This window comes from Haliotis asinina, chromosome 15, assembly GCF_037392515.1.
Source record: "Haliotis asinina isolate JCU_RB_2024 chromosome 15, JCU_Hal_asi_v2, whole genome shotgun sequence".
Lineage (NCBI taxonomy): Eukaryota > Metazoa > Mollusca > Gastropoda > Lepetellida > Haliotidae > Haliotis > Haliotis asinina.
Window position 1 is genome coordinate 7786056 of NC_090294.1, and position 72089 is coordinate 7858144.

Sequence of the window (72089 nt, forward strand, 5' to 3'; positions counted from 1 at the left end):
TACGTGACAAATGACAAGTGTTCCAAGGTCATGGTCGCGGAACAGTCAGTATCTTGTGTGGTCACCATTGGCATCAATGGTTGCTTGGCATCGGCGTCCCATAGACTGGACCAGATTCCGGATGAAGTGCCTGGGAATGAGTTGGTACTCTTCCCTAAACGCCACAAACAGAGCAGGTAACGTTCCGTGGCTGAGGGTCATGCTGTCGCACACGACGAACCAACTAATGTACAATAGGGTTAAGATCCGGTGATCGTGAGGTTCAATCAAGAACCTGAACGTTGTTCTGGGCAAGGAAATCCCTGGCTATTCTTGCTGTATGCGGCAGAGCGTTATCATGCTGAAAAATGACGTTCTGGTGGTTCATGAAAGGAAAGACATGAGGCCTGATGATTTCGTCACGGTAACGCCGAGCTGTCACATTGCCCTGGACCTGAATGAGATCTGTCCTGCCACTGTATGAGATGCCTGCCCAAACCCTGACACCTCACCGCCAAATCTGTCCACTTCCTGTACACAGTTTGCAGTGTAGCGTTCGTTACGACGTCGATATACACGTGCTCTTCCCTGTCGCAGCATGTAACGTGACTCATCACTGATGATAACAGTTCTCCACCTTTGCAATAGCCATGGGAGATGTTGGGAACACCACTGTCTGCGTTGTTGCCGATGTTGACGTGTAAGGACATGTCCTCTCAAAGGTCTACTGGAACAAATACCAGCCTGACGTAAGCGGTTCCTCACAGTCTGAGCAGAAATTGTTCTCAGTCTTAGCACTACCGATGTTGTGGAGGATGATGTGGTGAACCTGTTCCGCAAATGTCGGAGCCGAATAAACCTGTCCTGAGCGGGCGTGGTCACACGGGGTCGACCTGACCTAGGGCGATCACGTGTTGACCCTTCCTGTTGGTATCGATGCCAGAGTCCTGTTATGGTACTCTGTGACCCATCCAGTTGCCTTGCAATCGCAGACTGAGGCTCCCAGCCTCCAAATGACCAATCGCGTTGTTCCGCTGAGCCTCAGTAAGTCTAGGCATGACTTTAACTCCAAATTTAAGATTGTCAACTCTCGCAAGAGCATTGACACCCCCCCCCCCCCCCCCCCCCCCCCCGACTTTTATTGGAAATGATGCATAGAACGTGCGTGCAAACAGAAACAAATGCACGTTCCATGCATCATTTCCAATATTGAGGAATGCAGATTTTGGTGCGTTTTGGGCGAGTTGTCCTCAATGACAATGGATTCAAACTCGCAAATATTTGCAGACAGCGTTCACCATATATACTGATTACATAGACACCAGTGATTCAAATTCGAAAAGTTACATGGGAAAATACTACCTATGCGTTTCTTTTTATTGTGTACTTTATGGAGCATCGTCACCGCCCAGACGCTAAGCAAACTGAAAAGTCAGTAACCAAAAAGTCCTGAATCTATTACGAAAATGTCAATATTAAAGTCAAATTGATTACTTTATGCTCTGTTGTACTTTCTTACCTTCACTATCACAAACTTTCTTCTTCATGAACAACGGCGATCTCTTTCGTACGTGTGCAGTGGAAACATACATTCAGGGTACCTAGCCACAGCAGCATGTATACCACTGTACCCAACTGCATTCTGCATGTATACCAGGACCCTGAACTGCATGCAGCATGTGTACAACGTCACATGACTGCACGCAGCATTTATACATCATATGACTGTATGCAGCATTTATACAGCGTCACATGACAGCATTCAGCATTTATACATCATATGACTGTATGCAGCATTTATACAGCGTCAGAGGACAGCATGCAGCATTTATACATCATATGACTGAATGCAGCAATCATACAGCGTCAGAGGACAGCATGCAGCATGTATACACTGCCTGAGCTAGATGCAGCGGTGATGGATGTATGAAAGCAAAGAAATGTTGAAACATACCTATCGAGTTGAATATCTTCCTGATAGATGTCGTGGACAGGTTGTCGGTGGAGCGGATATGGTCAGCAATGTGCCCGGTCAACAAAATGACCACAATTAGTCCCAAATATGGAGTGACTTGCAGGATATTCTGGAAAAAAAAAACTATAATCAATCAATAACGAGCCCGGAATCGAACATTGACAGGCAAATCACAGAACGAGATAGAAGATCTATGTAGACATATGCGACACATTAGACCTTTTTACTTCCGAGGTGACAACCGTAGCACCACGCCTCCAACACCTGGTACATTTCACCCCAATCTCACCAACAATTAACCCCTAGCACCCGAACCTTACCTCCATCCTACACCCAACAGCACCCGCCCAATCCTACCTTGACCCCTCCAGCACCTGACAACCTATCTCAGTTTGCCCAAACTCTGCTCCAAATTGTCAATACTCTATCCTAACCTAGATTAACATGTCAATATTGACTATTGTGTTGATGTAAATGTGCACGTACCTTATTTGTCTCGTCAGTGATGACACGTTGTATGTAGGAGGATGTACACGACAGATACACGTAGCTCCCAAAAGCGCCACAAGTGTGGCTCGCTAGAATGGCCCACAACGGAAATGACGTCAGCATGCCACGCCAAGGGACCGTATCGCCATTCTAAAAACAGACCACAAGGTACACGTTTTTGAAGATCCTTGTTGCCATAAATGAACACAACTGTTCTGTATTCCAAACAAGAAGTCACGAGTTCATCTACCATGAATTTCGAAAAAGATCCAATTGTAACGGAGAGCTTTACAGCATGTAGATAATATAGAAATGCACTTCTTGAATTAAATTCCTGTTTATGACAATTATTTAATCAGATAGACAACCCTGTTTTGAATAACACCAAACATTTTATTACGTTAGAATCCTAGTATTATACTTCCTAAATGAAAGGCAGATCCGTTTATGTGTGACTAATTAAGTTATTGATCTGTTTCACTATAATTGAATGACATTGCACGGTTTCACAAGCTGTCAAAGACTGACGCTGGAATACCTGTACTAGACACAATCCCCGATTCCTCTGACTCCCGGTAATGAAATCCTTCTCTTCAACGGATATCCGGGTGTTAACGGCTGGAGTATCAGTGATCAACACTATGCAGATGATTACCATCAGCAAGCTTAAATTTCCTGGAATATTTAAACGAGGTTGTAACGTTGCCGACCCACCACTCACAAACCGGATTCAATCCTTCACATAAGTAGATCGTATCTTGGCAGCATTATTAGAAGCTAAATACGTGAATGAGTCGGTTAGTATTTCCCGTCTTCAAACATTATGTCAATAGGTTGAGGTATATGTTCAGTGCCCGCGCGCCCACGCGCGTGCGTGCGTGTGTGTGTTTTAGGCACGGTATTTTTGCCACCTTGCTGATCACGTTCAGCGAAAACTGGTCGACTCTGCAGTGTAAATTCAAGTGAACCATGTTTGATGTACTGTACAAGATCATTTCACTTTTATATAAACTGTAAAAGTTCTTCACACATTATATCACGTTGCGTGGATGTGTTACACGATAAGTGTGTATGCTATTTATATTCTATGACATGGTTGATATATTGTTTACCTTGAATATAGAATAAACCTGGCCAAGAACCTTCACACCAGTGCTTGCAGAAAAGAGTGATGAACATTGACCCAATGACGCCAATTTGCGAACCTAGAATGTAGATTTATTGCATCAATATGCACGATAATGTTGAACTTAGAGCTTCTGAAGAATGTGCAGCATCAACAAACTTTGATTACTGTGATAATTCAGTTATCTTTTACAAACGTCCAGCGAAATAAAGTATTTTAAACAAATTATTACACAAAATTAAAACAACTGTTGCTTTTCGACATTCTTGTGAGTTCACTGGTGCTTAGGCCAGCAGTATCTGTCACATACCCCAAGTCACCAAGTCTACTAGTCTACCCATAGTAAACAAGTCCTGAAAGTCGACCGGCTTCTTGATAAGGCGACCATCTAGCTATCAGAACCTGCATACATGTCCTTACTCACCACTGTAAGCAAGTCCTGCAAGTCGACCGGCTTCTTGAGAAGGCGACCATCTAGCTATCAGAACCTGCATACATGTCCTTACTCACCACTGTAAGCAAGTCCTGCAAGTCGACCGGCTTCTTGAGAAGGCGACCATCTAGCTTTCAGAACCTGTATACATGTCCTTACTCACCACTGTAAGCAAGTCCTGCAAGTCGACCGGTTTCTTGAGGAGGCGACCATCGAGCCAGGATTGTCTGTACAGCCGGCCACGTGGCGCCCTGTTGTTGTAATAAAGCAAGTCCTTATTATTCACGCCTACTCAAGGCTCATAACACACAATACAATGAGAAAATCGTTTTGCCTACAACAAAATCAAATTAACAGCGTTTTAAGTGCAAGCTATGTTTCGCTTAATTCTTTACAATGGTTGTATTGGCCCTGTGCCAGGGTGTTCTTAACCAAAGGCGTTGAGAAGGACCCGACTCCAAAGTGCCATTGACGAATGTTGAAGGAGGATAAGATATGTGAAATGAGATCAAGGGATCCAATTATCCGAACGATACTTTTAAAAAGGAAAAAGATGTTTGTGAAATAACAAGGTACTGTTTGCAGGAACTCATCACAAATACAGTAGACGTATTTGAGCATACACACTACAATACAATAAAACATAGGTTTGGGCTTTTATAGCGAAGACACATTTAACTTTCCGTATGGGCGCACACGCACTCATAAACGCACACACGCACACACGCACACACGCACACACGCACACACGCACACACACACGCCACACCTCACCTGGCTCAGTCCGAGTATGAACCGAGATGTTATGGCCAGGTCTGTGTTTGTTTCAAATGATAAAGGTGTCAGCAGGGTCACAAGCGCTGAAATAAACATGCACGTGCACAGAACGATCTTTCCACCATACTTCCAAGCCAACACGCCACTGGGCAGCTGAGTGATGACGTCACCCCACAGGAGAGAGTTGCCCAGCAACCGTTGTGTTCTTCCTCCATACTGTAAACAGATAAGAGTAACAAAGTAGCTGTTAGAATGCGAGAGGTATTTACATGTCTCATTTAGATAATTTAGATTCGAGCCATCGTAACGCAAGTGAGGCAATAAAATGATTTTATATGCCTGTCTAACTGGATATCCATCAGACAATCACTGGAGTTGGCCATTTTATGATCAATCCAGACGATATGTCTAAGCATTGTTATAGAAGTCTTTACCTGGTTCATACTTGAACAAGACAAACATGTTTAGCGCGTTTACGTTTCCTATCAGTTGCAGTTACTTAATTTGTATTAAGACTGAAACACCGTGACCTGGGTCAAACTTTCAGCCCTCATATTGACAAACATGAACTGTCATCATTTCTACTGGTCCCCACCACAGAAGCCTCCGAGTGGCAGACTTGCGAGAATGTAGAAGGCAGTCATCATCAAAATATCATTCTGTTCACAGAACACGCTGTTCGCCCTGTTACCTAACAAAAATGATGTTTTGCAAGAAGTACCACCTTAGTGATGCCTTCTGGACTAATGCTCCATTATGATGCCCCTTTTATTGTGTTTTCGCATACATTACAGGGGTTACAAACGTATCCACAACACACACGCACACGCACACGCACACGCACACGCACACGCACATGCCAACATACGGACATATTTCGTCATATACCTTGCATATGTGGGATCCGAGGCATCCGACAACTTCATTCGCTGCAGATGATATGTTATTCGAGTCTGTGGCATTTCTGACATCGCAGCTGTATGGTTCAATGGCGAATCTTAAAGTGTACATGTGGACAAATCCCAGGAAACAAATTAAAGATATCCCAAACCGACTGGAAGCACAATATGGGGCAGGAGCTGTAAGATACAAAATCATCATTCAACAATATTGTAGCCACCAATGTCGAGGTATGTATGCACCTTGATGATAAGGTACTGCGATCCACGTTTATAACGAACGTTATTCAACCACCAACCAGGGGATATTACCAACTGAATTTGTCGCCTCGGCCAATGCAATACGTTTGAGTCGAAATGCATATACTGAACTACTGTTACAACGAAGTGTTTAATCCTTTTCAGTTCATTATAACGGGAGTTTTTTTGGGTTTTTTGTAAGCATTGATATATAACATGTATATATTCAACTAATACATTAGCCAAGATTACTGAACGCTAAGCTCATGGATGTACAATAATTCAATCCTTTAAAGAGGCAAGTGTAGATAGCGAAACATCGGCACCAGGTATTCATATATTTTTTTAGAAATTATCAGAAATATTTTAGAAATAATAAAACTACTCACTGTTGGTCGGAGACTCGTGTCAGTCTAATAACACATCTAGTGAGTGAGTGAGTTTAGTTTTACGCCCCACTCAGCAATATTCCAGCTATATGGCGGCGGTCTGTAAACATTCGAGTATGGACCAGACAATCCAATGATCAACAACATGAGCATCGATCTGCGCGATTGGGAACCGATGACATGTGTCAACCAAGTCAGCAAGCCTGACCACCCGATCCCGTTAGTCGCCTCTTGCGACAAGCATAGTCGCCTTTTATGGCAAGCATGGGTTGCCGAAGGCCTATTCTACCCTTGGGCCTTCACGGGGAAATACAATGTCTAAATTACAATATATGTTCACTGAAAGTTGCAATGGGCTAATGTGTAATAGGATTGTCTCGTGGACTGGAAATGTTTACACGCCCTCCTTGTATCCAAGGGACTGAAGATGGCTTCAACTGTACCTACGGTTTACCTAATACCGTAAGCAGTGTAGACTTCTATCTCCGAAGTGTTAATGGCTACCCAGAAGCTTATAAAAGTGTTTGTACATCGTGAATCAAAACAATGTTTGTGATTACTTTCCAAACAGTTTGATCACCTAAGTAGTATACACATTCTTTAGGTATTTACAGAATATGACTGAAATGAATAGCGGTGTTAGCACCATGGTGTTGAACTCCTGACCGCAAGTCAATCAGACCAGCAATGTCAGATATTCCTCTCGACAGGAGATTGAAGGCATGGCTGGCGTGGACTTTGACGAACGGTGGTTGTGACTGGTGTTAACTTGATCTGCAGGGTTGTTCTGTCTTTAAAAACACGATTAAGTCTTTGTTCTGAAGTGATCAAAAGGAATTAACTTTCCACGTTCTAACCCAGAAGAGCATGTCGTTATTTATGGACGTATCACGCAGCTCATTTAATCCCAAAAGTACTGCTGTCCTTTCCAGGACTCATGCATTATATTTTATCATCATCCCAACCCACGTATGGAGGATGATTAAATGTCGCTAAGCATCATTTCTGTAGTCCTTTTCAGGGCATCTTCTAATTCCTCATATGGTATTCCTCAATGCCACGGCGTGTATCTCAGTATTGTATTACAGAATCGTGGACGATCAGCTCAAGGCTCAACACCAAGGCGAATTTGCTATTCCATTCATTACCGTAGATACATAAACACACCTGATGTCATTAGCTAATGTCATATCACATTATTCGTGTAATTGGTTTCCGGTAGCGTTCATGGTGTAAAATACACAGACATCTGTTAATTACATTTGTATTGATCAGGAATGTCTTGTCTTAAGGTTCACCGAATTATATCCCGTAAGTAAAAGCAAGATAAGATACAATGTGGCATAATCGTCAATATCGCTTTACTTTAGATAATATGTCCTACAGAAAAATAACTTCAATACATTGAACACTTTTGATGTATCATAGTACTGTCAACATCCGGTACGGCATAAGAGTGGACTATTGACTTGTTGGTTCTTCTGGCAAATAGGCTGGAACGTATTCAACCCCCTAAAACTAACAATATAGTAATGCTCATAATTATCATAACAACACTCACCTTGAGTTCCTCGCTGCTGTTCTCTAAAACGCCTAGCCATGTTTGTTTCTGTTGAGCCAGAGACAGACCGGCATTCAGACCAGCCAGGAATGGTTTCATGTGGGAGGTAATTAGGTTCCTGACATTGTACCTGTCATGTTCCTCCGAATGGCTCTCTCGGTGGAAAGATATGGGGTTTACATATTATTGTGTATGGCATTCTGCTCGCGTAAAAGAAATACATTAGTGGGGATTATTGCGATACATGATGCGTTAGCAGGCAGTCACCGACTAATCAATAACTCTCAAATGAAGTGACACCAAACCATAGGCCAAAAATAACTTTCCTTTTGTCGTTTTTTTTTTAAACCATTACAAGAGTATTAGATAAATGGTAAACAAATACACCAACACTGACATTAGATACATGTAATGAACATCAGTTGTGGGGGGAGATAGTGAAAGGTCATCCAAGTCTGGGTGTTCATCTCTATACGCCTAACAGATGGATCCCTGTATTGATCGACATCGCCATTGTGCTCCTGTCGGTAGTTTAGGTTACCTCATACTGTTTTTCGCTGTATGTAAACATAGATTAATTTTCTTGACGATTAAAAGTAGTTCAGTGACTTGTGGAACGACAGAAATCAACACGGAAATAAATTAAGAACTCATAGAAAATTTTAAAAGGACAGAGTACAGGAAAACTACGTATTCTCCCCCATGTCAGGTGACCAGCGAAAACTGATAGCTAAACTAAACATTCCCACTGTGTATAGAGGCTGGCAGATAATTCGACTACCGACACCTCTTGAATCCCGGTACTGTCCATTCTGTACAGATGTCATCGAAGACGAAGAACATTTGTTGATGGACTGTCCGATGTACACAGATATCAGATATGAACTTTTAACAGTGATCACCTAACTGGCAATTCCATAAAGTTTAACGCTAACGAAAAACTAATAAATATAAGGCACTGCCCTGAATAAAACATCTAGTCAACTGTCAACTAGATAATTATGTTCCAGAGAAGAAAAAGACTGTTAAAGATATGAACAATTAATATTGTTATATTTAGTGTAGAGTGTATTATGTATCTGTATGTGCGCGGGTGTGTGCACGTGTGAGTTCACGGGTGAGTGTGTGCAAGTGGCTGTAGGTATGTGTGTTTTGGTTTTGAAGGTGTGTATTTGTATGAGCAGATATGATTTCGGATATTGGTGTGTGTGTGCGTGCGCGCGCTTGTATGCACTGGTATGAGAGTGGCCGAAAGTATGTATCTGTAAATGTGGGTTTGGCTGTGTCGTAGGTGTATGTATATTTGGTCATGGTGATTCAACATGTGGATTCAACCGTGGATGTGGACGTGTGTTTTTTTTTGTGTGTTGGTTTGACTGTGGTAGTGGGTGTATATATTTGTACATGTGAGTACAACTGTGGTTGTATGTATTGTATGTGTAAGTGGAGAATGTGAATGCAAAGAATACCTACGCACGTTTTCTCTGTGTAGCACTGACACTATGTGTGTGTGCGCGCGTGTGTGTGTGTGTGCGTGTGTGTGTGCTCGTGTGTGTGTGCAAGTGTGCATTGTTTCGTGTCAAGTGCATAAATTTATGTAATTGTTTCAATCATTCTATCCATTGCACGTGTTTTAATGGTCATTAATTCTCTTATAACCTTTTGACAGCTTGTGCATGCACAGTTTCATACATTTATGTATACATTACTTCTATGTGCATGCAAATTTACATCTCTCTCCCCCTCTCTCCCTCTCTCTCTCTTTCTCTCTCTCCCTCTCTCTCCCTCTCTCTCCCTCTCCCTCTCTCTCCTATCCCTCTCTCCCTCTCTCTCTTTCTCTCTCTCCCTCTCTTTCTCTCTCTCCCTCTCTCTCTCTCATACTAAAGCGGTAAAAGTGAGTGCTGAATTACCTCAGACTGTCTCTCGCGTGATAATGACAGATATTGTCACAACCGAATTAGTGTTCCGAACGCTTCAGTACAAACTTACACGTTTATGTGTATACTGTCACTTTAACTGTGTCTTGAAAAGTGTATCGACATAATTATTTCAAGTATTTTTTTTGCTTTATTTTGCTTTTATGAAGTTAACTCTAAAATCACATTTCAAAGCATAAAGGTTATTCAAATTGTTTTTTCTTCCATCTCCTGTGTGTTCACAATGTAACTTGGCGATGTTTAAATGTTTACTGGCTGGAAAACAATCACGTTCATCAAGTTTAGAAGGGCAGCTGAAACGTTCCGTGTCTGGAGGTGGCAAATGGAAAGAACATGATGTCATCAACGTGGACTAACATTAGAGCATGGGACATTTGAGGCAATATATGTACTTACGTGGACTAACATTAGATCATGGGACATTTGAGGCAATATATGTACTCACATCAACAAAGAATCAGCGTTACTGAGATGCCTGTAGAGGAATGACGTGTTGGTGTTTCTTTCAAACATGGTCTGTAAGCATGGGAAAGATTGCAAAATCAAAACCTGGAAGTCATCCCTTGTCATACAGATCGCGTCATTATCGTGTTTCGGAGCGTGTAAGAATTGCCGTTCAGAATCCAGCTTCTGTTGATCATTACACTTCAAGTCCTGTCCCTCAATTCCTACCAACGATGAATATATTGTGAGTGTTACAGCTCCCTGTTGCCGAAGACAAAATGTTCCTGTCATTTTGTCCCAAGACTTGTTCTCTTAGGTAAAGTCGCCATCCAACAAAGAATATGGTTTACGTTATTTATGTTTATTAACCAAGTAAACGAAATAATGAGATATTTCACAGTTTTGTTTCATTCATGACTGTGTGTGAATGAGCATGTTTTTGCGAGGTTAGTGAGAGTGGGTGATTGAGTTTCACTCACACTAAGTAGAAAATGGTTCTTTCACAAAAATCAGCTCACAGCTGGAAATATAAAGGGCAAGTTATTGATTTCGTTCCTGTTGTACAACTGGACAGCCCTACGCACGTCTCAGTGTTTGCTCAAGTGCTGTAAGCCGGCGTATCTATTACTACACTGTACATGCAGTGTGTTTTATAATAATGTAAGAGGGAGGATTATTCAATATATCTATACTGAGTCACAAAAGGAACTTCACATTCTTTCTTCAGGGCACTATAAAAGAACAAGAGACGGTAAGATGGTTAAATTGTTATTATTTCATTGCTGAGATGTACTCGATACACTGACAGTGCCACAATCAGTTCCATTAGGCTACACCGCCGTTCCAAATCATGGGTAATTATATTTCCTACGTTTGAAGGATGAATTAGTAGGAACTTGTTTTCTCCTAGCGGTGTGTAACGAGAGTTAGCTGCCCATGGGGTGGCGCTGTTAAGGGTATATAAGGGTTACTCAGTTTGAATTGGCCATTGTCGCTGAAGTATATCACGGCCACTTTACTATGGACGCCAACGCCAAGCTTGACACCATCTTAAAACATCAAGAAGAGCTTCAATCCTCTATCGACAGTAAGATTGGCGCATTAAGGGATGAATTCGTCCACACTACCCTTGATTTAAAGAAGTTGAAAGCTGAATAAGACTACGTCTGGTCTCATGAGGGTAATAAAATCCAATACAATTCCAACGAAGAATCTGTCACAACACTTAATAGGGTTAAAGAACAGTAGGTCTTTAAGGAGATCATATACGTTCCTCCGGTACGTGCAGCCTGCTCCTAGTTCTAGTCCTGCTTCTTCTGTGTACCCTGCTCAGTCCACCTCCGCGCATCTTTTTCGTGGCGGAAGCCAGAGAAGCGAAGCATGTTTTGCGTGTGTAGTATTTACACATTTCAGAAGGGACTGTCCATACACCGCCAGCGGAGCTGGCACCATGTCAGCAAGTGGAGCTGGGAGTTCAACCACAAACCAGTAAAGCAGTTGACAAGGAGGCGCCAGTTAAGTATTCATGACATTCTGATGATTCTAACTTAACTGGCGATTATATGAATATGATATATGGTATTACAAATTCTTAGTCTTCCCTTTTGGTCTGACATCAGCTGCGTACGTATTCACGAAAGTTACACGTCAGTTATTTAAGAAATGGCGTTCTGATAGACACAGTATTGTTATGTTTTTGGACGATGGAATTATGTCCGGTGCTTCAGAAGATTTAGCTTTATCACAAGGTGCAGCCATTAAAACTGATCTTGTGTCTTCAGGGTTTGAGAACTTTGGCATCCTTCGCAATCTATTGAATGGTTAGGGTTTGGATTCGATACAACGTGTCTAACCATGTGTTTTCCTCAGAGGAAGATAGATAAGTTAAAAAGTACTATCTTGCATATTCTAAGGTTGCATTCTAGACGCGTTGCCGTTAGATCTGTTGCTAGTGTGGTGGGCCAGGTAATATCTATGAAACCAGTTGTCGGACCAGTTGCACAGCTGATGACTAGAGCTTTGAGTATCGATGTAGTCAACACGTAGTCTTGGGAGAATAAGATCCTGTTATCTCCTGAAAGTGTTGGGCAACTGGAATTTTGGCAGAACAATATAGATAAATATGTGTCTAGATCTCTTATTGAAACTAGCTTGGTTAAGAGGATTGTTTACTCAGACGCCAGTGACAGTGGTTTTGTTGGATTCAGTGTTGACGTTGATTGTACAATTTCCCATGGACAGTGGAGCCAGGAAGAAGTGGGACACAGTTCTACTTGGAGAGAACTGAAGGCTGTATATTTGGTGCTTGTCAGTTTGGTTTCTTCTCTAGATCGCCGTAAGGGTAAGTGGTTCACAGACAATCAAAATGATGTCAGCATTGTTGACAGAGGCAGCATGAAATCACACTTGCAGTCAATAGCTATGGACATCTTCCAAGTGTGTCTTAAGCATAACATAAATCTGAGCATTCGGTGGCTTCCCCGTAATGATAATTTACAAGCAGTCGACTTGTGGATTATGATGACTGGGGTATTGCAAACGTTCTGTTCCAGAGTATTGACAAGTTATGGGGTCCACATCAGGTGGATAGGTTTGCATCTTACTATGACGCTAAGCTGGAACAGTTTAACTCCCGCTACAGTAACCCAGGATGTGCCCCTGTGGATGCATTCACAGACAAATGGACGGAGACCATGAGTTCATAGTACCCCCGTTTTGTATTATACCTCGAGTTTTGAAGCACAAGGCGGAATGTAGTGCAGTGGGAACTTTAGTTGTCCCAGAGTGGAAATCAGCTTGCTTTTGGCTTTTGCTCTGTAAAACTGCAGTCTCCATACCTGAGGTTTAGTCCCATGTGTATCGACCTACGTTGAAGGAATCATACGTACCCAGCAGGATTAAAGGAGGATTATTTGGTGAACAGGATTCGCAGTTTAACATGATTGCTTTGTCAACTGATTTTCGTTGATTCTGTACAATTGTGTTTGCAGATGCATTTCATGATGCTTACCAGGGTGACCTGTCGTCTTTGCCTGAGGAGGTGTCTGAACTTGCTGCTGGGTTACCGGACCTGATGTGTCAGTCTAGACCTCAGTCTACTGTGAGCAAGTACCGTTATGGTTATGCTGCATGGAAAAGGTGGGCGAAAAGTAGTAATATGCCAGATGTATTGCCTATTGCACCGTTGCCATATACTTGTTGTCGGTTGTGCAGAGAAGTGAATCCTTTTCACCAGTGGTAATTGCTTTCTATAGCTTAAGGCATGCTCGCACGATTATTGGGCTGGTGAGTCCGACAGATAGTGTGCTTGTAAGAGATGTTTTGGAGGCAGCCAAGAGGAAGTTGGCTAGGTCTGTTGTGAAAAAAGAGCCTGTAACTGTTGAAATATTAAACAAATTATTCGATTCGAAAATTGTAGATCCATCCTTGTACAATTTACGGACAATATCAATGTGTTTACTAGCTTATGCAGGTTTCTTGAGATCCGAGGAACTATTACATATAACACGTTCTGACATTGTGTTTTACAATTCTCATATGTTATTGTTTAGTGAAAAGTCAAAAACTGATGTTTACCGAGATGGTGCTTGCCTTGTGATTGGGAGAACAGGCACGAAGCTTTGTCCAGTTGAATGCTTGGAGAGGTATGTACAGATTGCATCCATTAATCCTGAGTCAGATGTGTACATTTATAGAAATGTTATTAAGTTGAAGGACCTTATGAGTTGAGGAGAAGCAACAAACCTATGTCTTATAATAGGTTGCGAGATATATTTTTGGAGACTTTGACACCGTTTGCTTGTGATATTAAAGGGTATGGTTTCCATAGTCTTCGTAGTGGAGGCGCACTTGCCGCAGCTGATAACGGTATACCCGACCGTATGTTCAAACGCCATGGTCGATAGCGCAGTGAAAAAGCTAAGGATGGCTATGTTAAAGATAAGTTGGAAAACAGGATTAAAGTGTCTCTGTCTCTTGGTCTCTGACTTTCTTTGTTGTGTCGCCGTGCATACTAAGCAGCGTGTTCCAATGTTGATCACGGATGTGTTTTGTTGATATTGAGCGTTATATTGCCTACGTTTGAAGGATGAATTAGTAGGAAATTGTTTTCTCCTAGCGATCTGTAACGAGAGTTAGCTGCCCATGGGGTGGCGCTGTAAAGGGTATGTAAGGGTTACTCAATTTGTATTGGGCATTCTCGCTGAAGTATATCACGGCCACTTTACAACATGAATTTTTATTTTATTTTCCTCAATATGTTTGCATTTCATAATGAAACTATGTTCATATGTTGCAGGTTTGGGGTACTCTGATGATACATGTAAGATGCGCTTGTGTTATGGCTGCATCCCGGCTGGAGAGCCATGATAATACTTACAAGTTTGTATATTGAAATGAAGCGAATTTGCACATGGCATACCATTGTTGAGCTGAAGAGCCGTGATAATACTTTCACTTATGTATTGAAATGAATTAAGCACAATATATATGTATATGTGGTAGGCTGAAGAACCATTATAATGCTTCTAACCATGTTTGGAATTAAATTAATTACAATACATTTGTATATATGTTTGGCTGAAGAGCCGTCATAATACTGCTAATCATGTTTGGAAATGAATGACTAACAATATATTTGTATATATGTTGGGCTAAGAGGCGTCATGCTAATCATGCATTAACATGTATGATGTTCTAAATATGTTGCTGGCTGAAGAACCATTATAATACTTGAAATGAGATATATTCATTGAGTAATACATCACTAATTGCATATGCCTTGAAGGCTGAAGAGCCATTATAATACAATTACTTTGAAACATGTTTTGTGGCTGTTGAAAAGCTATTATAATGCCATATAAGAGAGGAATATATATCACACACACTTTGTTTACTCATTACTATTGTTGATGATAGCATGTTGCCCTGTTTGAACGACATTATCAGAATAAATCGTGAAGTAAGGCGTTTACACATGTGAAGTACCATATATCCAAGGTGCATACTAAGCAATGTTGATCGTGGATGTGTTTTGTTGTTATTGAGTGTAACGGTGTTATGTAGGAGAATACAGCATGTTAAGTCACAAAAATAAAAATTCGAAATTTCTCAGTTCAATATTGTGTATGGTCGCCCCGCGCATTCACCGCTGTCACCGTCACTGTCTCCTCATCGACTGCCTGACGCTTGTGAACACGTGGTTTGGGATTCTGTGCCATTGCTCTTGGAAGGCAGCGCCTAGTTCCTGCAAATTCTAAGGTTGTTTCCTAAGACCACGATTCTTTCTCCCAAGTGCATCCCACACTTACTCTATTGGATTAAGGTCAGGGGACCTCGATGACCAATCCACGACGTTGATCCCTGCGCTTTGAAGGAAATTTCGTATCAACATCGCGGTATGCGGCTGAGCATTATCATGCTGGAACTGTAGACCTGGGCCACGAGTCGCCATGAAAGTAACGAGCTGAGGGGTGAGCACCTGGTAGCGGTTAGCAGCAGCTGTGAGGTTTCCACGGATGGCCAGAACGTCGGGAACGGTTGTTCCCACAGAAAGCACCCGCACCATGCACCTTCCGCCCCCGAATCTGTCGACTTTCTGTACACAACAATGGGCATACCGTTCACGACGTTGTCTCCAGACTCTTTGCCTACCGTCCACGAATCTTGTAATCCTGGCTTCATCGGCAAAGACGACTCGATTCCAGTCTCTCTGGGTCCTTCGTAGGTGACGATGGGCCCACAGCAGATGTTGACGTTCATGAAACAGCGTCAATATTGGCCCAAGATATGGACGTCGAGAATGGAGATTGGCAGCCCGCAACCAATTTCGAATGGTCGGTAAGGACAGTCGACCTCTAGCGTACGTAGATGACGTAGGACGATTTGACGGGCTTCTGCTCGTGACGTCACACACGGAGAACCCGACCTTGGGCGATCAAGTGTATTAGTATCTGATTTAAGTAGACCTTGCTTTTACCAGCTACATACTGACATGTACTGTCATTGAACAATGTATTGATTTGTTAATTGAGCTCATAAACAATACTTAATGCATAGCATATATCTTCCACTTGCTGGATTCACTGGGAATCCCTTAGCATGCAAATATCAGCTGTGATCAACATGGGTTCGAGTAGGTTTTGTGGTTGAACTAGTGATGAAATGTTTGACTGAGATGATAGTGGCTCTCCATGCCATGTTTTCAAAATGTCTTCAGATGCTTTCGTCCAATCATTCTTCGGTTCCTTGTTATGTGTATTTGGTGTCCGCCGACATCGAAATAACCGTTGAGCCAGTGCCACCCGTAGACCTCATGACACATTTGATGGTGAATCGGGTAATGGTGTACTGGCATCACAGGGCTTAGCAAACCCAACTCTATATTATGCGAGGCAGGCTCATTTGACAGGGCTATTTGGGCGACATATTGACACCCTATGTTTTCACGTGTGGGACAATGTTTGGAGAGCGAATCATGAAGTGTAAATACCTGTAACACAATATCTATAGAATGACCTACATTGACTCACAATGAACCCAGACCTTCTATGCATTAAACGCGCCCGTTGCATGATCGCTAGTGAATGAGTTTATATTCAAAGTAACATCGGCGATGTTTCAGCCATATCGTGATGAGAATAATGTTGACGTTTCTAATGAATTATATAACATAAACTATTAAATCCGTGGTAAAAGGACAGTAAGACAACTAGACTAACACAGTTCGAATTAAGACTAGTAGCACTCTCTGGACAGTACATAATCAAAAACAGGTTATAGATCGCAAACTGTTGAAGGTAGATCACCATACTAGGGACCATGGGGACTTACAGAGTCAGTGCTACCTGCATGGACCGTAGCTGGATTTACATCATCCCTTCAGCTGCTGGTGACTGTAGGCAAATTTAGTCACAAACCAATGATGCTGGGTACCGTGGTTTGTGGGCATACCGTATGCGACGGGATGTGACAGTAGGAGCGGGTATTCATGTTACGCAGTTACCTCCCTTTACATTGCTTCCTCTCATACTTAATATTTTTGGCAACACAAACATTTATCCTGGGGGCGAACCTGGACAAGAGTTACCCCTCCTTTTCAAATTCAATTTGGGTATCCTGTTTTAATTGAAGATAATGTTGATATCCTCACGTAACTTTTTTTTATTTTTGAATATTAATCTAGTGCGAAGTTATCATATGAAAATTCATTTTATACAAAAATCTTATTAAAATCTGTTTTTTTCATTAATGATAATGTGTTCCTCCCTCGTCACTCTTTTACTACCAAATTCTATCGAACGTCCTACCGCCCTCGTCACTCTTTTACTACCAAATTCTATCGAACGTCCTACCGCCCTCGTCACTTTTGGATAAAATGTGCCCGAGAAGCATGTAATTTTTGTATGCAGCCTTAGTGCTATGGTCGTTGCCCCGAATCGAAGTCTCCGAGGGTGAGGACACTGTCAAGCGGTTTTGGTGCTTCACTCACCATATATGTACCAAGCGTTGCACTTAGCTACGAAAGCGTACTTACAATGGAGTGCACATCATGTAGGCCTTACACAAACACAAACGTATGTGTGTTCATATACAGTTGATAAATATCACTGTTCATTAACACGAAAATGCTCACAGAAAGTAAATCGTATTGCATTTACGATCATTAAATATAGATAATTAAAGAATAGAAAATTAGCCTCAAAGATATAACCAAAGCTATATCCTGTACAAAGCCGAAGTAGCTTCGGCTATTCGTTGTCACTTTTCCCGACCTTGAGTATGAATGTGTTGGCTATACGTTGGTACCACACGGATACGGGAGTACCCATCCTGGGCATACGATGAACATGGAAGCTACAAAGCCCTTTCCACATCCATGAATCTGTTCCGAAGGCCGAGTCGATTGTGCAAGTATGAATATTGTTTCGGCAGTATTACAGCTGTACGACGTTGTTTTCAAGAAAGTTGCGTCGCGGACCTTTCACGTTCTGTCATCGGGAACCATTTCTGTAAGAAAGGACAATCAGGAGAATATTTTTCTGAGAACCTCAAGAGGCATTTCCTTACTTGTCCAGTTGTACATCATCATTCCACAGGTGGTACACACAAGGAGACGTAGCTCCTGTCCAATAACGAAATGTCGCAAGTCGTGACTGAACGCTCTCTTTCACCGTTGTAGCCTCGCCAGGAGCCTCCGTGTCCATGATTCCATCGAAGTTGACACCACCTTGAAGCGCTTGGTTTTCAGTGCAACCAGGGGAAATGACCACAGCATTACTGACGTCCATAGTAGGTCCAGGTACAAGCGATTTATCGTTGTACGGGCCTCTGTTGCTGAATATGTAATTTTATCAGTGACGTATGTAAGATTTCCAGGTGATGTAATGCTATAAATAGATTCATAATGAAGGCTATGTGCTATATGCACTTGCATGATGTCAAATGCCAGCTGTCAAATGGGTACCCCGTTAGGATGAGAGAGCCACAATAAACTCGGTGCGCCTAGTGGCAGCAAGAGTTGTATACCCCCCAGGGAGTTGAGATTGAAATACGATGTGCTGTTGAGATTGACATCCGGTGATCGAGGGAAAATACCTAGCGCCTAGAGAAATTGCCTTGCAGTTTGATTTGTGCGCTATACAAGAACACTTATAATAATAATAATAATATTGTTCACTGACATTTGTTTAGTGTGATATGCACATTGTGTATTTAGTATGCTATTTATAGGCGATTTGTCTTCAGTGGCTTGAACACACTCAGTCTACCTCACCGTTGTGTACACGGAGCTAACCTGTTCGGAATACACCTGTGTAAATGAGGACATCACTGTTATCAGTACTGGGACAACCCCACGATGTCTTTGAGAACTTTTTATGGCCGTTGATAAGTAGTTTTTCCCGCACCTCAGATAAGTAGTTGAATGACAACGTCATTTGTCGGTCATGTTATGAGATGTGAAACCGTGTAACAAGCTCATATAATGTTTGAAAGGAAAATATAGTTAAAGGGAGGTAACTACTGTCGGACACAGGTATCAGTGACACTTCAGTCATTTTTTGTATCCCGCACTAAATGACGGTGTCATCATTTCATACCCTAACCAAAGGTTAGATATATGTTATCCGTAGTTCTTAATGTGTTTCTCATCCCCATCCTAAAGCAGAGCGGGCGGGTGTGCTTTTTTGCTAACTGTCTGATCTGATCTTATCAAATAGTAAGTTCTAAACCGCTTGGAGCTGACCTCTAACTAAATAATTGTGTACAGATTTGGTTGTCCAGTTGTCTGTTGGTGTTTATCGCGACACAGTGTTTTCTTATGAAGCAGTCTTGACATAGATGTACAGGGATTGTTGACCAATCCGGTTAATGGATTACTTCATGTAATATATTTAAATCAAAATTTAGGGCATGCGGAAGATGAGAAACGCACCAAACGTATGGAAAGCCAGGTATAATATGTTTCGAAATAGCCTGTGAACAGTTAACACATATTTACCTTCAGGTACATGCGTACCTTTGACATATCTTGGAGACGAACCACTTCAAAAGTTTACCCAAAATGAATCCACACGAAGTCATAGTTGCCACTGTAAAGTGATTTTATCAGTGCTTCCTTAATAGAGAGAAGCGTTCGTTATATATTTCAGCTCCGTGTGTTGACTGCAGCCTCAGCAGTGGTCCAGCTTTTGAGTGTCTAAATAACCAGACTTGACCAAGACTATCCAATGATTGTCTGAGTAGGCAATGATTTATGTGAAAGCAAAATGTATGTATCCACCAAGCATGACTACTCGATCCCGTCTTTTGCGAATAGCATGGCAGTTAATAACTCCGGGTTCTATCATTGGAACTTAAACATGTTGAGAGAAATTTTATAATGATTAATAAAAGAACTGCGCAATGAAAATGCTAATAGCTAGAAATGCCGTGGAACCCGATCCACAAAACGCTCGTAACGCCACGACACGTAAGTCTGATATACTACAGTGTTACGACTGATCGTAGCGTTATTACACTCGTAAGCCTGTGATATACTACAGTGTTACGACTGATCGTAACGTTACTACACTCGTAAGCCTGTGATATACTACAGTGTTACGACTTGTCGTAATGTTACTACACTCGTAAGCCTGTGATATACTACAGTGTTACGACTGATCGTAACGTTACGAACGCTTTGTGGATCGGGACCCTGAGTAATACTACATAACAGCTACTCGACACAAGCACCAAAATATAATTTCAATAATAATAAATAGTCCTAATGAAGTATAACACACATGGACATATGGTTTTGCCCACTATCCAACAGACTGTGACGTTACGAGTGAAGGGTGGATGCATCTTGTATACACCTAGCGAATGAGGGCCACTCAAGAATGAATGCCACTTGTTTAATCTTGACAGAAAGCAATGGTCGTGGGTTCGACTCACCATACCCTTGCTCGTGGGTTTCCCGTGGGTTTCGCGTGGGTTATGAAAAGCAGTGTTTTTTATCATTATGATATAGCCTGTTGAGAAACGAGATCAATCGGGTATTTGGCAGCAGAGTTCATAAAGCATCTTACAGTCAAAGCCCCAAAAACATTATCTCAAAAAGAAATAACTAGGTCATATTTCTGAAATAATCACGACTGCCAAAGGAAAAAGCGGACGTGTGTCGCCACAGTTCACTGTGCAGTGTTGCCTCCCTTGGTTGAGCAGTGACCCATCGTGCATTCAATCAAGTTCAGCCCGTGTCCATATTTGTAGGCTTAGATTGGAATATGTCTCCAGACTGCTTTTAATGCGACGGCCATTGATAATGTTACCTGTTGAAACTAAAGGTTAACCACGTAAAAAGAAATCAGTGTGAAACCAACAACCAAAGCAATATGACGGAATTAACAGTTGTATTTAAATCACCTCTGCGAACTGATACAAGTCATTAATACAATAGCAGTGATTATGGCAATAAAGACAGAAATGGTAATATTCACCGCACCACATCAATGGTAACGTTTCCAAAATAGCCAGGGCTGAGTATATAGAGTAAGAATGATCTCCACATACTTGCTTCTAGCTTTAATTAAACCCATGACGATCCGGGTTATAACTGAAATTCAGTACCTCACCTTTGTCGAATGAGGCAACTAACGAGATCGTGTAATCAGGCTCGCTGATGTGTTGACATGTGATCGCAACCCAGTGTTGTTGATCGATGTTCATGTTGTTAACGACATGGTTGTTTTGTCCAAAACTCGACTATTTCAGACCGCCGCCAAATAGTTTGAACATTGCTTTTAACACACGTTTAGATGTTATGTAAACTGAAAGGCTATTTTTGCCTCCCTAACATACCCACGGAAAAGACTAGATGATTTTCGTCGGGACTCCATGAGTCACGAATGCAGTGGAAAGGCCTATGGGGTTGTGGTACACTCCAGAAATCTGTTTAATTATAGACCCGTGAAGGTCCCGGGGTAGAATAGGCCTTCAGCAACCCATGCTTGCCATAAAAGGCGACTATGCTTGTCGTAAGAGGCGACTAACGGGATCGGGTGGTCAGACTAGCTGACTTGGTTGACACATGTCATCGGTTCCCAATTGCGCAGATCGATGCTCATGTTGTTGATCACTGGATTGTCTGGTCCAGAATCGATTATTTACAGACCGTCGCCATATAGCTGGAATATTGCTAAGTGCGACGTAAAACTAAACTCACTCACTCACTCACTCTAATTATAGCACAAGTCTAAATATAGAGCACACCACCACCCCCTCGCTGATTAGCACAGGTACATTGGACATAACTGCCACGTACGAATTTTTGACAGCGGACATCCTTGCTTTCCATGATTCGTAATAGATCAACGAATTGGAATATCGCTGACGAAACAACACTAGGCACTAAGGGAATGACACCACCCACCAAGATCACTTAAACGAAAAATTAGACAAAGACAGTTACAGCATGGAATTTCCAGAAAGTAACAGACGTTTGATATGGTATAAGTTTTTGTGCCACCAGAATACAGCGCTACAAACAAACGTGTTCGACTCATAGTCAGTACCAGAAATATGTTGGTTTATGTGATGGTTGTATGAACTGAAACTTTATCTGTTCAAAATATTTGATAAACATCTTATAATTTGTCTTATGGTCTATACCTCATACCTGTCGACTATCTGGAAGAGTCACCTTTCTTGTGCAGAAGTCTTGTCAATATTGTCTTGGCTAGCAGGTCTGTTGACGTGAATCCTAGGAATACCTCAGTCAGATTTGCCTGTCATACGACAATAAAAGAAATCATTTGACGACAATCAGAGTAGGCTGTCGGGAGCACGTTTTCCGTAAACCACCGCTAGATGGAAATTTAGCTTCACTCCACCAGGTTTGATTAAAAAGGGGCAAATGGGTGAGAATATTTTCTCTTGCCCACAGCTTCTTGTTTTGTTGCTGTTGTTGTTTACGTAAGACACGTTCACAGCTACAGGCTTATCGACCGTTGAACTTCGGAAGTGTGTGTGTGTATCTATTGCTTATCCGTCACGACCGCTTGGTGTTATCTTAATGGTCAAGCACTACGAAGTGATAGAGACACATTTATAGACTACGTGTATTATTTTCCCAAACTTAGCACATATAGGCAACACAATTCATATTACGACAATATACGCTTTATACCGAACTATGCCTTGAAATAATGATGTATAGTTCACAAAAGACAAAAGAAATCAGGTAGAATGTTCAAAATCGAGACAAGTCCATCTTCATCTCCGTGTAAAGGATACGCTATTTAAAATATGGTAATACTCAAGACCAGTTGCAGCCAGTCGCTAGTGTCTGTCCAATATTGTGTAGACAAGGGAGACGGTGTTATGCCTTGTAAACATTAGAAAGATATAATCTGCTGTGCTTACAGACGATCCCACGAGGCCAAGCCCAGTGTACTATTACTTTATGGTTCACTGAGGCTTCAGTTAACCAGTGTTATAAGATAAATATAATCTAACGTAAGGTGAGTCAAAGACAGGGTCTATGGATAAGTGAAGCACTAATTCTGTGTTGTAAAATGAATATTCTTTATGAAGGTCATATAATGCAAAGTCAAAGCTAGCACATTTAAAAAAAATCATGCATGAGTTAATTAAAACGAGACAATGTATGTAGATTACAAGTGTGCCATAGCTCAATCAAAGAATTGTTGAGAGAAAGTTAGTGACTGATAGTTACATTAATTATTTTCACGGAGTGTGCATTTTAGAAACCATCTAAGGGTTCAACCGCAGGTAGAGATCATCCAGTATTGTGGCAATGTCCGAACGTCCCACATTCGTTCTAAAGAATTCTCATATCAAGTTATTACTATGGGCTAACACTCAACGGAAGGTGTTGCCAAATACGTCTTCCACGTGCTTCACCGATAGGATTACATGAAAGACGTGTCCTTTATTTACCATGAAGTTTAAACTATATTTTTATTTGAAAAGCTAATTTACATTGATGTAAATCGTTGTTACACCTACTTGTAAATATACTGGCCATTTTGGCCTTAGCAGAGGAACACGTCTTAATGAACGAAACACTTTTTGAATGATGTCAAAAGTTAGATAATGACGTTTCATGTATAGTTCTAGATATATGTTTGTGACTTTAAAAAACTACACAGGTGTTTAGTTAAAATGTATAGCTTTAACGCTAGAACAGAACCAGCGTCGGAGAAACAGATCCACGAAATCAAGTGTATTGCTAAAGAAGCACTAAAGTGCCTTTGTCTCATTGGCAAAATATTGTCATAAAGTTATGTTTGTAATTATAGCTTAAGTGATCAGAAAAATCAAACTACAAAAATACAAGACCAGGTTACAAAAATATCCACTGTGGTGTCCTTGTTTACTAGTTTGTGAATGGAAATCACGTAAATAAATGTGATGACAGCTCTCAAAACTTAAAATCTATGGAAACGTCTTCGGTCCATCTCTAATGCAATATATTTTTTTGTAAGGTCACCGACATCTACGCGACACAATTACAAGAGTTATTGCCAAACTGCTGTAACAAATGCCTATTTAGATGCTAAAACTAGACACAAAGTTCTTCATAAATCAGCAGTTACGTTGTCTGTATCCGAACACACACATAGTTGTTTATAAATCAGCAGTTACGTTGTCTGTATCCGAACAGACACAAAGTTCTTCATAAATCAGCAGTTACGTTGTCTGTATCCGAACACACACATAGTTGTTTATAAATCAGCAGTTACGTTGTCTGTATCCGAACAGACACAAAGTTCTTCATAAATCAGCAGTTACGTTGTCTGTATCCGAACAGACACATAGTTGTTTATAAATCAGCAGTTACGTTGTCTGTATCCGAACAGACACAAAGTTCTTCATAAATCAGCAGTTACGTTGTCTGTATCCGAACAGACACATAGTTGTTTATAAATCAGCAGTCACGTTGTCTGTATCCGAACAGACACAAAGTTCTCCATAAATCAGCAGTTACGTTGTCTGTATCCGAACAGACACAAAGTTCTTCATAAATCAGCAGTTACGTTGTCTGTATCGGAACAGACACACAGCTATTCATAAATCAGCAGTTACGTTGTCTGTGTCGGAACAGACAGACAGTTGTTCTTAAATCAGCAGTTACGTTGTCTGTATCCGAACAGACACATAGTTGTTCAAAACTCAGCAGTTACGTTGTCTGTATCCGAACAGACACACGGTTGTTCATAAATAAGCAGTTACGTTGTCTGTGTCGGAACAGACACATAGTTGTTCAAAACTCAGCAGTTACGTTGTCTGTATCCGAACAGACACACAGTTGTTCATAAATCAGCAGTTACGTTGTTTATATAGGAACAGACACATAGAAACCGTGTGAAAGGCAAAACTGATGTTGACATTCTCATGTTGACTGCGTCGCCTATATTTGATCAAGAAGAAGAAAGTTGTCTGGTTAATAATTTAATTATCATGACGTCTGTCGGAAGCGGTTATACGAGGAAGGATGTTATCGTAATAGGTTCTGACTTTGTTGGTCATTTTGGGAAACGGGATTACCACCACTCTATGTCCCTCATGTGGCTGTATGGTTTGCTTGGACAGTGGACAGACATGAAAATCAAAAATGCAAAGTGCAAAATCTGTAACTGAGCTACGAGCCAATGCTCGTTCTGCTGAATGTGGTACGAAGTATTTCGATGAACTTGGCACCAATTTGAAAAGTATGATTTTGTATAAGGACCTGAAGCGATCTGTAATGTAGACAAAAGAAGTAAGTCAAGCACATGTTGCACACAAAATAGTTGGTTGAAGGTATTCTGTAACATATCAGCGGACAAATCCTCTGTCGTCACACTTTTAGGTTGTGGAACATTCTGGTCTTGGAACATTCATTAGGCATCCTTTGTATTCGCCAACGATAGGATGCATAGTGTATTGCTTGACGGTTGTAGCCCAGGAAGATATGGGTCGATGTCCGTATCTGGAAGGTCAAATGGTGTCATGTTTCAAGAATACTTGGACAGACATTTCACACAAGCCACGCCGACTAGACCATCTCTTCTGATATATGTTGGTCAGGTGACACATATCGCAGTCATTGATCGACTGGGCAAAGGAACATAACATTGTACTATATATTCTGTCCGCTTACACTGGTCACAGCTTGCAACGTAAGACGTTGGGTGTTACGGACCTTTCACTAAGATCTGCAACGCTGAGTGCCACAAGTTGTTGACATCGAAACAGACCGTCAACAGGTGCAATATTGCGTCTGTCGCCTGCAAGGCGTATTCAGCTGCGTTGACAACCTGTCTTCTCCAATCTTCATTCAGAAAGTGTGGTATATAACCATTGTCCCCTGAATTAATTGACAAGTCGGCCTTTCAACTCGCTGCTACATTCATGGGTCACATGATGATGAGAACGGCACAACCCCGAAGGTAAAACCAGATGACGATGGACCGACACATAACATTATCACCGATGTTGAGGGTGAGATGCCGAGAAGTACATGTCAAGCGGAAGCTGAACAACCTACTTTCCATTATTATTCTGCAAACCATATTCCGGGTCTACAGAAGAACACACGAAAACCTAGAAAATCTATTTACAAGATCGTAGGCGGTAGATCAGTTAAGTTGAAAGTGCAGTTAAAGATTACATACAAGATTGTTGTGTTCTGAAATCATCAGAAAATAGAAAATCGACTGAGAAAGCAAGAAAAATCAAGTAAACTTATACGAAAAACATCTAAAGTCATCAATGACCGTTTCCTGGAGACATCGGGTGCTGTTAACCTGCTATACAGCAGTGAAAGTGATGATGTTACAAGTTTCACCTGTAACAGACGGAGAAAAGTGTTGTGCGGGGTTGTTTCCAGCCAAGTGTACTAATTGTTTGTCTCTACGAATATTTCTGTTCTTTGTCCAGTGGGGACAATGCATGTATCACGACTGTGGTCACCGAGTCCACATACAACCTTGCTGTCCCATGCATGTAGTCTGGATACGTGCTACTGTCCTTGCGATGGTTTACCGTGCAAACAGGCTGAAGAATAACTTTGAAATACACACAAACTTACCTTTATAAACAAACTTACCATTTAACTGTGAACTCTGATCTATAATTACTATGCCAACTACAAATCCGGATGAAAACTTGCAATTTGCAATTTCGCAGGTAGTATGACACTTGGCTTCCATACATAGCTCTGTGTCCTAGCCCACAAACCAAGGTGACGTCACGTATTGTGTGCACTGAGATAGACTTGCACATGGCTGCGGAACACAAACAATGTCTATATATCGAAACTGTGGCCACCAAGGATTACATGTAACATGTACTTACCTGTTATATATCATGGACATTGAAATACAAACATTCACCGAGTTAGCTGCCGCGAATGTTGAATCAAAGTAAAGCAATATAATGACAATTTGTGTTATATATGTCATGATACTTTTAGACACAACTCTACCCACTACAACTTATACAAATAATATGGTTTAAACGTATTTATTTCAGAGAAGAACACGATCGGCAAAAAAGCCAAAATGGCATATATCAATGTCGCTCAATAATACATAGATAGGTTTCACATTACTACATATTGTTGTACATGATAATTAGAACAAGCTGAGAAAATAGGAACAAGTTGTCTTTGATAATAATTTTGCATAATAACATATTACCTTATTTCCTTTTCGTGGTCAGTTAATACAAATAAGAAAACAGCCACAATGCTGACATAACTGTTTTTACAACCATGTATTTTCACCGGCTTTGTCTTATCCATTTACCTATCGTGAAAAGGATAACAAACATAGGAAGCTGGAAGGTTGCCAATGCTACAATCAAATATAAAAAATTACTAATTCCAAAATATCCAGCTATCTCACCAGCGAGATAAGGTATCACTGCCATTCCTGACAGATCCCCAGCGGAGCAAATCCCGATTACTAACGGTGAAAGAGGTATGCAGCTTCCGCACCAGCTAATCATGGCCGCAACAAGAGGGCCAGTAAACAAAGCTAATGACACTGAACCAACCCATATTCCAAATAGACCCAGAGGGGCAGCGAACACCAAAACGACAGATGATGCCAGCACCCCTACAATACAAATGAATATCAGAACAGATTGTTCTATCCACACACTCAGACACGTTCCCATCATTCTACCTAAAGTAAAAACTAACCAGTAAACAGATACCATGACCGTTATACTCTGAACCGACACATGTAAGGACCCTTCAACGCCATATGTAGTTAAGTATTCCCCATACGCGTAAGGTATTCCTGTAAAAATACAGAACGTTGCGACTAGGAGAATGAGGAAGGTAATGTTGAAACAGTTTCTGTCTATTGCATTCTCGCCCAAATCTGTGTATTCTTTAATGGTGTCTTCTTTGGAAAAACGTTTGAAATTGCTACATCTTTCAACCATGGACAAAACACCGTATCCAAAAGCAGACATAAGGAATAGCAAGCCCAGGAATATGTAAATAATGCGTACGGTTGATTCCCCTGTACTTGAATGTGGAATGACAGAAGCGTTCTCGGTAATATAGAATACTTTGGGTACTGGAAGGACCAGCGCGTCTTCTCTGTTGGAGTTGTGTAAGGATACATTTTCTGCAGTTTCATTCAAGATTGACGTGTTCGATGAAGATGGTTCTGACACTTCTGATTGTAGAAAGGGCATGGCCAGCACTGGCGCTGCTGCAGTTCCAAGCGAGGAAGCCAGCAGTAACAGATGAGTGAAGTGAGACCGTCCCGGAAACGTACGGTTACACTGATGAAGAATGCCTGAAGTATTAGAAATTAGAATTCCTAAATAAAGACGTCCATTGTAAATTACTGAAATGGTGTATCGAAAGAAAATGAAAAGTGAAAACCGTTTCACATGTTTTACACCGTGTTCACTGAAATATGTCCGATTCAATATTCAATACCCACGTGACTGATGAAACTGATGTCGGAATCATGAATACTTACAATTAAAAAGACATGATAGTGTTGCTCCATCCACTGCCATGGCAAGGAAGGCTACATGTAAGGAAGGTGTAACACCTAGGAATGGTGTAGTTGCAGATCCCAGCAGAGAGCAGGCCACAAGAATGATGTTTGGATCTAGGCATTCAGCGATGTACACAAACAGCAGGTTCCCCAAATTCAGAGCAAATCCCATAATAAGAAATAGATTTGATATCTCGGCCAGATCTGTGTTATACATGTGCTGGAGGTCTGGCAACGTAGGTCCAATCACACTAACCACAGCCCCCTAAAACGATCAGACAGTGAGTCAAATAGTAAGTGAGCGGGTTGAGTTACAATGTGCTTTGAAGAACAATATGAGTTACATTTTTACATCTCAGCTTTACAAGAAGAAGAGCAAGGTGATGAAAAGCTTTCACTCTTACCCACCTTAGTGTAACTGATGGTAGTTCCAGGGCGATAGTTTTAGAAATTTAATCACCCTTGCTGTCGTTTCTTTAGGTCTCGCTCATTTTGTTAAATCGTGTGTCACCCTTACCAACGTTTGGCTTCAGTAGAGCTTTAATATTAGCTTGGGTTGACTATCAATTTTAGTGAATTCTTCAAGTTTCTAGAATACAGAAGTTCTGAATCAACTCACTGATATAGAGAAGGAATAGCACCAAATTGCCAGTTGTGCGATGTTCCTTTTGTGTACCATGTTGGTTTGGAGAAACGAGAGTTCTCAGACCTGTATCGCATAAAACATCAGAGTGACAATACATTCGTATACAATTTAAGATAAGTAACAAGCAGAATCGAACTTCAGCCTAGTTGATACGCAGCCCCTTTTACCGCTCACCTACCCACCGCCAACTTGAAGTGATGAACCCATTGCATTTGATTTTGAATTTCCCCTATAACATAATGTACCACAGTGGTTCTGCCAGTACTGTCCCATCTCTATTTACATAACGACCACAGTCAGTACGAAGATTCTGACAGCCTTCGTGGTTTGTGGTGATTTCAAGAACATGGTACTGTTTTATGCACTAAATGCACAACCAGCTCTTCTTGATCCATCTTTTGATGATGTGATTGTTCAGAAAATTTAGTTCTCTTCTGCAAACTGTTTACTGGCAAAGTCATGGAACAATAAATTTCAAGTGAAACATCCTCGGAAATTGGGAATACTAGAATTGCCTTCAGTGTGGTCCATTTACACCAGAACTCTATCTGTTAAGTACGTCACGATGCTAAACCAGGTCAGGCTGACACCATAAAAAACGACTGTACATCATGATTTCACACGGTTATGTCCTGTACACAGCAGTACTGCAGTGGCAGTTCCCTGACTTGGGAGTATATCCCACCAGACAGTGTGTGAGCACTAGTTCAGGCAGGTCTCCGAGCCAGACGGCACTGTCGTCCACGAGGCAGAGAGCTGACTGGAGTATCAGAATGGACAGATTTCGACATGAACATTTCACTGTCACCTGTTCAAAGATATTGCGATGGCACGTAACGTGTGAGTGCATGTCTACCCAACGGGTGGACTACACTCATATTTACTGTATGTGGCTGTATGGATTCTCTCCACGACCCTGTTCATGTCACTTCCACTTCAACATTGAATAAAGCTAACGTCATACTCCAACACAACTATGGGAAATGCTGACACCATATTTTAACGCAGAAGTGCTAGATGCCCAACAGGACGCGTAACAGCAACTCTCTTACAGATACAAGTCTTAAATATAGGTCCTCCTTTGAATCCGACACAACACCCATGTTTACAGGTACTGTCAACCATACACTTCCGCCACGTCATAACGGGCGTATCAGTTCTAATCAGGAAAAAGTTCTAATATGCTTGCAACGTAATATGTGAAAAGAGTGATTGGAACTATGCCGAAAAGGTTTATGTTTTTGTATCATGCTCGTGATCAAACGTACATTTAATATCAGTTTACAACAGTCCGATTTTTATACAGCTCTTCAATTATTTTTTCAAGAAATAAGAATTGTGTTGTAGTTAGGACTGGCAGTTAACTGCGATAGTAAGCTAAATTCATGAAATATAATAGACACTGCCTTGTGATCTAATCTGGAATCTAATCTAGAAATGATGTGGCAAAAATATTGATAACTGATAAACATTTAGTTCATTCACTAAATACTGCAAGGAAGTGACATGTCTGTATCCTTTCTCGGCATTATGGAGACAGTACATCTCGGCATTGTGGAGACAGTACATCTCGGCATTATGGAGACAGTACATCTCGGCATTATGGAGACAGTACAAGAAAAGGTTTGCTCAGAAATCAGTAAACTGTGTATGAGTGAGTGGGCGGACAATCAAAATCCAGCACCCGTGATGACTAGTAAAGCAGGAAAGCATAGAGAAACACAAGAATATATACTAGTACTCAAACAGAGCAAACACAGACGCACACAAACACACATACTTGCACCCACACATTATAAGAAACATTATTCATGAAATACTTAAGAGACCTTTAAAGTATCACAAACAGTTTTGACAAACACATTCTTATGGCTTTCATGAAACTTGGAGCCGAACCTACTGCTATTGGTGAGTAACGTTCACATGGAGCAACTCATGTGGCGTGTCTGTGTAGTGCACCAATGACGGTGGCTTAGGTGACCCCCCTTGATAGAACAAACTCACCTGTGTTTCTCTGAGGCTGTTGCTGTATCTGTGAACTTTAATTCAGTTCTGGGCGTCCTATAATTTATACATAATATATATCACAGAGACGTGTGTTTTCGACATACGATCAGTGTAAAAACACGTAAAGCTGCACGGTTCAAAAACTAGGGTTTATAATGAAGTGGGTGTTTCCAGGTGTTATGCAATATGGTTCACAGTATTAAATGAAGGAAGAAAATCAATTCTGACAATTGCAAACTGACAGTGTAATTTATGTATTACTTGATAAAAATCTACCCTCTTTGTATGTAAATAGGAGTTGTTTTGAAACGCAGTTAAAAATGCTACATTTTCCACGCATCGCGTATTCTGGAAGCACCTGCTATTAGAAGCATAGAGCTACACTATTTCCTAACCGAATGTGGTTAAGCAGTGATTAGCATAACGCATGTGTCATCATAACAGCTGAAGGGAAGCTGTTGTAATTGATAAGTTATAAGAAATTTCATTGTCAAGTCTTCAGAGGACATACGTCTGGATATATCCGGATTCAATTTCAACCTCTCAAACAATCCAGACCTCACAAACCAAACACACGAAACAATACATAAACTAAGATCATGGGTGGGCAGTGGGTGCATAAACTGAGCGCGGTTAATTTGATGGGTGATGCTGTAGGGGTATTTATACTTGCACCATTTTGTATGTATACATTTTAACTATAAAGGACAACACAATAAAAACTAGGCTATACACTGCCAACAAGTGAAGGTAGATCACCATACTACGGACCATGGGAACCCACAGTACCTGCACGGACCACATCTGGATGTGCACCATTCCTTCACCTGATAACAAGTTAGATAAATCCACCCATACATTAAAAGCACAAAAGAGGGTGGATATATTAAAATGACTTTGAATGTGTTGGAACTTACATAAATTACATGCTAGTTTTAAATCAATATCTGTTATATTTCAATTTTTAGCAAAAGGTTCTACACTTGAACTATATTTCTTGTCAATATGTGACTTGTTTAAAGTCACGGTATGGCTGCAGTATTGTTGAAGTAACAATGTATCATGACTCATTAATCTGTGCTGAGCGAATGAGTTAATATCTAAAGTCACATCGGCAATATTTCACTCCATATCCACGAAATGGAAAATGAATATTGCATAAACCTGTCGTCAAAGAACAGTAAAACAACTAGAATCTCACAGTTAGAATTAATACTAGCGCTGAAAGTTAAAACTAATCGTGCCATTTGGACAATATAATATAAGAACCATATTGCCCGCACTTGAAAATCTGCGCTGAAGGTTAAATATTCAAATTCTGTTCTCACACGTAAGATGTCTATAAACGTTATCACTTTAAAATATGTTATAATGTATTATAGAAACAATATTACATTCATTATAAAATCCCAAGATACCCTTTTTCCAGTAAAAATGGCTACTGCTGGCTACCATTGGCTCCCACAGGACACGTATTTACAAATCTACCAATTGGCGGGTGGGGATTCAGTACAATACACCTCTAAACAATAAATATGGGGATGATTTGGGGGTTTAATTATTCTACCTGAAAACATGACGTACGCGTATCTTAAATCTCCCGGATGCAAGTACTGCATTTAACAAAGAAACGACACAATGAGAAAAAGAGCCATTTTTCTTGTGAAACATTCCCCCAATTCGAGGGAGGAACCGACCGACCGGGGACTGACAGTATACATGAACGACACGGATATATTGTCCGTTCGATACTTGATTATGAGTAGGTAGCCGCAGTTAGAGAACGTAACATTGTTGACAGTTGGTATATCCACATTTATTTCCATCCATCTACAGACATGGGTCAGTAGTAATTTGGCAGAGAAACTTTAGTTCGGGTTCAGGTGTATGGATGATCAAATAAACAATTCCCTTTTGGTGATTTATCTGGACAGGAGTTTAAAGAAACCAGTGAGGCCGACTCATCTGTTTCATACACATCTACATAGGTACGAGAAACATATTCTGAGTGACAAAACACTCTCTATGAGACAGAATGACAAAACCGATGAATGCAAATTTCCAAAGGTCATCTTCCCGGGTGTATCCACATTTACCTTCATCTAGAAATATACTGGCATTAAGCTTCTTTCAAAATGACGTTATAATCGATGGCCATGGACTTGAGTCATTCTCAGTTCTGACCTGACTGAAAGTATGATTACTTACTCCTGTCAATATTATGTACATTTGTTTTTATTCATTAGTGCTCTGGTTCATAGAAGGTGGGTGCCACCAATATCTCGTGAATTCACACGTGGACGCATGAGATCAATTCCTCACCAATAGTCCTTTGATTGTGAAACCTGCCCAACACTTAATACAAACTGAAGGAAGATTGATCGAGAAGGCGTGAACACGATAACGCTGTTGTATATAGTATTACACATGATGTCGACAAGCGACCTTGTCATAGTCACTAACGTCCTCTGAATGTCAGTCATTTTTCTGGAATGACTTAACTGGACCTTTGATGTGAAACGTTGTAGCTTGCAGTAGCATTTGAATCAAATATATTTGTTTTTAAATACTTGCGGAAACGAGAAATGTAGACCCACTAAGCGGGAATTGAGTACAGATTGCGAGACCAGAAGGAGAAAATCTCGACTGATGAATTTAAACGTCATTCTTCTTGTCGACTGGCTGTGTGCGGAGGATGCCGACTTTTTGAAGTTGAGCAGAGCCAGACAGGGACTATTTTATCATTTCGAACGGGGATTGTTAAAAGAAATTCCGTCATGTGGTTGATACACGAATCAAATCAATTATATATTTATATCGCATTTGACTTTTATAACCTTTATTTTTCGGGACAAAGTTTGGATGGTTGACTCGACTGTGTCAATTAAACGTGACAGTACAATAACTATGAGAGCAGGAGATTCGGCCTGATTTTACCTGCTGCCTAACCTTCCGTGCGATGCTGAATGAAGCACATCTAGATTTGATAGGGGTTCGGAATCTCCCAACTCACACGTACGCCTTTTCAATTCATAAGACATTGTTTGTTTCTATATATTCAGAGACAAAGAGTATAAGTCAATATTATGTTCTCTCAGTGCCATTCGGACGTAAAAACGATTTGTACAGACTCACTGATTGTTGTATTAAACATTATATAAACAGTACAGAAACCTCAAAATATATAATGTGTACTTCATTATATTGTTCAAAGATACTCGAGGACTGAGGAATATGTTGCTGTTCTGTGTACATTTTCTGCTGTTTTTGTTTGATATTAATTACGGTAAGTGGTTTGTGTTAATTATCACGGAAGGTTTACACATGATCAAATATATGTAAGCCCTCTGTATATTCTAACAAAGTGCTATGTGATTCACATTCAGCATGGTGTTCACATTCAGCATGGCGTTCACATCCAGCATGGCGTTCACATTCAGCATGGCGTTCACACCCAGCTTCACATAAGGTGTTAATCAGGTGAGGAAAATATGCTGTCGCAAATATTAAATGACAAAATATTGAAGAACAGCTGCTTGCCTTTTTGTCGAGAAATTATCATCAATTCAGACAGCTGATTACAAACGATCCGAGAAGTGTACCTAATTATCAACATCAGCAGGAGCAGCATTTCTCCTCTCCATCACATCAGGGGTGGCAGCAACAACACCCCATCAGCCTCTACCTTTTTACTGCAGACATCATACGAGCAAGGTCCTCCATCAACTATATATGCTTCTGCTGTCATTATGTTCAACACAGCCGGCACCATCACCAAGACGTGGACATTCCTTCTTTCACTGGCCTTAAACTAAATACATTGATAAATTAAGAGAAGTCAAAGTATTTCTTAGAATGTAATTTTAATACTAATCAAATCAATCATTGCAACCATAATTTTCAACATATAACATAACTTCATCATGATGAATAATTGAAGGATATTAATAACATCAGTATCACTTAAAAACCCATGATGAACAGGATTCATCTGAATGTCATGTCTAAATAACAAAATGGGAGTCACATTTCATGATATTTCCGTTATATCATCTAAACATTTCATAATATTTCCGTTATATCATCTAATATAATCTCATCGCATAAATTTGAATGTTTTAATCGTGGTAAAAAGCTCTGAAGCTCATATATTCAACATTTTTATGTGCTAGCAAACCTTCACATATTGGTGAATCGATAACACACGCTTCCACATGCCCCTAATAACTGATGGTTAGCGGTGTTGCAAAGCCATCTGTTCGCACTGAGGACACAGATTGGAATTCGAAATAGTGTATAGCGCGGAAAACACTGTGACATGTCGCAACATGTTTCCTAATGCAATCACATGCTTTTGACATACCTGGACTTTTACCCTCCACTCTGCTCTTAGCAGAAATATCTTTTTTCAATACTAAGTTCAGTTCAAGTTATTTCGTCATTCAGATCACCTGACCCACAGTTCAGTTGCAAAGTTTCTATCTTTTCCACGAAGCATGAACTAAGTATAGTTAATTGTCAAATGTTTTTAACAAAGAACCAACACTCGCAGAAATGCAACTATTTTATTCTGAAACATTTTATCCAAAACTAGTGCACATGCAAGAGAGTGAGTGAGTAGTCTTTCGCGCCACTTTGTGATTTGTGTAATGCTGTGTGATTGTATTCGTAAAGAAAATAGAATATATCCTTTAAACACTTGACATCTTAGACTTTGGACAATGGACGTATCTTATTGCCAGTTAAGGGACCCTCAACACTCCTGCATACACTGAATGTGACCGTGTGTGTCACATCACACACCTGACAATAGTTTCCCTGGAGGCATGTGATCTGCTCGTTTTGACGAGCGACAATACCCACCCAATCGTTATTTTCTCTAGCGTATTTACGCTGTGTGGGTTACCAACACTAAACTGTCCTTGAACAGATCTGATTGTGATCAATATGGTACAAAGAATGTGCATTCTTATTGTGAGCAAAAGTCAAAGACTCTCCCAGTAATGCAATATCACATGCGAAACGTTTGGAAATTGTGAGAATGAAATATGTATGAACATTACCCACTCTTGTCTTTGTGTAAGTGTAAGGGGAATATACTTTTAGGTAGTAGTGTAGTGTACATCCATGTTGGATAAATACAGTGATGAAGCATATCTTGAACACTCACGTTGCCACATGTGCTAAGGAAGATAAACACATACAAGCCACATAAGTATATTTGCCAAAGACGTTTGTACACTATACACCGATATATTAACCCTGTCACAGTTGTACATCAGGACTTTATTATGTTAATCGAGCTCTCGACTGCAATTGTACATGGAGACTAGATACAATAAGCTCACACGCTGTAATAAGTGAACATCGATATTCCTTTATAGTGACATTGCACCCTGACTACAGTTTACATCGAGATTACACTATGTACACTGAGCCGCCGGCTGCAATGGTACATGGAGACTAGTTATAGTAAACCCGAACCTTGCTGCGGATGTACATGGAGACTTTGGAAATATTAAGTCGCGGTCTACACCTTGCTAAATACAATAACAACCATTTTCTCATCCTGGCCACTGATTAACTTACCTATCATCTATCATAAGTCAGTCACCACCTTAAATCTTTTCATAGATAAAATGTCAGCCAATCTCCCCTTACTCTGATGCTTATAAAGCGAGGTGTTCTGTTACAATCCGATTACTAAATGAAATGGTACGTGTCTACTTTGAAACGAAACAGATAAGTCAAAGATAAAATGTTTGTTGAATGTTAAAGGGCAATCTCCAAATATATTCCTCACTGTATAGACACTCAAAACCCTTGGAAACCCAATAACGTCTTGTTTGAAATCGGATCGAATTAAGCTCGAGGCGTCAACAGCTATTACAAGAAAGCGTGATTACCTCGGTCGCCTCCAGCAGTCGTCCAAGTACATGACCGGATTGAAGTTAGACGTTGTCACGGTACAAAATGACAGTTTTCGAGAAAAAACAACCCTTTAACCAATTTTAAGCCGTGAATATTCCACCTTCAAGAAGGACAAAACTTGATCTAAAACATAGTCTTACATATGGAGTTTAAATTTTCGGATGATGATTTTATTTCTTTTAGATGTAGGCCTTGTGAAGAGAATTATCATATTTATGACGACATGGTGTTTCTTCAAAAGGGAATGCTGATGTGTTTTTCTTCTTGGGTCAGGATTCCGGGAGCTAAACCTCTGTATGAAACACACATGGCCTAGCTTTGCAATGCTGGTAAAGAATTAGAACTAAGACTTCTAGCTGATAAAACGGTCTCAAGTTACCGGCACCTTTACCTAGCTGCGATGTAGTCGTCTGTGTGTGTTCTGATTACCGCAGTTTCATCGCTTCCACCTGACCCTCACCACTTCGTCTACAATCATTTAGTTCTAAAAAATATACGTACTTTGGGGTGAATGAGTTAAGTTTTATACCGCATTCAGCAATAATCAAGTTATATGGCAGTGGTTTATAAATTATCGAGCGTGGGCCAGATGATCAAGTGATCAACAATATGGGCCATGTGCTTTAGAAGTGTAGGTGTTGAAATATATGATTCTGAAAAAGACTTTGTTTGATAAACCTTCCAACATTCACAAAGTTGACAGCCGTAGGTGACCCGAAAGGGCGTGGCCACACTCGCGGTCTATCTAAGTGACAAGATACGAAGGATGTTTGAAAATACGCGTTCATAAGCAGAATCTGAACACATATACATTGAAAGAAAACGACTCAATACCTATATAATGCAGATCATGAATTAATATTTGTAATTGTACCCACCCTTGATGAAACCGGAAGCACGTACACGGCATGGCACTCGTGGAAGTAAGATATGAACGAGTTGGAAAACGGCCATTGATACATTTTCAAAACTTATTCAAATTCCCGCGTAAGATCCATCCTATACACCAGTATTACCTTTCAGTCATCCTCAGTTATTTACTGTTAGTTGTGTTCAATAGCAGTTGTCATTTGTTGCTTGTGTTGTAGTATTTCTCCTCAAGTTAGCCGTCGATGTGTTGATCTTTAGTTCAGCAAATCCGAAGTCGATGATTTTCGCGGTCTATTTTTAACAAAGAATGTTCTGACACGGGGAGACTTATAAATTGTGAGTGTGTCGTAACAATAACATTATATTGTTCTGTGTATATCGTCACAAGAAGTACAATTTTGATGATTGAAGATGTCATGAAAAAAAATCATTTTTCCTTTTGCAGAAACGAACGAATCCAGAGCTAGTGTGAGAATGTAACGTACAGTAAATGTATTTTCATAAAAATTAATTACTGCTTAGACAACAACTGTCATCGTCTTTGTGAATCAGTATTTATTTTAGACATTAAAACAGCTAAACATCACATCTTTTGTTCACGAATTTGGACCAAAATTGAAATTATTTTGTTACTCCAAACAGCAGAGCTTTCGGAGTTAATTCTACCTAGTATAATGCAGGTAATGTTTCAGATCAAATTGTTTGACGTGTGTGCATATTTGTATAAAAAAATGATGTCATGTGGCTCAGTCCGTGGCTCCATACAGCTTTTAGATATTGCACTAGTGCAATCTGAACTGCAAAATGTACCTCATGTTTATGGCCATACTTTTTACCTACTTGCACAGTGTCTATGTTCATATTTTACTGTTAAAACAGACTTCATCTGGGAAACAGACTGATGATCCAAACTCTTGGAGCAATGATTACACTGACAGTGATTGAAAGACAGACATATTTTTCTTGTGATGGAATTTCATGAATAATAATAATAATATAGTAATATGAAATTATCATACCAGACCTAGAATGATTTTGTTGTAGTGATGTTTTTAATATTGAATATCAAAACTAAAAGTGACAGATAATGAAGTGTTGAGCAGGAGGTGCAACCTGTGTTAGTCTGTGGCATCAAGGTAATCATGTGGTGGCACCAGGGACAAGTAGATTTCTTTTTTCCTAATATTGAGCTCTGCAGTGAGTGGTTTTTGTTGTCCAGTTTGGAGCTATTCATTATGATTTCAATTTAGAATTTGTCATTGCCATATTTATATGACAAAGACATATATATCAAATGCTTCCAGATCTTAAACGAAAGACTGCTCAGTCATTGGCATTTTGTTATTCAAAGAAGACTCTTCTTGATGTTTCTTGTTTGATGATGGTTTAAGCTACTGAACACTAAATAATTGGAGTATATCACCATCAGACACTTCAGCAAACAGAAACAATCCTTGAAAGTTCAATAGACTCATTTCATATTGTGAAATTGCTCCTAAACCCAGGAAAAGACAATAGGGTAGAATAATATATATTTACAGAATATGAAGCCTGTTTACTTTCACCAGAGACAATATAACTTATTATATGTATATGGTTTCTTTTTTTATCAAATGATAACATTTTCTGATAAATATACTGTTACTGCAACAACATAAATGACATTAGTCATGTGTGATTCAAAATAATTAAGTAAACACAGAGGTATTGTTGAAAACAAAAATAGCTCATCACCCATTTGTATTTGATGTACATTTTGGCACAATATTATAAAGAAATAAAATACACAAAATAATATGTAACATCTATCCATATATTTTATGGCATACATGTAGTTCTATTAAAGAATTGTGTAAAATTGTCAGTTTTCAACATTACTGAAAGACATTAATTAAAATGTGGTTATTTACACGTTGCTAATGCGTTGACAGACTTTAAGTGTCTTTGCCCTTGTCTATTTTGGAGAGAAAAATAATTGTCATATTATTAATATCAATTAACATATGAAAATATCTGAAAAGATTTAAAGTTGTAACCAGTTATGAAACATGAAGCATTGACAAATCTATCATAATTATTCAACAAGAACGTTAATTTATTGCATAAAATTATGAATGTAATTCAACTTGTTCTGACGTGAGACATTTAATTTTTCCAATCATGTAATATGAACGCAATATCTATCAAATCATCTCCGATTTCATGTGAAACTGAAAATATATTTTAGTTTATAAAACATGTATCGTGCAGTTCCTACTACACTACATCGTCATAAAAAGAAAAGCATGAATGTTATTTTGAAACAAATGCCACGCCCATATCCGCGCACCTGTTGTTGAGAATGATGTTTCTAAACGTTTTTGTGTCGGTCCATGTGAAAAAACGAATAAGCTGGGATCAACATGCATCACAATTATATCTTTGCTATCTTTATATTCAGTGGACAATAAAGTAATGTGCCTAATATGAACAAAAATTCAAATAAAGGGACTGAAAAACTTGCATCTGCAGTGTTGACCGACTGTTGTTTCCGGGTCACGAGAGCATACAAGGTGAAACTGGTTCGGCTGTGTGCGAATTATATAGTCAAAAATACACCAAGAAAATTCTATGAGCTCTGATTAATCATTTTAAACAGTTATTTGTGCTAAAGTTGGGTTTGTCAGACGAAATATCTCTAACTTTTCTGTTAATATTCAATAGCGAATGAATTTCATCAGGCAATCCCTGTCTGTGACATCACATCCGGTGACCTTTGCATTTACTAAAAAACAAGGTAGATTTCACGATCTTAATTTTCGTCTGTCTCTCGTCATACTAAACGGAAAATGATACATGGAACACTCGTAGAATGTGAAATTCTCCTTCTTTCGCCAGGTCTTACACAGAAGAGTTCTGTAATCTTTCTTCTGACCCAAAAAGCTATATTTTATATAGGAGTTGGACGAAGCGCGCCATGTTTGTTTTTCGTACGTGTAACACGATCTAACACCGTCTTTTTGCGGGTTTGTGCAAAACTTATTGAACCATAACACTTGAAATTTGCACTCATGAATGTTTATAAATCATGTATTTTATTCTGCTATTTTCATGACATGGCACGTTTAAATAAACGTAATAGTGCCATTTCAATAACACCTGTCATGACATCGAAAATATGATTTGTTTTAAATTACGACGAACGTTTTCGATTATTTTTTTCAGAATTAATGTTTAATTTGTCGTCGCGCGGATATTTGCCGATATACGAAATTAAAGTCAGATACTTATGAAATATCAGTAGTAACAATATTGAAATCGGTTTGCGATAATTGGACAATTTATACGGCTCCTAATATAAAACGCATCCGGCTGTCAATCGAGCAGTTCAGTTAAATTCAATAAAATTTACTTTATTCATGTAGTTAATATCTGTACGTTTGAAATTATCTGGATAGTTTTTGATAATAATGTATATTTTTCTATCTAGTATTATTCAGCTGAAAATTTTCCAGTTGTTCCTTATTTAGTGACACACCGACTGTTTGAAATCACCCACCCTCTTATCAGCGCCTTATGCTGAAATTAATTCAGCAGGCTAAAGGTTAAATGATACGGTGTCCTCCCAATACGACTACTCTCCAACTGGACTACTTCCCAACTCGACTACTGTTGAAATACTCATTTCAATTAGGCACCCTTTATAATAATGGACTCATTCCACTGACTTAGTTAAGTAAAGAACATAACATTTAAAAAAAAATAATTAAATAACCAGGAAACAGGACGGATTGATAATCCTCACTTGTTTGATCAGCTATTTGTTTATACAAACATTAGTTTTATCTGATTGCATCTTTAAAGTTGTGTTTGTGATGATCCTTAAAAGAACTGATCAAAGTATTCTTGTATAAACAAACAAACAAGCTTCAATGCAAAACAAAGGAGTAGTAGCAAGAGGTAGTAGAGAGTTAAATGTCTCAACGTCTCAGTTTTTCAAAACTTAACTATATAAGATTGGAATGGAAATTTCATGTTATAACTATGGCGAATGTTCAGAGAGCAGAGTTTGTGATATCACAGAGAGGAGCCCGGCAGGTTATACATCAGAGCTATAGATACAAGCTGAACCGCACTGGAGATACTGCAGTCTACTGGAGATGTGCTCAGACTGGATGCAAAGGACTGCACTTCCAAAGGACCTAGCATCGGTCAACATAGAGGGTTCCTGGACTAACACCAAAGACGGTCGCCGATTCCTGGTAGTTAACAGTGGCAGAGAAGACAAGATTCTTGTATTTGCGACGGATGAAACACTTGAGATGGCCCAACAAGCGAACATTCTGTATATGGATGGCACTTTCTATTCTTGTCCAGGACTGTGGCACCAGCTGTATGTCATCCACTCCATGGCCGGCGGCAAGATGTTTCCCCTCATGTTTTGCCTCTTACCAGACCGTCGCCGAGAGACTTACACTCGCTTGTTCCAGCAACTGAAAGAAGTTACCCAGGACAGAGTAGGAAGACCCCTCAGCCCAGACGTCATCCAGGTAGACTTCGAGTATCCTGTGCACCAGGCTATTCACGCAGAGTTTCCTACCACCGCAGTCCGAGGTTGTTATTTCCACTACTCCCAGTGTGTCTGGAGAAAGGTGCAGGACTTGGAACTTGTACGTGCCTATAAGGACAACCCTGAAGTTGGACGTTTGGTTCGCCGTGCTGCTGCACTGGCACTGTTGCCTGCAGGGAATGTCCAAGATGTGTGGGTGGACTGCATGAATGACGGCCCTATTGGTCATGCCAAGTGCGAGCAGTTTAAAGACTACATCGTGAACAACTGGGTGGACTTCGGTGCTAGATTCCCCATTGCTGTCTGGAACCACAACAACACTGAAGGGCCGAGAACAAACAACCACCTAGAGGGTTGGCACCATCACCTGAACCAAACTGTGCAGCGCTGTCATCCCAACATCTTCAGTTTCATCTCCACCATCAAGTCCTTGGAATCCTCAAACAGAAGACTGCTTGCTCAGATGATGCATGGTGCCAACCCTCCACCCAGGAAGAGGAAGTATGTTCAACTGGACACTCGTCTGCAGAACCTGAAGACCCAGCTGCAGAACAACCAGAAGACACCCTTGGAGTTCGTGGACGCTGCAGGAAGATTGCTGAAATTAGACTGAACACTGTGCACATGATATACCTGTACCTAGCAACATTCAGTGATGACTATTTTGGCTATGCGACAAATTAAATGCGCTATGTGATAAATGTGTGATAAATGTGTAATGTGTTGTATGTAAAATAAACATGAGATTACACGTGTGTTTATATTTTGGTTGAAAATGAACTGATCCAAGAGTCGCATGATAGGGGTGACAGGTAGTAATTAGAAATCAGTCGTCCATTAAGTTTGTGTATTTAATGAGTAGTCCAGTTGGAGAGTAGTCGTAATGGGAGGGAACCAATGATACACTACATATATTTAACATTTGTTTTGTGTGCGCCATATGTGACAGAATTGAATTCAAATAAATAACTGTTTGTTTGCTTGCCGTTGCTTGCCTTATGTTAAATGGAACTCGGCAAACATCTCATAGACTAGAAATACAATCACTCCAGGAAGTGGAAAACTGAGGTATAACAAATGCACCATGTAGAGAGACATGAAAGAACCTTTAGACTGGATACAGAGGAATATTGAAAACCAGTTAAACACTGCAGAGAGACGATTATTCCACATACAGGAGCAATCGGACCAGGTAGTGTAGCAGTTAATCCCGGCAGAGGAACAATCAGAAAGCCACATCGAAGAGCTGTCAAACCAGGAAAAGGTCTGATCATGAAAGTGGATTGTAAGACAACAGACGGTGAGTACAAATCTATGCGATCGAGAAATACCTTTTCCTGAGCTGTATCTGGTGGCTTTGTGGTCTGGACGACTGCTGGTGGTCCACGAAGGAGACTAGACAGCACAAATGCGCTAAAACCGTGACTTTGTGGGAATGAAAACTTTCAGATGATGAAAATGTGTCCGGATAACAGAGATTTACAAAGGTGTCTCGTTAATGGTGTGTCTTTGGGAACGAATAGACCCTACTGTGGCCGTTGAAGTTAAATCTGGTCCAACGCAACCGCCACTGTGCGTGTAAAAGATAGCTTCCGTAGTTTCTGATTATACTCCTCGCATGGTTCACTGAGGTATGCGCGATCTACGTATCCAGTAACGAATTACGTGTTTCATCCAATAATACCATGGAATGAGACATTCAATTATGCTCCCTCCAATAGCATACATGGGTATCACGCCCGAATACGCAGGACATTTCATTCATCACACGTATTCTGTCAACTCCCACATGGTTATCCATCCCTGTGTACAACGCATGCCCATCATGCTGATACACAATGGATACATTGTCCTTTCACTGAGAGTTTCTTCCCTCAATAAAATCCGCACAAACATTAACATTATCCCAGTATAATGTGACATTCTGGATACGTGACACGACTGTACACGACCCATTTTCAGCCCCTGACGTAACAATCAAAACTGTGACATATTTAGCGTCTCCTCATCAGATGATGACAAAGAAGGTGATGACTTCGATTTTTCGGAATTCAGAAGGACTATTTCTGGTGGACTGCCTTCGGAAATATGAGAATATTTATGGTCTGTATTGCCCAGGCAACGGTATGAAAATATGAACGTTAAACGTGCGTTAATGTGCCGGGGCAATGTTGCCCAGTGTGGCTTCAATCACACGTCCTTCGTCTTTACCAGCTCCAAGACCATCCGCGCGAGGAGAATCAGCATAGGAAACAACATCATGGCGATACAGCTATGGGCAAACCATCATGAACAAATTTTCTGCATGTGATTAAGACATCTGGGAATGATGTTTTAAGTACCAGCCAAAAGTATGCACTTCAGTCATAGTTTGGCTCACAACATTTAAATCATCCCTTGTAATTTTGTTTCCATTATCTTAGGTCAAAATGTAGTTTAAATGCCACAACCTTACATGATTTGAATAACCCCTCCCCCCAGCGAGAAAGTGTTTCACAAAGAGTTTCCCCTTGAACGGACATATCTGGAGCGAACCCTCTTAACTGACCTTCATGTCACCTAGCATCCTTGAGACACGCTCAATTCCCTAACTTGCCTGATCTTAAGTGAGGATAAGTCTTTGAGGGAAGCATGCTGAAAGTGATTTACTATGGCAGCTATGAGTTTCAGCTTTCTTCGTTGAAACGATAGAAGTGCAGTAAAGTGCATGGTTTGCACAGCAACACGAGATCCTGGTGTTGCAAGTGATGTGATAAATACTATCTATAAATGCATTGGACGTTACAGAAAACCCATATGCCCAGGTGCTCCTGTAACAGAGTCTACAGGAAGCTTCACGCTCACGTGTGGATATATTGTGTGAAGCCCAATTCCTGTGTCCCCTGCCATGATACTGCTAGAATATTCCTAAAAGCGGCTTAAAACGAAACTCACTCACTCACTCATGTGGTCGAGGTCAGAACTTACACATTACTCTATAGCAAGAAACAATGATGACGTTTTTGCATTGCTTATTACAGAGAAAAATATACTTGGACAAAGTACCTTAATCGGGGTTCCAACAAGGAGAAGACTCAGTCACTTGTCACAAATGAAGGTTGAAGCATGAGTAAGGTTGGATTGACGTACGAATGAGATTGACTTGTTGCCGTTCTGTAATCCATTTAGTTTCCGCTCCTAAATTCCTTTTCATGGCCAACGTGCGGACTTGACCTTGGGCTGATCTTTGATATGTATCTGACATCAAATAAATGACAAGCACTAGAAGTATTGACAACAATAATCACCAAATATAGCTGATTGTGTGAACCATTATTACTGAAAAAATACATTATAGCAAATCTTACATTTACATTTATATTCACATTCACCTCACTGATATTACGTTTCTGATTTTACAAAGGTTTTAAATCCAATTATCCCGATGGCAGCTGCAGGCCGTTTGGCGTGTTTCGTGGTGGACAACCGTGGACTGTTTTCAAAGTTTAGGATAAATTACCCGTTTCACCGATAAGCCATAGAATTAGTGTAAATCACCGTGATATATGTCAAAAATACAGTTGGAGTAACAACAGATGAGACGCTAATGGAAGCCAGGCATAAGCACACTAACTAGATCAACTTTGACATATTTGAAGATTCTATATTTTGAAGTCTTTCGTGTAAGCAAATTATGGTAGGATTTATGATCCTGTTTATAAAATATTAGAGGAACCTAGGAGCACAGTGAAACCCAGAGGAAGAAATGGCTTCTGTTACTGGCTGGAGGGCTGGGATCGGCTGGATTCTAAGGGTCTTCAGGCTAGCGACCGCCCGAGTTTACATTTAACTGGGGACCCATGAGTTGGGAGGGGTGCTGTTTGTTGTGAGATTATGGACTACACTTCACACCAAAGGATCGACCCTTGTCACCATCATTTGCTTCACCTCTGGGGCTGAGTCAAATCTGGTCACCAGTAGTATTAAAGTCTTAAAGTGATATACACTACAATCACATGAAAGTGTAATACAATCAAAGGTGTTGATGGAAATGGAGAACTGAAGGGAGAAAGAACGGATTTTAAACACACGTTCACAAGAATATTAAAAACAATAAACTAGGAGGGCAAAAGAAAGATGTGACCTTTCCTGATGTTAATTATCCAAAGTCAAATTAATTAGCCAGACTGATTACAATGCTACTAATGAAAGCGTTGATCGATAACGGATATATAAGGCAAACTCTGGACAAACAGCCAAGTTCCTACGGTAAATGAGAGTGAATGGCTACATTTCGAGAGTAAGTGAAGAGTGATTTTGCTGAGTCCATGATGACTGCCAAACCAGACTGTCAGAAGGGCTAAATACCTACATTATCAGAAGGGCGAAATGTTCTTGGTAGTGAATCCATATACAGCAAATGTCAGTCAAGAGGTTAGCTACAAGAACCTCAGGCACAGGAAAACAGTGGGGAGTGGGACAGCATAGTACTCAAGACGTTACTATTTCAGCGATTTGGTTGAACGAACAAAGAGTAGTTCGAGTTAGCTAGCTCGGGTGCGTCTGAGACTGTACTACTGCCATTACATACTGCGGAAAATGGCAGAACAATTTGGGCTTTAACTGTAGACACACATTATATTGATATGGGTTTTGTTCGTTTATTTTGTGTGTGTTTGCTATGGCTTTAACAAAGAGGGGGTTATTGTTGGGTTTGTTAAGAGACGCATGGTTTTATGAATTATTAGGATTTTCAAAATATGATTTACTTGGACTGACTATATATAGTCAGGTCAGGTGCTCTGGTCAAACACTTATAATCAAAGTTGATAGACGTTGGCCTTTCCATATTATCCCTGTGGCAGACCTCCTTCTCTAGAATATCATTCGTGTCTACGTTTAAGAAACATGTTCTCCCATCGGATGTCTGTGAGAATCCCTCTAACAATACATTGAAAACACTATGTACATCATCAAGTTCAATAAAAATAAACCAGCTAGCCAAAATGAGAAAGGCTATCACGCGTGATCAATATCGTTATACTAAAATATATCTTTATTTTGCTACAATACCGTTACACGAGACGTGTGCTTTGTATATCCGACGAGTGGCCGTAATACTGAATACACTCATCTCAGTAATTCGATAGTGACTAATACGTGGTATTTCCGTTACTCCTTTGGACCTGGTAACCTTTGGATACCGATTGTAAATGTTGGACCTAATCATATTTCCATTGTGCATACTGTCTTTTCCTCCAGCGGGATCAGATGTATTTGTTCAAAATTAAATGAAATGTCATCAAAAGTTTTCTGTGTAAACAACATCTGAAGTGCTAGACTTTTTGACAGCAGTTATTTGGAATTTGAAGATAGGATATCCAAGCATCTAAGAAGGATTCCTTCACTTGATCTTACTGTCCAAAGGTTTCGTCTGATCAACCAATTTTTAAAAAATCTATTCATTTAACGTGCTAGACCATAGACCTAGACGACAAAGAGTTTGACTAACTGTTTAATCTAAAACATGAGCTGTTCGCTGAAACAATAAGGTCTTTCTGTTACGGTTTAGTCCGTGCATGTTCGTGGGTTTTCCAATAATTCAACTTTGTCTCTTAACAGATTTTAAGGCTTCCAGCAGAAGTGATCCGGACTTACACGTTTCTGCCAGAGATGATTTTTGCACTGATCTGGAAAGCATTAATTTCACCGAGCTAGTGTTGGAAAAGTTCAATTTTGATTAAACTAATAAGATACGCTGCATGCATTGCCACCCAAAACATTTGATTTTTGTGAGTTCAGTGCTGCTCAACTCATTATCCAGTAAGAAAACATGGTTAATAGTTTTAAGCGTGATACTTTTTGTAATTACCTTATTTCCAGTTTCTTTTTTCATTAGTACTGAATTAATGGAATCGGGCATGCAGGCGTGATTGTGGATGTTTCCCTGGGGAGGAGGTGTTTGGTGGCAGAATATTGATAACTCTGACTGACCTCACACTGCTGGACTCCAACATAAAACAATACAATAAGAATGCTACACGTCCTTGTCGTGTCGCACTGAGGGAGAAGAACAGAGAGATATACTAGACACCAAAAGGAGGAGAGCTGTGTACACAGGTTCTTAATTCAACATTGCATATTGATCTGTAAGCCAACAGGGAAATCCTATAACTCATTTTGCAGGGTTCGACATCAGATATCCCTGAATGTGTTCAAAATACTTCAGAAATACTTCATTCGATGATCATATCAGATGTCAAAAGAAGAGTCGGTAAGCAAAAGAAACCTATCGAGATGTAAATACTTATTTTCTTATGTGAAATAAGTCTACAACTTCGCCGCGTGGTGTAGTTCACATTTTCTAATTTTGAATGTAAAGAAAATTAAAGGAACTGTTCAGAAGACAAAAGCCATTTCACTAGGAAACATAGATGGCGGGGATACTGAAGTACCTGAGGAATATACACATCTCGGCACTGTTTCATACTCTAAGTTATCATGGAACTCTAACACCAGTGATATATGCAAAAAGTACAAGTAGCGATTGAATTTCTGATGGAAATCAAAACACTTCAAGTTAGATCAACACAAAATGATGATGTTCCTTTATCGAAGTTTTATTTGTTCTGACCTACAGCTTTGTCTGCTGGTATGTGGGAACCTTGTCTGTTCCAAACGAAAACACATTTTGTAAAATTTGCAATGCTTCCTCCAAAGTATTTATCTAATTTTAGGAAACGGAAAGGAAACAAAAAAATGAAAATGCTATGGAATTGTATCGAAAACCATATGTCTGAGTGTAAAACAATGCATGCTGTGTTGTGTAGCAACCATCCTTTAATGCGGTTTTTACCAGTGTTTTGCCAAAAGGAATCTCTTTCCACAGCTAATCGACACAGATATTCCCGACACGTTCTCTACTCAAACAGAATAATTCATTCAACGTTAGGCACCAGCACACGTCTCCATTTCGGAAAGCGGTTGTCTGCATACCTGGGTTTTTGCGCTATTGCTTTAAGCTAATGCATTTTAGAGCACAAAGAGGTTTTAAAGCGTCCAGCCTCCGCGGCTTAAATGTTTTAAAATGATAAGTGGAGCATCGCTTTGTTGAGTATCTAACACTCTTGTATGCACAACAATGTTAACGATTTAGACAATTCCCACAAAACGTTTTTGAACAAAAAGGGAAAAGTAAAACAAAATTTCTCACTTTTCTGTATGTTAAAACCAAAATGGGGACAGTTAGTACACAGCTTGTCAAACAATGAGACACAGAATGGTTTTCATATAAGAATTGGTTGGTTTGGTCATTTGGTATGAGCACACATACACATAGACTCCATAGATGTAAGGAGTAAATACAAAACAATCTAGTGATAACATGCTTGTACATACAGATATTTGTCTGGGCATAACATCCTAGTAATGTTGCTCGAAAGTTCTGTGTCGAGAGTCTGTGTAAAAAGGTGAACATATGACAACCATCAAAGGCAACCTTAGAGGAGTATATCTCCTCCGAGTTAGTAAATGAACGAAGAGCTTGTTCCAGATGTCGTGGCTGCACTCTGTCACAAGAACAATCGCCTTGCGTTTTCGTACACGATAATGAAACAGCGGTTGCTGATGGCTTGATGTTAACGAGGTAATAGGGGATGCTGTTGAAGTAGACAGGTGAGACATTCATGCGAGTGTGTTGCAGTTAATCGTTTGAGGACAAAGTCATTTATCTTGTACTGTATCCTTTACTTAATCTGCAGTTCAGTGTAGTTATATACAACCGTAACGACGTGGGAGGAATATCTGCCATTACGTGCATTTCTTGTTGGAGTATTTTGTACTTCTTTACTTTCAACCATTGTTTCAGGGGGCCATTGGAAGGTGAGTAACACTAGTATTCATTAGTAAGGCAGCGGCTCCGTCATAGTATCATGACTAACATAGTCCAGCGGGACAGAATCGTTAATAAAATCAACATTTACTTTAAGATTATGTCGTAAGTCGGTGATGCGTCCAGAACTGTGGAATGTCTTGTTTTCAGTTCTGGCATGCATCAAAAGGGACCATCAGACAAAGACATTTTCGAAAATTGAAAGATTAACTTTCGCCTTCGGGAGTCTCCATTAATCCAATACGCAAATCCAAATAGATTCGTAAATGTAAGTGAGTAAGATGAAATGCGACTGAAACATGCTCCCTGTCCAGGAATACGTTTGCCGGCCTTTTGAGATTTTCTCCTACTTTCTAAAGTTCTCTCTAACTTATTATTTTCAGTTTCATTAAGTGATCATGCTAGGCCATCCTTATATATGCTGGGAATTGCTAGATCATTTGAAGAAACTTTGGGAAGGATTTTGAATTACAGGTTTCAGCAAAATCAACTCTATTAACAAACTTTAGGGTTCATTTCAATTCTTGATTTGAGTAGTGTTGAGAAACGTTTTATCAGATTAACGAAATAGACATCATGCATTTCCGGACTTTTGTGAAATCCGTAGTAGTATCTGCTGTGATCAGTCATATGCTGACCTTTCCTTCTCAGTCAATGTATCTCTGTGAGTTGGTTGACCCATAGATTTGGGTGAGGGCGGGGTCAAGACATGGAGATCAGATACTGAACTCAGATACGTGACGAAATGCAAACTCACCATGCACTCTTTGCACTGTAGTCTTTGTGTTCCTATTTGTTTGTAAATGTATTCCGCGCATTTTTGTAAAATGTAGAGATAAAGTTACCTGTTTCCATGACAACATGCCTGTTAACAGGCCAGCACGCATCCATTAGACAATATGAGTCCTTTTTAACTGTAACTGTAATTTTTTCATCTTTCGGTATTCACGATTCCGTTATCAGTGGACAATCTTCAGTGTCTCCTTTAAGCATCTCATCTTGTCTATTTGTCTGTATGCCCTTTCCCTCCCGCTACTGTTTTCATTCCATGACAAATAAAGTATGTAAAAATAGAAAATGATTCTGGTGACAAGGATATGTAGCAGGCTTGCTGTCTCTCAGCGTGGCCAAAACTAATTTACACATGAATACAAATCTGTGAAAGCTCACCATTATGTGTGCAGATATGCTTTAATTCCAGTATCTTTTAACTTATGTCGTTGTGAAATAGCTTTGGTCGAAATAAATTGCCACAAATCACCAATCCTACGTCTATCATCGTAAACTATATTTTGAAACATTAAACGTATTCATCAAATTTTTGAAAACATTCCTCTTTTGATCATCATAACCTGTAAATGCCCAAAATGTGAAAACAGTTCTATGTTAGGTGTAGCCGTTCAGGCAATTTTTTATGTCTAGTTTGAAACCCCTTTATTATGTTTCACATTTTTCAGTGGCTGTTGTTATATAATGGATCATTTGGAGAAAGGTGGCATTGGTTGATATTAATACGTGGATAAGGTAAATCAGTGGTTTATTTACGTCCACATAAAATCGTCTTTATCCTATTGAACTGACTTCACCGCTTCTACATAAAGCTTTAACTCTCAGCACAGATGGTATCTTACCTGAGGTATAAAGATCTTATATTCGTAGCAGTAGTGGTTCGATTAAACTTGAAGAATGTGCGACATGCATTGCCGATCAATACATTTGACTCTTGTGAATTCACGATCACTGCTCGCTCTTCCAGTAAAAGGATAGATCAATTACTGTATGGTGTGCGAAGCGTTGAGTACGTTTTTCCAGACAGTGTTATTTTATTGACTATGCTGGTTTGGACGCTACAGCAATGGGAGGGAGTCTGTTATTAGTCCTAAAGGGAACGGTTAAGAAGTAAAATTGAATCTCAGAGCTGACGTAAACTGTTGCATGTTAAACAATATTTATCCTTGTCTTTAACTACTCATGTTTCTATTGTCAGTGTTGATTTAGTTGGTTCCTTACTTAACAAAAATGGCATGAACGTTTCTGTTTTCATCAACATTTCCGTGGCAGTTTCAATGAGACACCGCAGGAAGTTAAGAAATGAAAATAATTAAACAGGGAAAGCAAATAAATTAAATGACTGACGTTAGGCTATTGACGAAGAATTACAATACATTTTATCGTTCCTGACTGGGAACGCAAACCTGTTGAACATTGTGGAGTGAGGTATGGAGCATGTCACGTTTAGAACATTCATCTGACAGCCCCTAGAGGCTTACATTCATAAAAGGTTACCTCTTACTCGAGGGCTCTGGGCGCAAACTCTTTTGAATGTTTTAGAAATGATAAAAAAATACAAAACACACTAGACACAGCTTTTTATCAGAATGAACCGTTTTATGAAACCTTCTGGTACTCCTCCTCATGCATCAGTTCTAAACAATGAATATCTATATGTAAGTTTCAAGACGATTTGTTCTCAAATTTACATTAACAAAGACACCTTCTAAAATCATTTATCTTGACATATTCTTTCAAAATACCATGCTTATATCTTCATAAACTAGATGTGAGACATAAAGAAAGGGACATTAAGTAATCGTCATAATCCCTTTTAAGACAATCACACAGAAATAAAGCTGAAAACAATGAGGGTGATATACTGTAAGTGTCGCGTTACGTGCATTAAACCATGTATTTTCAAGTGCTACATGTTGTACTAAAACAATATTAATCGTTGCTTTTAAAAATAAAAAATTACCTATTGGCATCCATGATTTAATTGGTTTACTACTTGATAAAAAAATATATAAATTGATCTTTTCATCCAAAAATTAACATGGGGGTTTCGCTGACACACCGCACGGAATTACGAACTTCAAACAGGAAGAGCAAATACATGAAATAACTGACGTTCAGGCTATTGACGAAGAATCACGATGCACTATCTCATCCATGAGTTGGAATACAAATCTGTAAATTACTGTGGAGTGAGGTAGTGAGCATGTTACTTTTATCTCATCACTCTCCAGTGTAACACCAAAGAGCCTGACCGAAGACACGTGACTCCATGACAAGCATATTTACCTCGAGAGCTGTGGGCGTACATGCGTTTTTTAGACACCGGACACCCACAGCACATTGGACACATATCAGTACCAGAATAAACTGTTTTATAAAGCTTCCTAGGATTCCTTTTTACACATCACGTTCGGCACAATGAATACCTATAGGTACGGTACCAAGACGATTTGTTTAAAGTTTTAAAATACATTAACTAACAAATCCATACATAGCTTCTAAAATAATATAGGATAGTATTTCCCTTCAAGGTTCCATGCTTTCATCGCCATAAAATAAATGTTAGATATACTGAAAAGGACATTATGGCGACATACTCCGTTTGAGATCACGAAAAAGCAATGAGATGATAATTCGGTAAGTGTGGCATTGCGTGTATCACTACACATATGTCCAAGTGTCTGACATTGCAGCGCTGAGTAGCGGCGTTCAGACAGATTTCTTTTAATGCCACCACATGCTCAAGTGTCCATTTTGAAAAAGAAATTGTTTTGTGCTGTCTGCTTCCACCAATTGTATTTTAACAAGCAGCAGAACAGTGAAGTTGTTTGAGCAGCTCAGGTGTTCGAGAGAGACGTTCTGAGTAAAGCATGTGTTATTACATGCAAGTGTTTATTTTTTCACAGGAAACATAACTGTTGGAATGTGATTCCAGGGCATGTTAATGATACATTGGAAATTATAGGCTCCTGGGAACAGCCAAGTGTTCCTTTATTTAATATTCAAAACAAATATTTAACAGTGTTTTCTATGTAGGAATACAAACGACGAAATTCCTCTACACCCATCAGGTATTTCTGAAAATCAGTGTCGATAATGCAGTTCCGACTCATGAGTATGTTTTTGATGGATGCCGCATTAAGACGTATTACAGGTGTACAACGCAGTATGTAAACAGTCGAGTCTGGACCAGACAATCCATTGATTGACGACATATAAAGATATCATAGGTTACGTAATGACGTATTGGAAAAGCCGACTCGTCAGTACCACAAGCTATCACGGCGACAAGCTAACTAACTGCACGTATATGTGGTTCCAGTGATAACACTTTTCTATATCTTAAAATCAAAACGTGGGCAGCTATTATAAAATATTGTCAACAAATGAGACACAGAATGGTTTTCAGGTATGAATAATCAGTTTTCAGCAACTCGAGTTTGTAGCACACATATACATAGACTTCACATGTGTACCTACAGATATTTGTCTGGGTCCTAGTAATGTTGCTCGAAAGTTCTGTGTCGAGAGTCTGTGTAAATAGGTGAACATATGAAAACCATCAAAGGTAGCTTTAGAGGAGTATATCTCCTCCGAGTTAGTAAATGAACGAAGGGCTTGTTCCAGATATCCTGGTTCCACTCTGTCACAAGAACAACCGCCTTGCGTTTTCGTACACGATAATGAAAAAGCGGTTGCTGATGGCTTCATCTTAACGAGCTAATAGGGTGATGTTGTTGAAGTAGACAGGTGCGACATTCATGCGAGAGTGTTGCAGCGTTTGAGGACAAAGTCATTTATCTTGTATTGTGTCCTTTACTTCATCTGCAGCCAGTGTGTAAAAGATGCAATGCGACAGATAATGCATAAATTTACATTTGTTTTCTTTGATGTTTAACGCAGAATGTAGCCATATTTCAGCTATATGGCGGCGATCTATAAAGAATCGAGTCTAGACCAGACAAGCCAGTGATCAATAGCACGAGCATGGATCTGTCCAACTGGTATGCGACGAAATGTACCCAAGTTACCGAGTCTGACCACCTGATACCGTTAGTCGCCTCTTTGGTACAATCCTAACTTGCTAAGACCCGTGAAGGTCCGGGGGTAGAATAGGCCTTCGCCATAAAAGGCGACTACGCTTTAGTAAGAGGCGACTAACGGGATCGGGATCGGGTGGTCAGACGCGCTGATTTGGTTGTCATCGGTTCCCAGTTGTGCAGATCGATGCTCATGATGTTGATCACTGGATTGTCTGGTCCAGACTCGATTACTTACAGACCGCCGCCATATAGCTGGAATATTGCTGAGTGCGGCGTAAAACTAAACTCACTCACTCACTCACTAACTTGCTAACAGTTGTATTATTGTTAATTAAACATAAAATGCTGCTAAGAAATCTTGAAACGCGCTCATTCGCCCGTCAGCTCAGTGAGTGGATTGATCATCAAAAAGGCGCCCACTCTGCTGCCGATAGCCTCAGAGATCAGTCTATGTATTCTATGTATGGTGACGGAAAGAAATTAATTTGATCTTCAGCGACTTGTAATTTCCATTATCACCAAACAGTTGAAGACTTGGCTACAGAACTAACTATAATGCTGTTTTGACAGCCGTGATGGTATGAAATGTCATTAAACACTTTATAAAACACTTCAAGGCTTCTGATGGAATAGTTTGGAATATTAATCAGAATGACAAAGGGTGACGGAGTGAAGCACGAATAGCTGGAACCTGTAGAATAACATATTTTATTCATGTCAGTTCATTAACAGGTAAGATTGGAATCATGAGAACTCACAGCGATACCATATCCAGTACAGAAGATTTCATTCCCCTGACAACCAGACAGACACTTTTGATTAGAAAAAAATGTTTCCGAATCATCTGTCTTAGAGAGCATAGTGGACTTTTCTACAACCATTTGTCTTTGGTATGTAAGGGGAGCTAACGTTTTGGCTCTCATCTCACATATTATCTTGTGGGCAGAAGAGCAGCATTGAATATGATGGTCTATGTACTCAGCCTAGGTCATTTGCAGTTTGGATTAATGTAACTGACAGGTGAATAGTTTTCACTGTAATCATGGCTATAGTATTATATTACCGCTGATACTATGAGTGAGTGAAGTTATATTTTATCGACACATCGCCAGTATTTCAACCATACCGTGACAAGGACAATTAATTATCATCAATAAATTTATAAATTAAAAAACTGTTGCCGAAAAACAGTAAAAATACAAGAGTATCACAAAGAAGGTAAAGCTAGCAGGTTAGCCCAGAACGACGCTATTAAAGAGAACAAAAAACAATAGACTGGATATAGATCACTGGCAACTAAAGGTTGATCACCATACTACAGTGCTACCTGCATGGAACTTAGCTGGATCTATGATGTTTCTGTCGGCTGAATGCATTGTGAACAAGAGAGAAACTAATTTCCCATCAGCGGTATGCAATAGAGGTATAGAAGGGACGTGGAAAGTAGTTCCGCACCATTTGGCACTGATGGTAACGTTTTCAACAAAACAGTCAAGGCATCCATGAAGGATGCTATGTCCAACTGCCAAGTCTGACGCCAGAGTTGAGAAGAGTTCTCCTCACCGATGAGTACCTTTCCTATTTCACTGAGCTGACGCCAGGTCACGTGTTTACAGTCACACAGATGAACTTACAAGACCATGTACTATGCAAACTATTCATTGTGAAGGTAGGCACTCATGACATTAGGGCAACAGCTGTAGTAAGGATGCCTATATTTGTGATTGAGGGAAACTTTGACTGTACCGCATGGTCCCTGATTTGTAACCCATTGTACATGCCTTGGATGAAATGCAGCAACGTTTACGACGTCACCCGAATCCTTCAATGGCCTCAGTGGTTTCGAATGTGCCAGGCTTGTTTCAATGCACAAGGTGGCCCTACTCGCTCTTGACTATGTGGCTACCAGCTCCTGTGGTGTGGCTCATCTGTATGTTCTTGACACACTATGAGCTCAATAGTAACCTATCTGCGTACAGATATGCATGTGCCTATACAAATGGAGTTGTTCATTCTCTTTATGTATGAGTTGGGGATATGTTTTCACTTTGATGTAATTGCTTATAAATTAGCGGAGGCTTCATCAGTGTCTCATTTGCGCCTTTCTACTTGTTTTGGAGCAACAATATTTATATCAATCCTATGGCTACATCAGCAGTGATTTAGTCTTCTTGTAGAGGGCTCAATCAAAGCGTGATATATCCTACATATGTACGTGACCATATTGAACCATATATCCCCACGAATGCTTAATCAATGTGTATAAACTGTAATCAGGATTCTCATATATCTACACCTTATCGAAGTTGAAGTTCTAGATACCACTGACCTTTCAGAATTCGTTATAGACGTTGTGGTAACAGACTTTGTTGATGAAGGGAATAATCTGTCAATATCGAGTTCTCTGTCCAGTCGTATTTGCAGATGGACGGAGAACTCGAAATTAACAGCTTACTCTCTCCATCAGCAATGTCTATTTCCACAATGTCCACATTCTGCTCTTGATTCCATGGCCATCTCCGTGGACTCCACAGATCCCGTCATGTGAATGCCGTGGTGCTGAATACTTGAGTGAACTGTGCACACGACGACCTTCATGAAGCAGGGTACTGATGACCGTACTAAAGATGATTCCTTTCATCTTCAAGAGCAAGGACGTGTGGGTGGATGTCACCCTAAAAAGGTTGGCATTAATGAAATTTGATTGTATGTTTCACTGTATCATGTGAGAAGTGTTCCATTACAAAGTCAGTTGACAGTGTGGGTGTGGGTGTGGGCGAATGTAGGACGTAGTGCTGAGTTTTGCTTACTAATGATGTATACCATCCAATCGTGCACAGTTAACAAAGACTGTGTCATGATGTCCACTCTTGGGTTTCTTCTTCAGTATGCTATCATCGATGATATTTGTTTTAAACATATTTTATTCATGAGACTAAAGGACTGGGTACAAGGTATACAACTTAGAACACCCCCTTCGTAGTATTTACAAAGCATTATTTACATTCATTATACAAGGTGGCCAGACAAGAACAGAAAAACGGAAAAGACTGGAACAGTTGCAATAATTGGAAAAATCTTTTTAATTGACAAATGTATGTTTGAAAAATTTTAAGTGTGTTTTCACTTTTATGAACAGCGAGATCTACATTGCCATGTAACAGTAACTCAGAGTTCATATTTACATTGGTAACATTGCATATATTAGTCATCATGGTAGTTCTCTGTTGAGTATATACTTGACAGTCAAATAGGTAATAAGAATCTTTACAAATATTTCCACAAGTACAACTTGTACAACTAAGTATATCTTATACCAGTACGGAAGAGGTGGTATTTTAAGGATTGGCATGAGATGTCATGGTAATTTCTTTGAATTATTATCACTCAGCTGTCACTGGTGTCTTTAGCATCTCTACGAAGCAGGAAGGTATTGTTCATTATCGTCTCTACATATTATCCTGCAAGACTGCACAATAATATTTCGGATATGGCTTTGACAATCATCATGTCTTAGAAACGTAACAGTTGTACACTTCACTGGTGTCCTCTTGAACTATTGCCGATTTGACTGTAAATTTCAAGTCTTTCACTGGTAGACAGGTCAAAATTTTGTTGTGAGTAAGTGGATATTTCTATAAGGAGCAATGATGTCCCACAAGGAATGGGGAATGGTATTCATCAACTTCAGACTCAAAGCACATTGACACTGGATGTCAAGGGATCTCTCAAAGGATACTTGAACGAATTACAGTAAATGTTACTTAAAAGAAGCGGAAATCAATCCCCACTCGGACTTCCATTTCACTGACCACTGATCATACGCCCGCAGATCAGTCAGTGTGCACATTTGCTCCGCTGTTATTTTCTAACAAATATAATCTGCGAAATCTTTACGTAAATATGTCTATCGGGGATTTCTAGCCTTGCCCTCCTGCTGATGATACCGTTTGTGTGGGACACACATACTCTGGGTTATGCTAATAACTACCACAATAATTACATGTGCCCTTGTTTGGCCATTAAGGCATCAGCAGTACCTAAAATAATTCAGTTGGAACGTCAAGTATTGGAATGCTGCTTGAGTATATAATTGTTTGACTGTAGAGTCGCAATACGATCATTACGACATATACTTTGAGTTTGATAATACCGTTTATGAAATGAAGTCTTAATACTAGGGAAACACGTTTCATGTAGGTTGCGTACACTCGTCTAAGGTTCTTGGCGCTGAGCTCTTTGCCAAATATGTTTCCATATATAGAAAGTTGTTTACGTGCTGTCAATATGTAGAGCCCCCCTCTGTCTGTACAAAATGTCTTTTCATAAGATATCCGTTGTTGTAAAAGACATTTTCAAACGGTATTGCATTCCAGAAGCATTACAAAAGCAGACTGTCAGACACCAAGCTGCCTGTACAGATCAGTACTGGCTACAAATTGATTCATTGTGATCTGGACGACTAGCTTGTGCTCCACAATGCAGACCAGACAGTATAAATGTGTAATACCGTGAATCTGTGGGAAATGGAACTATCGGTGAATGAAATTCCTGCAGTAATACAAATAGATCGCTTTAAAGAGCAGCAACGTCCGCTTCATCATGTCCGGATCACAAGGGTAATAAACGATTGTCTCGTTAATGATGTTGCAACGACAATGGTGTACATTTGGAATAAGACGTATAGACACAACATTCTGGTGGAACATAGCTGTCACAGTGCGTGTAACATAGCGGGGGTACTATGTCAGGGTAATCCTTGAATTATCGCACATTTGGAGTCAAATCATAGCAACAATTCACCTAATCCATAACACAAGGAAAACAACTACCTTAAAGTATTACTCAAATATCTTGCTCACATCGAATGTTTGAAGCAATTATAACACTTAATGGCATGTAGCAATGTAAGTTTTGTTTTAATAATGTAATTATGTTTGATCGTTTCCGTTGACATTCAGTGGAAGTTTCAAACTTTATGTTTTCCTAATTTTCATAAATGTATTACTTTACTACATAACCTGAGGTGTGCAAGCCTGGGATAGGTATTAACAAACCCAAAGTGGTACCGATTGACCCCAGGTCGACCTAGGACAACAGAAAGAGTTGCTGTACATGATCGATTGAACCAGAAACGGAGAATCCAATTGCTGCTACCTTTCATCAGGGTTGTGCATCAGGCATTGGCTACTGGACATGTTGACTAATATCAGTCTTTTAGGATGAAAACATCCAGTTCACTGGCCCGAATTCTCTTTGCTCAGTCAACCAAGGTGTACCTCATAGAGAGGATCATGCATCTGACATTAGACATCTTCCGTAAGCAGCTAATCTGTCATAGCCCATGCATGATGGCCAAACTCCGTAGTGTTGATAAAAGTCCACAGTGTACACAACGTGGAAACAGGGTAATCATCGCTGGTCATCTGTGATGTTCCAGTTCTCTTTTTACATCCTTGATAGTTGCTAATGATTGCCAACGTGGTAAGAAACGTCAAGCTGATGACAACCTGAGACAGTTCAGGCACTGCATTAGTGCCGAGCAGGGGTGGCTACTGCCCAAGGACGACAACATCCGGCTCACCGACCAGAATTGTCATTTGATCAGTCAACCAAGGTGCACCTCATACAGAGTCCCTTAGTCCAAATGCTTCTTGGAATGAATAAATGTTTGACGAACCTATTGGGGGTATTAGACATTACTGATGCATATGAGCAATATGTTTGACAGTCGTAGCATATGCTTCACTACCGGTTCCCTTTCTTTCATAATGCCTGAAGCTTGTCCTGCTGGAATTGTTTCATGAATTGCCGGATAAATATCCTCACGAAAAATGTTGATGAATGGCAACACCCCACATGTTAACAGTCAGTGTTACTGATCATTATAATCGTCTTTCAATTTTCACAGGAGGCAAGCGTGGGTTTGACAATTGTTGATTTGACGATGTTGTGTTGTTGTTTTTAATCCCCGTCTCCGAAACTAGAGGTCTAATCCTCTGACTACGGAAAATGGTAAAGTGAATAAACAATGCTACTGGTTAATTAACAGTGGTCAGTGGTGAACAATGAGATTAGCATGGAAAGAAATATTCTTCTAACACAATATATATTGAGTTTACACTTTAAAACCAAGACACAGGCACACTTTCCCCATTTGAAACAATTATAGGTTTAAAAAATACATCTCTGCGCCCAGAAATAAGAAATGAGGTTCACAGGGTTTGAGGTTTTCAGTCACGAAGTCATGTCTCACCCAATCTAAGGGAAAGTTCATAATTTATGCCTGGGTCGGGGACAGGCAGTGATGATGATACCTATGGAGTTGTATGTAGAATGTGAATGACCCTCCCCATCCCCCACCCCCAAATTAATGTACAAAGTAGGTGATCCCCCTGCTTGTCACGTACAGAATCAATGGACCCTCTATAGTGCATGTGAACAAAATTGATTACCCCCTCCTCCTACCTCCCCAGAACAAAATGGGTGACCACCGCCGCTACCCAGTAACTCTAGAGAAAACAGCATTTCTGTACAAGTGGCCCAAATTGTCACACAAACAAGCTGGCCTGACAGTACCTTTGCATTTGAACTGTCCAAAGATGTTTCATTCAGTTAATAGTGCTAGACTGTACCTACAGATGGAATTACTGAATAATTTGAAGAAACACGTTGTTCTTTGTTGAAATAAGTTATTAACTGGAATCGTGTTTTTTGTGAGGCAAGGTCACTGATACACTTGTGCTGTCTCAACTCAAGATATTTTTAACAGAATTTCCAGCAGAACCAATCTTGACTGAAAATTTTCTGCAGGACATTTTTTTTTTGTTCAGGGATAAAGAAACCAAAAAATGTAATTTCTCAAAGGTAGTGTTCAGAAAGTTCCCGGTTCCGGTCAAAAATTAACGGTCAAAATAAATGCGTTTCTGAGCTCAGTGATGCTCCAATTAGTGGACAATTTAAATCAACATTGATATCTGTGTCAGTAAAACCTTGTGTGGTCTCCGTGTTTCATGTCTCCTATACTTGTTCCGTTGACGCTGTTCTGTAAGTGATCGAACCATGCGCACGAACAGCGGGGAAAGAGTGAATACGGCAGAAGACAAAGGAAGAAGAAAGCCTATATTGCAAATACATTTGACAGTCGAATTGGTGGAGGATACATATTTTCATCATAACATAAAGCGTGAGCTATTAGGGCAGTCAGTGTTGGTGTACTTCACGCTCAAGTGTGTAGTCATTGCTTAATTAGAACACTGCATTTCGAGATTTATTTGCTCCTACTTCCAGAGTAGCTTTCTCACTGAATATGTTCGTCCAGTTTCATTAAGTCGTCGTGCTAGAATATGTTTACGTGCTGAGTTACTTGTCAGGCTCATTCAAGGAAATTGTCGGAGGGGCCTAGTAAACATTAAAGTTTTTAAGTAACTAAACTTTATTTGATGATGGATCTAATAGCAGCTGTTGGCCGAGATGGAGGTACCACTAGTACTGTCAGGCACTGCTCTGATTTTTTTCCAAATACTTTCCTTCAAAGTATGTTTATAAAAGTGTTTATAAAAGGGGGAATAATATCGTGACTTAATTCTACATTCTCCCCAACATCGAGTAGTTCCATCGATATACAGCTTAAATGAGATTAACTAAAGACACAAACAGAGACATAGTGCCTGATCATGCTATATATACACGTGCCTGCACTTAGAGATTCATTTGCTCCTAAAGTAGTTTCCTCACAGACATATATTTCCAGTTTCATTAAGTTATTATGCTATACTATGTTTATACATGCTGTGGGTTACCGCGTCATTCAAAGAAATTTCCGGAGGTATCTAGTAAACATTAAAGTTGTTGACTAAGTTCATTTTTTTCAACGGACTTTAGGGCTTCCACTGGAACTGATCTGGATTGGGGATGTTTCTTCCACCGGAAATGGTAGCTCTTGCTTTGGCTTTGAAAATATTGATCTAAAACCCGTGGCATTGGTGTTAGGGAATTTCAGAACATTGTATTAATTGCCGGTCAATACACACGATCTTGTGGAATTAATGGTGGTATTTACTTCCTAAAAAGCCAAAAGTTGTTTAAATGTATGGCTGTGACTTGCTTGACCTGGAGTCCCGGCATGGCGAGGAGAGGAGCAGGGACAGAGACCAGAAGCTGAACACTGTGACGAAATCTGTGGAAACTCTTCATGCATCCATTAGACAATATTTGTCCTTGTTTTTTTAACTGCAAATGTATTTTTTTGTTTTCTTTCGGGATTTGATTGGTTCCGACGACGCTTCTTGTGCCGCTTTTCAAGAATGAAGGTAAAGTTTTCTGTCTCCAAGCTCGTGTTTTTCTGTTGTTATGTTGTACTGACTCGAAGAAGACGGAAAAGAGCACAAGTCAGAAACAAAAGGAAATTGAGCACGAGAGTGTATTTGCCTGATGTAGGATTACGAGGAAGATATGATTTATGTTCTTTCATTCATTTTGTCAGGACAACAGAATATCACTCCAATGCAAAAAGATCTAGTATGAAGTAGAGTACAGTGTAATGACTCTGCTGTAAGAGTAAGAGACACGTGTTGCAAGAAATCGAAAGTCTTATTATAACTTGTCTCATACTTACATCTCCGTTTGTTTTTGTTTGTTTGTTTGTTGTTGTTGTTTGTTTTGTAGGGGTTTTTTTTGGGGGGGGGTTGTTGCTGTTTTGGGTTTTTTTGTTTGTTTCTTTTTTTGTTGTTTTTGGGGTTTTTTTTGTTTTTTTTGGGTTTTTTGGGTGGTGTATTGTTTGTTTTTTCGGGGGGGTGGGGGGTTGTTTGTTTGTTTTTTTGTGTTTGTTTTTTTTTTCTTTTTTGGTTATTGCCCAGGACATGTGCATTAATTTCATTTCGAATATGAGCCTTGGGACAATTATATCTTTAATAGCTTGCATATACCAATGTGATTATACATACAGTGTATGCTCACAAGACGATTTGGAAAACAAACCAACCACTTCAGCTTGTGTAGACATATGTTCTTCAAATATCTAATAACTTTTGATTTCGTTCAATAGCTGTATAAAATTATGTGAAAATGTACAGTTATTGAGGAGGCAAAAGTGATGATAAATGCATGACATTGGTTGGTGGATTTGTTGTTTAACGACGCATTCATAAATATTCTAGCGCCGATCTGTAAATAATCAAATCTAGACCAAACAATTCAGAGACCAACAGCATGAGCATTGTTCTACACAAATGGGATACGATGACATGTCAAGCGACTCAGCGAATCTGACCACCCAGTGCTCTTAAGTGAAAACTACGTGAGAAATATCTACAAATACTAGAGAATCCAACTAATGCGTTGACACAAACGCTACAGAGCCATTTTAATACACGGATAAGGGCACAAACATATATGAGTCAACATACGTCAAATACATATCATCTAACTATATCGCCTCAAATACTTCATTGATGTGAAGAAATTTGAAGTGTAATCAGGATTTTAGCGTTTTCACACACCAACAACATTCACGTTTTTTTTGTAATAGACATGACATTGTTATGAAGGAAATGGCTTGCCAGTGTCAAGTTCTCTGACCATTCTTATTTGTATTGTTATCTGGGCAGTTAAAAAACTCATAACGATGATAACTGGGCCATCTTCGTGGACTCCACACATCCCATTATGACGATGTCGTGATGGTGAATATTTTCCTGAGCTGTGCACATGACAACCTTCATCGAGCAGGGTATTGATGATTGATGATATCGTTCATCTTCAGAAGCACGGGCCCTGTAGATGGATGTAGTCCTGAAAAGGTTGACATTAATAAACTCTGATAATATGCTTCAGTTATTCATCTAAGCACTGTTCTATCGCAAAGCCAGTAGACAGCGTGGTCGTATTGGGAAGGCTTTCTAATTATTCATACAAACCCATCCAATCATTCATATACAATGCGATACCTAATATGACTTTAATTAAACTCTAACAGTTACCAAAGACTGCACGATAATGTCTATGTTTTCATTTTGCTGTCAACGATTGTATTTTCAGAACTGGAGTGTTTATTTAACATAACTTTCTTATTAACTTGTTGCTATGCCACTGATGTCAGTATCAACTACAGGAAGAAGCAATGTGTTGTCTATAAGTTCCATATAGCTATCACGTGAGCCGCTTGCACCTGCAGTTCCCGTAAATCATGGCTTTAAACGTAGCCAATGTCACAGCAAGTAATGACGACAAAGTCGACAACACACAATGATAAGAGCGCATTTTAGGAGGATATTACGGCATCAAGTGGGCGGAAACATGTGCGACCGACCTACTTTTACATATGGGGTTTGATTATTCCAGTGATGTTATTTTGTTACATGAAGCAACAAGCTTTTGAATATCACATATTATATTTCTAGTGGTGTTTCTTTAAGAGGGATTTCTGGTGGATCCGTATCTGATTTATGGATGACATGGGGGCTCAGGGCTACGTTTTTTAAGACATGTGTGTCGAAGACATTGCAATACTGGTAGAGAATTAGTAATATGACTTCATCAAAACGCAGTCTGAGGATCAACTGTTGTGTGTCCCCGCGTATCTGTTCTGGAGTTGCCTGTGTGTGTTCTGCACACAACAACTTTGTCAGTTCCATCTCGAGTTTACGAATAAAACAACACGCGCTTTAAAGCATATTGTTTTGGGTAAAAAGAAAAGAACAAACTTCAAGGGCCGAAACCAAAGCAATATTTAGTTGTTCATGGGATTTAAGAGAAACGTACTTTTTTGCAAACATCCAACGCTGTTGATCGTGTAGTTTTGTTCTTCGTGCGTTAAATGGTTTACGTTGTACAATTACTGGCGCCAATGTGATAACAACGAATGTATTTTTAAGAAAGGGGGAAAACTAGCTACATTAAGAAACGGACATTTCTTAAGGAGACAAGTTTTAATGAAAACATTTCTAAAAAGGCATGAGTGTCGTAATCTATTGATTAGGTTTAATACATTTGCACACTGTCAGTCATAGCTTGATACAGACGTCAGTGTTACAGGGATGTATAAATTTGTTTTCCCGTTTCTTTCTTGATTAAAGGCAGCATTCCTGCTTTAAGGTGGCGGTCTGTAAATAACTGAGTCTGGTCCAAACAATTCAGGGATCAAGAACATGAACATCCATCTAATCAATTTGTGTACGATGACATGCATTATTCAGACACAACACAGTTAAATAAAGATATGCTACGAGAAAGAAAATATCATGTGGCTTTTGTAACGCTATCAAGGTGTATGGATCATGCAATACACAACCTTCCAATTGTGAGTGTTCATTAATTTGTGGTATATTTGAGTGGTTGAATAATGAACTGTTCTCTTGCCACGTAACATATAACATATAACCAACAATATGTGCAGATTTCCTCGATATGTTGCTCAAATGGGATAAGATGATAACATAGGAGCAGTTTCAATCTTCAATAACCATTCACCCCATTAAGAAACATCGGCATTTGAAAATAGGGTGTCGACATCGTTGCATCATTTCACTCATGTGCTGCAATTGCATGTATAGATGTATTTTTCAAAGGGCATGATTTGAGATAATCTGTGAATGCAAATACTCTCTCTCTCTCTCTCTCTCTCTCTCTCTCTCTCTCCAGATGAATGAATACATGATGCTTGGCATGCGCAATTATAACATCAGTTATGGGACATTGACAATCCGGATGCAGCTAAAACACTCTTTTCCCTTTTCCCTTTTTCCCTTTGCTTACAGTAAACAAGCAAGACTGAGGAATACACTTCGAACAACAGTTTTAAAAGGTATGGGTATTGTAGAAGAACAACAAGACCAATAAAACCAGAAAGAATCACGACCAAACCACGTAGACGAACACTCCAGGTTGACTGACAGTTGATTGAACCATGCCAGGTAGATGTATTCTGACCAGAGGGAGGAATAAAAAAGCTGCCACATCGAAATCACATCAAATCAGTTAATAGAGCAATCTGACCATGTGCAGCAACAACCCACTGTATTCGGACGCTGAGTATGTGCAGATATTCGAATTCGTGGATCGAAAAATGGTAATCACCAGAAAGAACTATGTAAACTGAAACTCATTGCCCTCACTGTCAAATGAATCAAAGGGGAGATGATTGGGGAAAATGGAGTAAATGTAAAAGAGGAGGAAATCAAATATCACGTGGACTAAAATACTGACCTCACATCACTGGCCGTTAACGTCGTTGCAGACCAATCAGTGTACATTTGTTCGCTGATCTCCCCCAACAGATATAATCGGCAAGAATTGGAAGTAACTTCACCGGCCTCAGGTTTTTCAGCAAGGAAAGTGTCGTTGTGAGGTGTGAGGTGGACATATGGGGTGTGGTAATACATGCCAATATAAGGACATAACCCTTTAGTAGTCACATTGGAATCAGAACAGTGGAAAACGAACAAGACATCCCGGGTCATCTATAAGCTTTGTGGCCTGGATGACAGGCGTGTGTTCCACAATGCAGACTAGACAGTACAAATGTGTTAATACCGTGACTTCAAGGGAAAAGAAATTTTGAAATGAATGGAGGAATAATATAAACTGATTGCCCTAAAGAGCAATAATGTCCTCTTCGTCTTCTGCGGATCACAGGGATTATAAAGGACTGTATCGTTAATGAGGTCATGGAAGCAGTGGTATATATTCAGGATAGGATACACATCTCGTTTATAGCTACATGTTGGTAGAACACAACTGGAACTATGCGAATAATATAAGTGTCAGGATAATCCTCGCCTCTTACTGTATGTCCGCTTTGAACATTACTATATACACGATTGTCCCGCTTGCTAGCGTGATATGCTTTTAGAAACATCAAGCTTTCAGTGGCGAGAATGATTTCATGAACATGTGAACAACTCATGTCGATCATGCTGACACACCTGATACTGATACATCGTTCTTTAACATTACAACTGGATATTTATTGTCAGTCATTTCCACCGATTGGGGAAGATGGTAAGATACACGAATATCAGTTTGCATCAGTTCCCAATATTACAAGTTATTTGGCTTAATGGAATGTTGTTCAATACGATATCCTTGAGTTGAGGAATCCTGTAGTTATCCGTTAAGTATTCTATATGTTGTTTGACATGAACTGAGCATCATTTAAAAGTAAAGTAATATGTCATGGTAGTCATGATCATGCATGTTACCCCAGAGTCGCCATAAAGGTGATAAGAGTACGTTTCACATCCAGGTGGTCGAGAAACACTTCTCCGTTGAAAGAGACACAGGCAGAGAATTGTCCATTAGAGAAAATATATACTTTAAGTGTTTCAGGATAATGTACCTTAATCCGAGTTCCACCTGACAGAAAACTCCATCATTTCCTGCTCTTTAACATGACATGGAATCAGAGTCATCTTCACAAAAGGACGCGCTTTGTAGACATTCTTTTGAACATAAGCATTAGCCTGGGTCTTCTATTCTAATCCAAGTGCCATTCTGTCAGTCAATCGCGACGCAGCAGTGAGTTCAAGGGAAATTGCCGCCACTAACAAGTCAGTGATGGACAAGGAGATTTCTCTGAAGATTTTTTCCAATCTTTCACATATCCCAAATTGTGGTTTCATTTTCAAACTAAGACACAAGACACACTTTTCTAACTGGAACACATGCTGGGTGAAAAAATACTTCACTGGACACATGACTCAGGGGCACAAGATTCTGTACATGTTGAAACGGCGCACTCGGGCAGCAAAGAAGTTATGTTTTGCAGATATTAGACTCCAGAACTTTCGAGACAGACGCCTGAATGAGGTTTACTGGTTTTTAGAGACAACTTCAGTAATTTAATTATACCTTTAACACGCAATGAAATCTGTTTGGGTGGATAATACAAACCTGTTATTGTCTGAAGTTAACATTTGATATTAGACATTAAAAATCCTGAAACATTGCAGGTGAGCAAAACAGTAAGGGTAAAGGATTGTGATACATGTCATATGCAGTGGGGCTTATTTAACAACTGAAACGTTGAAAGAAGCAATACTTGATTAGAAAATGAACTAACTAGCTGCACTCTCACATATTTTGAAGATACATACGACTTTCATTAAATCATAATAGGAGTCAAAAGCCGGATCGAATTCATAGCCAGGAAACGTAGAATCACTGTAAACCTCGGTGGGCATGAGAAAGTGCCGGAAAGTGCCGCGTGGCACTGGCTAGCGTGCGTCTTTTACAGATGTGATGGCACGATGGGACAATGGAGGTCCTTTACTGGATGGAGAGCCTGGATTGACTAGAGTGAGAGGTACTTCTTCCTGGCGACTGACGGACGGGTTTGACGAGCTTATGACTGGACAAGGGTGCTCCTGGCTAGGGAACAGTGGTCTATTAATACGAAGTTGGGAAGGCTGCATTTCGCGTACAGGATCAAACGCTAACATTGTCACCGGCTGCTTGTTTCACTTTTGGAGCTAAGATACTAATCGTTATAGGCTCAACTAATCGGAAAATATAAGCGATAATATAATAGTCTAAAATTTGTACCACATAGACAGATGTGCCTCACAATGAAGCAGGATGTCATTGAGTGTATCGTGTCTAAAATATTATTTCAATGGAATGGTTACTCTTCGTGATATTTATTTAAAGTATGTATATTGTGCAAAGTTCCTTTAAGAAGTTCAGGTCACACGGTCATTGACCACATCCTACTGACCACAAACTGTGAGGGAAGAGCTCTGAGCATATGATTTGCAAACGTGTTACTGTAAAATGGTCACATATACCGTCACATATTCACAAAATAGCATACACAGCAGAAATAGTGATCAGTGAGACTCATTTGCTTGTGACCTGTGAACATAGGGACGTTGACATTCATCAACTATTTTCTTGAGGATATTTGTCTAGGACGTCGCAGAGGTTCATGAATACGTTCCTGTCACAACAAGCTTGATATCTCTATAACCATACCACGCCAACATGCTAAACAATACTGTATATAGTAATAAAGTTCAAAGCTGACACGCAGTTCAGTATCTACGTCGAGGAGGAATATCCAATTCAAACAAGAGTTATTTGCAGGATATTATTTTCTGACAAGACACTCTCATCCCGTTGAAACTGACCGGCGCTTCTGTCTTCATACACACTTTCTGTTGTTGCCAGCAGAGGGCCTTGTTTCTGTAGACATCTCAATGGTCTCGTACTGTAATGAAGATGCACATGCTCTTAAAAGTAAGAAATTTACGAAAATGACTGAAATGTTCCAAGAAAAGACGTACTATTAGTTTCAAGTGATAGCTGTATGAAGCAAATCAGTAAGTGAATGAATGTTGATCATCGCCTCGTCATCAATGTCTCAGCTTTCACGGGGAGAAAATGTCTTTCTTGCTACAATAAACTGAAAGTAAAAGTAATAATAGTGATGTTGAAATACAGTAAAATATCATTCACGTATCACATTCATGAGTAAAAACCAATTCCTGAAAGAAAAACCTATATCCTGTTTCAAACAGTTGGATTTCTTGTAAACATGTTAAAATTCAGTAGTTAGTGAGAAAAGGTCAACATATCAAAACCATCAATGGTCGTCTTGAAAAAGTATATCTATATTAATGAAGTAAATTCATTTATCTTGCATTGAATCCTTTATATAATCTACAGCTAGTGTGTAAAAGAGGCAATGCGATAGATAGGGCATAGATTTACATTTTGCTACATTAGCGTTTGTTTTGTTTGTTATTTCCATATTTCGGCGGCAGTCTGTAAAGAATCGAGTCTGGATCAGACAATCCCGTCATCAATAGCATGAGCATGGATCTATCCAGTTGGGATACGATGAAATGTATCCGAGTCACCGAACCTGACCACAGGATACCGTTAGCCGCCTCACTGATACAATTCTAACTGGCTAACAGTTGTATTAATGTAACTTAAACACAAAATGCTTCTAAAAAATATTCATTCGCCTGTCAGTTCAATGAGTGGGTTGATCATCCAGAAGGCGCCCACTCTCGCGTCGACAGCCTCAGATATCAGTCTACGAACAGGTTGTGTATATGTTGACGGAAACAAATTCTAAGCGCTTCATTTGATCTTCAGCGACTTCTTGTAATTTCTATTATCACCAAACCGTTGAAGACTTGGCTACATAACTAACTAAGATGCTGTTTTGACGGCTGTGATGGTGCAGCACGAATAGCTGGAACCTGTAGAATAACCTATCCGATTCCTGTCAGCTCAGTGACAACTAAGACTTTAATCATGAGAACAACATATCCAGTACAGGGGATGTCATTCCGCTGACAACCAGACAAACATATTTTTATTACAAAAGGAGAGCCTGTTTCTGAATCATCTGTCTCAGAGAGCATAGTGGACTTTTTCTACAACCTTTTTCTATGGTATGTAAGGGTAAGATACCTTTTGACGCTCATCTCACAGATTATCTTAAGCTAACAGAAAAGCAGCATTGAATATGATGGTCAATGTACCCTGGCTAGGCCATTTGCAGTTTGGATAATATAACTGAAAGTCGAATATTACAATTACTGTTTTATTGTAATGGTCATTGTATCATATTACAGGGAAGATAATCATACAACGACACTATATACA

At 39.7% G+C, this 72089-nt stretch overlaps 2 protein-coding genes and 1 pseudogene across 2 annotated transcripts in view; 2 read left to right on the plus strand and 1 right to left on the minus strand.

Annotated features, from left to right (window-relative positions):
- Positions 1–5852, minus strand: part of LOC137266158 (sialin-like) — a 9021-nt gene extending 3169 nt beyond the window's left edge. The window contains exons 1-7 of the mRNA XM_067801647.1: positions 5668–5852; positions 4777–4995; positions 4166–4253; positions 3556–3648; positions 2982–3118; positions 2441–2593; positions 1934–2063 (exon numbers count right to left, since the gene is read on the minus strand). Of these exons, the coding sequence (XP_067657748.1) occupies positions 1934–2063; positions 2441–2593; positions 2982–3118; positions 3556–3648; positions 4166–4253; positions 4777–4995; positions 5668–5790 (943 nt within the window). The 5' untranslated portion in view covers positions 5791–5852. The remainder of the gene's footprint in view (positions 1–1933; positions 2064–2440; positions 2594–2981; positions 3119–3555; positions 3649–4165; positions 4254–4776; positions 4996–5667) is intronic.
- A 5417-nt stretch (positions 5853–11269) lies between these two features.
- Positions 11270–28505, plus strand: LOC137266273 (uncharacterized; annotated as a pseudogene).
- A 13852-nt stretch (positions 28506–42357) lies between these two features.
- On the plus strand, positions 42358–43380 carry LOC137266275 (uncharacterized). The gene has a single exon (XM_067801765.1). The coding sequence runs from the start codon at positions 42358–42360 to the stop codon at positions 43378–43380; it is 1023 nt and encodes a 340-aa protein (XP_067657866.1).
- The last annotated feature ends 28709 nt before the right edge of the window (positions 43381–72089 follow it).

Coding starts and splice junctions, on each gene's coding strand:
- LOC137266275 (XM_067801765.1), top strand. CDS start 42,358: ATGTGCTCAGACTGGATGCAAAGGACTGCACTTCCAAAGGACCTAGCA.